This window comes from Pistacia vera, unplaced genomic scaffold, assembly GCF_008641045.1.
Source record: "Pistacia vera cultivar Batoury unplaced genomic scaffold, PisVer_v2 Contig812, whole genome shotgun sequence".
Taxonomy (NCBI): Eukaryota; Viridiplantae; Streptophyta; class Magnoliopsida; order Sapindales; family Anacardiaceae; genus Pistacia; species Pistacia vera.
Window position 1 is genome coordinate 38,668 of NW_022196682.1, and position 63,334 is coordinate 102,001.

The following is a 63,334-nucleotide window of genomic DNA, read 5'->3' on the forward strand; positions in this document are numbered from 1 at the left end:
ATCTCATTTATAAATCCTGGTTACAAACATGTACTATATGAAACTTTTCCTCTCATTTACATTACTTTCATAATCAACCTGTATATGAAAAATATAGTTTAAAGAAAATAGTTGCATCAATTGTTTAATAGCAGAAGCAAATATAAAATATCTCCCATCATTTGTGTAATAACTCTCTCTAACTAGTATACTTTGGGAAAATATATTATAAAATCACTAAATATGTTATAGAAAACATAAATGTACATAAGTATAAGATAGTGGGCCCAAAAATAGCATTACTTTTATATACAAATCTCTACATCAAGCACCATAGTCACACAAAAAAAAACTCAAAATACAGTCAGACAGTGTTGCCTTTCTCCTTCGCTACTTGACGTCCGATCCGACCGCATATCATCTACTACTTGCAAAAACAGTGGAATCAACGGGGTGAGCACTAATTGCTCAGTAAGTAAACCCACAATACTTCTATTCTTTCTCTGTTGCTCAAATCCTCGATTTTCTTTCCTTACACCAAACTTCTCAATTCTCTCTGCCATTTATAAGATTCTAGTTTCTCACTTACTGATATGTAAGCACAAATAGAGAAACTAACTCGGAATAGTAACGCCCATATCGAGGTACGTAGTTTTCTTATGCCTTAATACCCTTAATTAAATTTTATTAAAGTTATCTTGAACAAGTGTGAAGAAAATGCCTTAAAATTTCATTAGGGGTAAAATGATATTTTCACTCATAATTAGTTGAAAATGTGGGGAGTGAAAAGAGATAGAATTTCATGGGGAATGCAATAAAAATGAGGGCATTATGGTAATTGACTAAGGGGCATAGATTGAATTTTATAGAAAGTGTAGGGGTAAAATGGGAAACTATAAATAATATTATGTTATATCAAGAGTTGAAGAATGAAACCCTAGCCATTCTTCCTCCACTTTCACGCCACCTTCATCCCCAAATTCTCTCAATTTCTTCAATTCTTTTTCAAGGTAAATTCATAGATTTTGGGTTATTTTTAGTGGAATTTCAATCCCAAGCATCCTTAGGTAAGATCCTTGCACTAAGAAGTGAGTTTTAATTTTTAAAATGTTGAATTTTGATGATTTGTGTTCATAGGATTTAAGAGAAAGAGAGTTGGATCAAAGAAGAGTATTAAGGTGTTGGATTGCTCACATCTAAGTAAGTAAATCCTACCCTAGTTATGATTGAAGCAATATTGTGTAGAGAATTTCTTTTATTCATATATGTGTTTTATATGAAGAATTGTTGATGGATTGGAGGTGTTTGGGGTTGTATGATGGTTAGAACTTATCCATGAGAAGTAATGTTATGTATTTGATGTTTGAGGAGAGTTTGGATGAATTATGGAAGAATTGGAGTAGAAATTACAGAATGTGCAATTTGGACAGGTTGGCGTTAATCTTGGAAGGTTTTGTTCCAAATTTTGGTGGCTTAGAAAAGAAGTAGAAGGGTAGCCAATTTGAGCTTAGATGTGCACATAAGTTGTTTGATGAAATCAAAGAGAAGTGCATGTATGAATATGATTATGTGTATTTTGAGATGAGTTTGTAGATGGTAGAGAATGACATGTTTGCATTCCATATTGCATCATTGCATCTAAACATGTGAATTTAGAAAGAATATAAGCATTAACCCATCTACATGCATACATACTCATAAGAGCATGAAAAGCATTAAAGAATAGAAAGAAAGAAAGAATAGAAAGAAAGAAAAGATAGAAAGAAAGAAAGAAGAGAGAAAGAATAGAAAGAAAGAGAGAAAGAAAGAAATACAGAAAAAGAAACAGAAAACATAATAAGAAAAATAGAAAAGAAAATGCACCTTCTATGCATTTGTGCATTTGCATCATATATGCATAATACATGCCCATTATCTTGAGTAGTGGGAAATGGGAACAGAGAAAAAGAAACAGAGAAAGAATAGAGAAAAATAGAGAAAGAACAGAGAAGAATAGGAAGTGTGATGTAAGGAAAGAAATTCAGCATTTAAGCAACGGAGAGAGAAGGGTAGCATATCGGGTTTACTTACGAGCAATTAGTGCTCACCCATTGTTTCAATGTTTTTGCAGGTAAGGTGAGATGCGGTCGCTTGGAATGGCACGCAGCGGAAGGATTGGGCAACACTGTTGAGTTACTATTTTGTGACTTTATTATATTTGTAAATATTATATATAAAGAAAAATTAATTAGGGCATTATTTCATACTCATCTATATTCATATATTTTCTTATATATTGTTTATTTTCCAAGTATACTAGCTAGAAAGAAAGTATTACAATGCATATGCATAAATGCATAAACTTTTTCTATGCATTGCATTTTCTTTATGTTTCTTTCTTTTTTTCTGCTTCTCTTCTTCTTTTCTATTTCTTTCTATTTTTTTCTTTCTTCTGTTTCTGCTTTTCTATTCTTTCTTTTTTTCTATTCTTTCTTCTTTTCTTTTTCTATTCTTTTCTTTCTTTTCTTTCTCTATTCTTTTCTTTCTTTCTTTCTTTCTTTTCTTTTCTTTCTATCTTTTTCTTTTATTCTTTAATGTTCTCATCTATGTGTATGTGCATGGAAATATGGTTATTCTTGATTCTTTCTAAATGCAAATGTGAGAATGTGAGAATGCATTATGCAATATAAAGATACCATTAGGGAACTAGTATTCTCTACAACAATATTCCCATACTTGAAAACAATCATAGATATTAGACTGAAAATAAACTAATGAATTGGAAGCATTCTTGAGGTAGTCATACTGCATAGGTCTAATCAAGAAGGCATATCTCAAGTTACACACATCAGATTTCTATGATCTTGGTCTCATTTTAAAGCCTAGAGAAAGGGCTACAACTTTATGTTTAGGTCTCAACCCAGTTCGATACGTAAGATGCCCAAAAATCACTCAGAAGCTCATAGATTTGACAGGCAACCTGGTAACATGCTACTTTAAGGCTTTTCCATACCTATTTACCTCCACTTACTCCCTCCACTTTCCTAACCATTCTCCCCTGTGAAAACTATAAAGATCAATAATAGACAATCAACTCAATTCTTGCCTTTCTAACCTTTCTTCATTAGGGTTTAGCTAACTCATGCATGCAATTTCTCTTTGGATTTTCATCAAACACTTCATATGACATGCAACTACCATGTTGGTACACTTACACAACTCTCTAATTCAACCAATGTGAGCCAAAACTCACTAAATTTAGTATCAAACCTGGCCAAATTTCTCACTTCTCATACTCCAACAATTTCATCACAAAATCTTCCACAACTTCACCAAATCATCCCATAACCAAACACTACTTCTCATGGCAGAATTTACATCAATAAATATCAAAAATAGCCCATATTCTCTCATATCATCAAAAACAGACATGCAATAATTCATCAACACAAGTCTTGCTCAAATTAAGGTTCAAATTAGGTTTACTTACCTTGAATATGTGAGATCACTTCCTTTTTTCTCAAAATCTCTTCCTCTTGGACCTAGACCATATAAAAACCATAAAAATTTAAACTTTAAAGTTTAATCACACTTCTTTTGCTAGAATTACCTTAGGATGCTTTGATTGAAATCTATGAAAATCCAAGCCAAATCCTATGATTTCCCTTTGAAATTTAGTGAAGAAAATTGAGAGAAAATGGGGAGAAGATGGCGTGAACAAGGGCTGCATTTTGGTTAGGGTTTCTTCAAATGAAACCTAATCAAATAATATAAGCATGAATTCCCATTTTGCCCTTGCATTTCTATAAAATTCATCTATGTCCTTTAGTCAATTACTAAAATACCCTCATTTTATTATCTCTTCAAATTATTTTGCTTCCTTTCATTCCCACTTTTTCATCTAATTAGGAGTGAAAATACCATTTTACCCCTAATGAACTTTTAAGGAATTTCTTCATATTGTCTAAGGTAACTTCAAAGAAATTCAACTAGGGTATTAGGGCATAAGTAAAATTACGTACCTTGATGTGAGGTTACATTTGTAAGCAAAACATATTCACTATCATAAAACTTAGATTATAGACATCAAAATGTATACATTAATTCAAAAACAACATTCTTTATATAACATCATAAGTTTAATTAAAACAGAAGTTAACCTGCGTGCCTCCAAGCTTCCTTGATTGCCGCTTGCCATTACCACTTTAACCATTACCTACAAAACATGGAAATTGTGGAAATGAGTGCTAATCACTTAGTAAGGGTATCGATCATTTAACCTAGTTACATTCTTAAACTTGGAAAACAACTTATTTACTTGTCCATGAACAAACATTAATATTAAAATAAATATATGTAATATAACATAGTATTAAATCATATCATAACGCATAACTTAATTCATGTAATGCTTCTTTAATGTTCATGAATGATGCACAATGTCATGCATGTATAAATACATTTTTCTTTGAAAATCTTATTGTCTGTCGTTCGAACTAAGCTGAGGCATAGATTACGAAACCTTAACCAATGAGCTAACCTTAACTTAAACACGCAGTCCCCATGGTCATGCAGTTATGGACTGTTCATTTCTTTTTGTCTAGACATGTGCTTGAGTGAGTCTCGGTTCCCCATAACATGACACAGCTTCCATAAACTAAAAATCATTTTGTTCACAAAAATGCAGCCTATGTACTTGAAAGCATTTGCTCAAACTTAGGATCTTGACATGCTCTATTCTTTAATACATACACTTTCATTATGAACATATCATTCACTCATGACTATTTCGTGGATGCATAACAATTCATAGAAACTATCATCTTGGCTTGTTTATACATAAACAAGCTCATAATTTAGGTAATACATAACATATTACACATAACCTCCATGGTCATTCATCTAAAATATGTATGTTCAACAATCATTAAATAACTACCATGATCACTCATTCAAACATGTTAGCCTAATGATTAGTTAGCTAAAAAAATTAAATTAAGAAATTGGAAGAATTGTGAGCAGTCATGCCACACAGGTTATTCAAGAAGACATATCTCGAGTTATACACATCAGATTGATATTATCTTGGTCATTTTAAATCTTAAAAAGATCTACAAATTTTATGTTTATGCCTCAACCTAGCTCAATAGGTAAGATGTCCAAATATCACTCAAAAGCCACCATTATGGTAGTGGCAACCATGGTAACATGCCTTTTTCAAGGCTTTTTCATACCTATACCTCCACTTAATCCCTAATCTTTCCTAACCATTCTCCCTATGAAAACATGTCAAATGATCTATAATAACCCCTTGTAATATGTAATGCTCATGACACGACCATTTCCATTAATTGCCATCAAACTTCAATTTTCTACAATTCACTTAAATCCATCAATTGCAAATTATAGATCAAACAAGCTCAATTTCTTTGTGTGACAAGAATTAAGGTTCCCTAATACTAAACCTAGAAACCTAATTCTTATTTTATATTAAGGGAGGTTTCCCTTACCTGTGAAGAAACCACACTCTTTTGCAAAGTCCTCCTCCTTATCTCCAATTGAATATTTATCCTAATATAATTCATAAGAAAACTTAATAACTTGAAATACATAATAGTCATATAAGATAAGGGTTGAAATTACCTCCTAATATTCTTAATAAAGGAAGAAATATAAGACACTTGAAAGATTGCAACTAAGAAGCTTGAAATTTCAATGAAGGAAATAGAATTAATGGAGCAGTATTGAAGAAGATGATGGAATATTGTAGAACTATTGAAGAAGATGATGGAAAGTGGAAGAATAATGTGGTGCCGACTTATACAAACTAAAATCAAGATTTTTTTTGCAAAAGTCATTTACTTGTCTTTTTGTATTAATGACTTATAACATCATTCCCCTTTTTGCCCTTAACAACTTTCTTAATTACTCTACAATCCTTTATCATTTTATCTTGTCAAGCCAACAAAATATTATCATTCTTTTACCACTTATACCTAAGGCATGTGCATGGTAGTTAACTTAGCACATAAAAGTGAAAAGACTATTTTACCCCCTTGGACATACCAGTGGGGTTTATAGTTGTTTACACCTAGTGTTAGTTTCAATAAAAGTAGATTTCCTTTTTCTAATAGTTTTGAAGTTCTTAATACCAACAGCCCTTCTTTATCTGAGTTACTTGTTACACCTCCATTACAGTTTCCTTTTATTTTTGTAAGTCCTATTTCCTGTTCAACTGATCTTGCCACATTTGCAGTTACATGTGCTTCAAATGACTCGTCTCTAGCAATTGGTAAGAATAATCTCTCCTCAACATTTGTTTCTCCTGTTTTCGTATCTCAATTGCATTCCTTTAGCAAAAATATTTCTGATTCTCCTCAAACTTCCTCAACTTCTGACTCCTTTTGTCACTCTAAACATTTGAATCCTAGTATGGCAAGGTCCTTATTGCCCTCTTGTTCTATTGAAATAGATTTAACTTTATCTAAATTCCCTCACTCTCGTGCTACTTTAAAGTCCCAAACATGTTTTAAGAACTCATTGTCTTCATGCCCTATTGAAATAAAATTGATTTGATATCATCGCAAGTCTCTATAACATTCCTGACTATAAATTACACCCCCCCCCCCCTCTAAAAAAAAAAACCTGACTAATAAGAGTTACATAAAAACATTCATCCTATGCTTACTAGAGCTAAGAAAGATGCCTCTGATGTTGATAGAAAATTTGGTTACTATACCTACTACATTTATAGCCATCGGACATATTGTTCCTGACCAAAAACAATCCAAGAAACCTTATCTAGCGCTAACTGGAAGTCAGCTATGAAAAATGAGTATGATGCCCTATTGAATAATAACACCTAGACACTTGTCCCTTCCTCACCTGAGATGAACATTTTGGGAAACAGATGGGTGTTTCAAACAAAATTTCATGTTGATGGATCACTGCAAAAGTACAAAGTAAGGTTGGTTGCAAAAGGGCTTCAACAAACTCTTAGTTTAGATTACTTCAAAACTTTTAGTCCAATGATCAAACCTTCCACCATCATAAATATACTCACCTTGGTAGTTACAAACAATTGGGATATTCAGCAAATGGATGTAAATTATGTCTTTCTAAATGGCACAATCAATGAAGTGGTTTATATGCATCAACCCATTGGTTTTGAGGACTCTACAAACCCTTCATTTGTATGTAAACTCAGTAAGATTCTTTATGGCCTGAAACAAGCTCTAAAAGCTTGGTTTGACAAGCTCAAACAAGAACTTCTTCACGAGGGTTTTCAGAATTCAATTTCAGACTCCAACTTGTTTATTCTCAAACAAGACTCCCGACTTATGTCCTTGTTTAAGTAGATGACATATTACTAACTAGTTTCAATATATCTTATGTTAGATAGCTTGAACAAGAGCTTAATGACCAGTATGCTCTTAAAACACTTGGCTCCCTCACATATTTTCTTGGCTTGGAGGCGCTACTAGAACAGCTATTGGAATTCACTTAAAGTAAACAAAATACGCTAATGACTTGCTTGAAAAAAACTCACATGTTGGAGGCTCATGCATGTTCAACTCCTATAGCTATGGGTGCAAAGTTAGTCTTTGAAGATAATGCCTTGTTTTCCAATCCTAGTTTATTTAGAAGTACTATAGGTGCATTGTAGTAACTTACTTTGACTAGACCAGATATTAATTTTACAATCAATAAACTGAGCCAGCTTCACTAGCAAGCATGTAAGAGAGTCCTAAGGCACATTAAAGGCACTAAAGATCATGGATTAAAGTTTACCCAACTACTACTCTTCATGTCGAGTGTTATGCAGCTGATTAGGCAAGCAACCTAGAGGACAAAAGATCCACCAGTGGGTATTTTGTTTACTTAGGGCCAAACCTAATTCAATGGAGCTCAAGGAAATAAAACGTTGTAGCTCTTTCTTCTACCAAAGCTAAGTATAGAGCTTTAGCTCAAACAGTTACTGAAATAGCCTGGTTACAAAGCATGTTTTCATAGTTAGGTTAACACTTTCTAATATTTCTTCCTATTGCTTAGTTTGGTGAGTTAAAAAGAAAGTTAAATGTAGTAATCAGTTGTGATAATGTTGATAGTGATGTTTGAGACTCGAAGTTGTTGTCAGTTTGATGATGTGAATTAAAGTTGTTCTAATGTTCAAAGAGTTGAAGCAGTTTTTTTTTTAATAAGTTGTTGGCTTAGGAGATGAATGGTAAGAATTGTAGAAGTTGTTAGTGATGAATGATGACAATTGAAGTTGTTGGTTCAAGAGATGAATGATGAAAATTTGAAGTTCATGTGATGAAATTATAAAAGTTCTTGAGTTGGAGTTACATAATTGACCATTAAAAGGTTGAAGTGACTGAGAGCAACAGCTCATGAATGAGAGCAACATTACAGAATTAACAATTAAAAGGTTGAAGTGAATGAGAGCAGCATCTCAAATTCGACCTCCAAAGTCGAGCAACCTCCAGAGTGGAACTCGAATTCAAACTCGATAGTGAACATGCCAACTTTGAATAAGAGCTTGAGCCTAATTAGAGCCTTAGCTCCACCTCGCAGTAGTTTTGCTGATTGCTATTGCTTGTCTTATTCTGCTAATTTTTTTTTTTACAAGCTCAAACTGCAAGGCAGTTTAGCTTGAGGGGGGCTATTAACCATAAAAGTCAAAAGAAAAGGAAGTGAAGTTACGTGTCTACCCTTCACCTAAGGCGTTGTCGTTTTACTCTTCTTTTTTAAGTAATTGATTTTAGTTAGCTTCTTCTTTCTTTCTAACTCTTATGAACTGTACTAGTATATAACCTGAGGTTGTTACGTTTTAGTTATCAATCAAGAAATCAAGAATTTGTTTCACAATACTCTCGAATTCCCTCTCTAAATTTTTCGATTAGTTGTAAAACTCATCGTCTTTTCTTTTGTCTCCCTCCAAATTTGTAAAATACATATTAATTATATTCATTTTAAACGTTTATAAATTTTTTAATTTGAAAAGATTGTCAAATGCATTATTTTATAGAATATTATTTTAATCAAGTTCTATTTTAATTATAAATTATATAAACTTACCGTTTACAGCGGCTACGTACTTCTAGCTTGCTCAACCTTTGTTGTTTATTTTCACAGATTTGCTATTTTAATTGAGAATGATAGATCAAATTTGTTGTTTTTTTACATGAATCATGTAATACAATTCTCAATAATCATGCAAGAGAATTCTTCATAATTATGCAAATACAAACCCTAACTTTGCATAAACATTATCCCTAAGATCTTTGAACAATGTGATTTTCGCAATACATAATGTAGAAGAGAAAACATACCTTGATCCATGATAATTTGCTTCTTGGAAATTGAATGTTGTTGTGTAAGTCTTCTTGTAACCAAAGTTTCTCCCTCTTGTTCCCTTTAGTTTGAAAGAGAGTAACTGATGGAAAATAGAAAAACTATCACTTTCTAGATAGAGAGAGGACCGGTTCTATTATTTTTTATTCGCTTAATTGCACCTCCCATCAAGGTGTACAATAATTAAAATACACCCCTCCATTTTGACGAATAAAACCAAAACTTCATAATATATAAAATATTACATTTAGGGTGCATTTGGTTGGGTATAATCCTCAGTTATTCCAATAATGTCATGTTATATTACTGTCATTACTATGTTCAGTTATCAAGTAAGAAAAGATTTTAGTAATCCTCCAATAGAAATAGTAGTCATTATAGATCATATAGAAGATAATCTAAATACCACCTCTTTCTTAGTTATTTTAAGATTACTTGATAATCTTAATTTTGTTACAATTTTAACCCTTATTGATAATTTTAATAATATAATATAATATTATCATATTATTAATAATACAATGTAACAATATTATTAATATAATAATAATAATGATAATAATAACAAAGATGGGCAATCAATAAAAGGCTTCTCCCATAATTTTTTTATTTTTGTTAATCGAATATATTAATTATTTATACCTACCATTTTATTCCAATCTAATCAAAAATATTTAATATAAAATTCTCAATGATCTTTTAGGTGATCTATCTTCCCATTAATATAACATTCCTAGTAATATAACATTTTTTGAACTAAACTCTCTTTAAGGTATAAGACACCTGAGACATTAAATAAAATATTCTAAACATTCTCCCACTTGGCCCATGTGATACTATATAACTTTATGGTTTGATAATATATCATAATCTGCAAAATACAGGCTAAAGCCTTTCTTAAATTGGTCAAATCATATATCATCATTAAGCAAAAACTTATAAGATCATCGCGGTTATATGTCATTAGATTGACACAATCCCTTCCATGTATGACACTATTATTGTTATACTTAACATGACCTATAATGAGAGATACCATAATGGTCAAACAATAATGTCTTTGTCAAAGACAAATCCTGTTAACATTCTCACAATTCATTCATGTATATACACTAACATAAGGAAATATGATGCATAAACATATATCAGAAACAGTACATAAAAGAGCCCAAAGTGTCAAGTGCATAAAGAACATGAACTACATCATAATGTCAAGGAACACATACTGCATCACAATATCAATAATAGTTTTCAATAATAACTGTAACAACTGCTTTATACGAAATGCGTATAGAAAAATACATATAATAAAATACATGTACATTAACAAAAGTAGTTGGGCCCAATTTTTCGTTATTTAAATATATACATTCTTTGTACAAAATATAGTATCAGTTACACGAGGTCATCAAAAACAGTGGACAGTGTAGCTATTGCTCCTCGCTCGCCGATGTCCAGACGACTGTATCCTCACCTAGATCCTGCAAACACAAAGAAAACAACGGGGTGAGCACAAAATAATGCTCAGTAAGTAAATCCTATACTCATATTTCCCCGTAACTCTTTCTCTTAATTCTTTCCTTACACTCATCTCATCTCAATTATTTTCTCTTTCTGTTTCTCTTTCTCATAGCTCTTTTCTCATATTTTCTCATTCTTTCTCACTTGAAGGTCACGACCTCATCTCACCGGAGGCACGGCCAGGTGGAGTTCATAAAGCACCAACCCACTCTTCATGACTTTTACTCACTTAAATGTCACGGCCCCATCTTACCAGAGGCATGGCCGGGAGTCACAAAGCACCCACTCTCGTGACTTTCACTCATTTTCTACTGATCGGATTCGGTTATGCATGGATTCGGAACCCTTGGTCACGTGAGTGTATATTCTCTCTCTCTTGAATGTCACGACCCCATCTTACCGGAGGCATGGCTGGGAGATCACAAAGCACCCACTACCTGTGACAATTCTACTCATCACTCTCGGGTTCCCCATTGCACAATCTACTATATTCTCTTCTTTAACACTACTCTTTCTTTGTTCTCTAGTGCTTATTCTCTCTTTCTCTTTACTCTTGGAGTAGCTTACACTCCAATTCTCTACTCTTTCTGGAGCTACTTCTCAAGTGCACAATTAATGCATATGGATGGCTCATGCTCATTAATGCACTCATGAATTGCCAATATGCAATGTTGCAAGAATTAAGGTTTACTAATAATGCTCATACTTCTCTTAAGCATTTCATCAAACAACTCATGTGCATATAAAAACTCTACTTTAACTATAACTCTACTTCTTTCTCTAGCCATCCAAAAATGGGAGGAAACTCTCTCATAAACTCTAAATTCCTGTCAAGGAAAACACTCCCAAAGAGGTATACACAAAACCTCTCAAACGTCATCTCAACTTCCATCCCTCAATACACATAAAAACACTTCTCATAAATGAAGTGTATCCAATAACCATAAAATCAATACTCATCTCAACTCAACTTCTCAACAAGCATAAGACATACCTATATAAAGAAATCTCTACTCAAATGATTTCTTAAGCTTTAGCTTGAGTTAGATTTACTTACCTTGTGAGTGAGTGGCTTCACTAGCACTTCTTTTTCCCTTTGGTAGCTTGTCTTTTCTTTACAACTGTAAACAATAATACCATAAGATTTCAACACATCCATAATCAAATTTCATATCTAAAGCATGAATCCTTACCTTAGGATGCTTTAGATTAACTCTCTATCAAAAACTACTCAAAAGCCCTCCAAAAGTCCTTAGAAATTCTTGGAAAATTCAGTGAAAGGTTGAGAGAAAATGGGGAATGAGAATGGCGGTGGAAGAAGAAGAATGAAGGGTTTACTAAGCTTAATCCCTTTTTAGATCAAAATATTTACATTCATTCCCATATTGCCCTTGCTCTTCCTTGGAAATCCCATCCTTGTCCTTTCATTCATTACAATCACACCCCCACTCTAACATATTCTCCATAAAATTGCCTTACATTTCACTCCCTACTTTTCCTGCTAATTAGACGTAGAATGGTCATTGTGCCCTAAAGGAAGAATTCTCTAGAAACTTAACAAAAATCTCAACCTGTTCTTTGCCCCGGCAAAGAAATCCAGAGCATACGTCGTCGCGGCGACGAGTCTTCTTCGCCGCAACGAAGTCTACCTTTCACAAATTTCAACCAGACTTCACCAATTTCAGGGCATTCAAGCAATTTCAACACATACACACTTAACTAAAGGCACAAAAACAACTTTAAGAGCAAATTGAGTAAATAAGAGTTACGTACCTCAAGCGGGCGTTACAATTCTCTCCCCCTTAAAAGAATTTTGTCCCCGAAATTCACACAAACAACTCCAGGTAACGATTTTGCATGTCATGTTCTACCTCCCATGTGGCCTCTTCTACCTTGTGGTTTCTCCAAAGAACTTTCACTAATGGAATACTCTTGTTCCGGAGCTCTTTACTCCTTCGGTCTAAGATCTGCACTGGTTGCTCCTCATACACAAGGTTCTCTGCTAATTCAACATCCTCTACACTCAGGATATGTGAGGGGTCACTTACATATTTCCGTAGCATCGAGACATGGAAAACATCATGTACCTTGTCCATGCTAGGTGGTAAAGCCAATCTGTAGGCCATTTTTCCCACTCGTTGCAGTACCTCAAATGGACCTATGTATCTTGGTGCTAACTTCCCTTTGTTACCGAAGCGCATCACTCGCTTGTAAAGGGAAACTCTCAGAAACACTTTATTGCCCACTTGGAATTCAACCTCCTTCCTCTTCAAGTCGGCATAACTTTTCTATCGATCTTGGGCTTGCTTCATTCTGTTAGAGTAGATGCCCTAGAGCCAATCAATTATTGTAGAATTGACTCTTTGTAATAATGTTCATTAATCAATAATAAAAGGCATTTTATTCTATATCACGTAAATCATTATTATTGCAATATGTATTGATATATGTCCTTAGAATGGTAGAACCGTGACGAGGGTATCAAGTGTTTCAAATCTTGATAGTGAGAACCCTATGAGCACATATGGTGGCCATTCTAGAAACGTCCGTAGCCCCAGTATTATTCTGAAGTAAGGGCACAGATAATACGGTAAGGCTATCATAGTGTTGAACGACCCTGTCGAAAGGCAGTGACTGATCTCACTTGTCAAGGTTGTTTGGTGACAACCTGGTGCAACACATGGGTGCTTGTTGTAGGCGGATATACCGCAGCAAGTTCACTGGACTGACCCACCAGAGGATTCCATATGGATGGTAACCCCAGTGTCTATGGAACAAATCCTCTAACGAATGGTGGTGCATGTGATCCTTAGACTTGAGATCACCGGAGCGCCTTGTGCACCGATTGGTACAGTTTGACACTAGCCTAACGCAGTTCTATTCAGAGCTGTCAGTACGGTGGTGATTGGCTATATCAAGGAGTGTATCAAGACTATGGTGGATTGACAAAGGATTCATCACTCCCGGGTACGGGAGAAGTTATCTCACGGCGCAATTCAGTATATGGCAATGACACTAAAACTGTGGCCACAGTGGGATTGAGTTGTTGCTCTATCCAGATTATAATACGGGTCATTGGTCCAGAAACTGAATATATAATATCGAGAGTAACCGAAGGTTGACACTATTTCTATGCCTTCGTCTCGTCGAGATAACGTATGATGAAAGGATCGTATTGTACGGTAACCATATCGTTGACAGGTAGCTACTTTGCTGAATCCGAATCTATCGGGTGGCCATGATGCCTTGCTAGGGGCCAATCTTGGTCTGTGTATTAGTGAGACGATTAATTGGTGTTAATCGCGATACTATACACTACCGGTATGATGAGGAGCCTATGGGTCACACACATAGAAGATAATTTAAGAGCCAAGAAGAAAGAAGGGCGTTTTCGTCTTTTTAGGCAAAAGGGTATTTTGGTAATTTCACAGTGCAATTAAATTTGCTGAGGTCGTAGCCTATTATTTAATTTGTTAAAAAATTAAATAAGTGAAATGACGGTTAAATGTGTGTTCGCACATATTTAATTAAATCATCATTATTGTTAAATGTTAATTAAATATTAATTGATTTTAATTAAGATAATGATGAATTAAATTAAAATATCAAATTGGGAGTGTTTGGCAACATGGGGTGTTTGGGTTGGAGCCCAAGCCCATTCCATGTGGGGATAGGGCAACTTGGTTTGCCTATAAAAGGAATAGTGTTTGTTGTTTTATTAATTAATTGATTTTGCCTTTGAAAACAAACACACACAGCAGCCCCTTTTACACTCACTCCCACGCCACTTTCATCTTTTTGATTGAAAAATCAAATATTGATTTTTCTTCTTGATTTCTTAAGGCCAAGGAGGATCTAGCAAATCCCTCCTTGGTTCTTGTTGATTGTCTTCGTGTGGACCTCTACGGTTCGATCCTACACTTGGATCGGTAGCAAACACATTCAGAGACAACATTGGTGGAGCCTCCAATGTGGGTATGGTTTCTCAAACCTTTGGATTTATTTTTCTGCAGATTCTTATTATGCATAAACTGTAAAATCTGTGCCTTGATTTTGGGTTCTAAGGAACGATCCGTGGTTGTAAATTTTTGTTTTCCGCTGCGCAACCGGGTCGTTTCCTAACACATTCTATTTCTGATTAATCTTACATCTTCTATCATTTTCTGAGTCACCTCTGGCCCAAGAGCGGTACTCAACTCATCCTTTTCACCTATCTCATCCCAATGTAGTGGAGACCTACATCGTCTACCATACAAAGCCTCGTAAGGCGCCATCTTAATTATAGACTGGTAACTATTATTGTAGGCAAACTCCATCAAGGGTAACATCTCATGCCATGAAACTCTATAATCCATACAACTGGCTCTCAACATATCCTCAAGCACCTGATTCGTTCTCTCGATTTGGCCATCCATCTGAGGATGATAGGCAGTGCTGAATGTCAAACGGGTACCCAAATTCCTCTGTAAACTTATCCAGAAAGCTTAAACAAATCTGGTATCTCTATCCGACACTATTGTCTTGGGCACTCCATGCAACCTAACTATCTCTTTAATATAAATCTAAGCCAACTGATCCGTAGAGGTACTCTCTTTTACTGGAAGGAAATGGGCTGACTTAGTTAATCTATCCACAATCAGTCATATAGCATTATACCCTTTCTGTACTATGGGGAGGCCTGTGATAAAATCCATCGAGATGTTCTCCCATTTCCACTCCGGAACACTAAGTGGTTGAAGCAACCCTGACAACCTTTGATGTTCTGCTTTCACCTGCTGACAAACCAAGCATTTAGCTACAAATTCTACAATATCTCTTTTCATACTTGGCCACCAATAGCCTTTCTTTACATCTTAATACATCTTGGTTGCTCCAGGATGAGCAGTGTATGGTGTGTCATGAGCCTCCGTAAGAATTCTCTCTCTCAACTTATTATCTTGAGGAATACACAACCTATTCCTGAAACGGAGAACACCATCTACCAGATGGAACTCTGGTCTCTCATTCTCATGCACTCTCTGCAATATCTTCTGACACCACTCATCAACCACTTGTTTTTCTCTGATTTCTACTAGGAAGGTAGACTGAATCTCTAACCTGGCAAGTCCTCCTTGAATCACTTCAATCTGCTCTCTATACAACTCTTCTACTAACTCTTTCTACTTAGTGAGCCGGGACAAATAGGCTTTTCTACTCAAGTCATCGGCTTCATTTATGCCATCTAATCAAAATAGTAATATAAAATTCTCAATGATCTTTAGGTGATCTATCTTCCCTTAATATAACATTCCTAGAATATAACATTTTTTGAACTAAACTCTCTTTAAGGTATAAGACACCTGAGACATTAAATAAAATATTCTAAACATTCTCCCACTTGGCCCATGTGATACTATAACTTTATGGTTTGATAATATATCATAATCTGCAAAATACAGGCTAAAGCCTTTCTTAAATTGGTCAAATCATATATCATCTTAAGCAAAAACTTATAAGATCATCGCGGTTATATGTCATTAGATTGACACAATCCCTTCCATGTATGACACTATTATTGTTATACTTAACATGACCTATATGAGAGATACCATAATGGTCAAACAATAATGTCTTTGTCAAAGACAAATCCTGTTAACATTCTCACAATTCATCATGTATATACACTAACATAAGGAAATTGATGCATAAACATATACAGAAACAGTACATAAAAGAGCCAAAGTGTCAAGTGCATAAGAACATGAACTACATCATAATGTCAAGGAACACATACTGCATCACAATATCAATAATAGTTTTCATAATAACTGTAACAACTGCTTTACGAAATGCGTATAGAAAAATACTATAATAAAATACATGTACATTAACAAAAGTAGTTGGGCCCAATTTTCGTTATTTAAATATATACATTCTTTGTACAAAATATAGTATCAGTTACACGGTCATCAAAAACAGTGGACAGTGTAGCTATTGCTCCTCGCCGCGCGATGTCCAGACACTGTATCCTCACCTAGATCTCTGCAAACACAAAGAAAACAAGGGTGAGCACAAAATAATGCTCAGTAAGTAAATCCATACTCATTTCCCCTAACTCTTTCTCTAATTCTTTCCTTACACTCATCTCATCTCAATTATTTCTCTTTCTGTTCTTCTTTCTCATAGCTCTTTCTCATATTTCTCATTCTTTCTCACTTGAAGGTCACGACCTCATCTCACCGGAGGCACGGCCGGTGGAGTTCATAAAGCACAACCCACTCTTCATGACTTTACTCACTTAAATGTCACGGCCCATCTTACCAAGGCATGGCCGGAGTCACAAAGCACCCTCTCGTGACTTTCACTCATTTTCTCTGATCGGATTCGGTTATGCATGGATTCGGAACCCTTGGTCACGTGAGTGTATATTCTCTCTCTCTTGAATGTCACGACCCCATCTTACCGGAGGCATGGCGGAGATCACAAAGCACCCACTACCTGTGACAATTCTACTCATCACTCTCGGGTTCCCCATTGCACTCTACTATATTCTCTTCTTTAACACTACTCTTTCTTTGTTCTCTAGTGCTTATTCTCTCTTTCTCTTTACTCTTGAGTAGCTTACACTCCAATTCTCTACTCTTTCTAGCTACTTCTCAAGTGCACAATTAATGTATGGATGGCTCATGCTCATTAATGCACTCATGAATTGCCAATATGCAATGTTGCAAGAATTAAGGTTTACTAATAATGCTCATACTTCTCTTAGGCATTTCTCAAACAACTCATGTGCATATAAAACTCTACTTTAACTATAACTCTACTTCTTTCTCTAGCCATCCAAAAATGGAGGAAACTCTCTCATAAACTCTAAATTCCTGTCAAGGAAAACACTCCCAAAGAGGATACACAAAACCTCTAAACGTCATCTCAACTTCCATCCCTCAATACACATAAAAAACCTTCTCAAATGAAGTTATCAATACCATAAAATCAATACTCATCTCAACTCAACTTCTCAACAAGCATAAGACATACCTATATAAAGAAATCTCTACTCAAATGATTCTTAAGCTTTAGCTTGAGTTAGATTTACTTACCTTGTGAGTGAGTGGCTTCACTAGCATTCTTTTTCCCTTTGGTAGTCTGTCTTTTCTTTACAACTGTAAACAATAATACCATAATTCAACACATCCATAATCAAATTTCATATCTAAAGCATGAATCCTTACCTTAGGATGCTTTAGATTAACTCTCTATCAAACTACTCAAAAGCCTCCAAAGTCCTTAGAAATTCTTGGAAAATTCAGTGAAGGTTGAGAAAATGGGGAATGAGAATGGCGGTGGAAGAAGAAGAATGAAGGGTTTACTAAGCTTAATCCTTTTTAGATCAAATATTTACATTCATTCCCATATGCCCTTGCTCTTCCTTGGAATCCCTCCTTGTCCTTTCATCATTACAATCACACCCCCACTCTAACATATTCTCCATAAAATTGCCTTACTTTCACTCCCTACTTTTCCTGCTAATTAGACGTAGAATGGTCATTGTGCCCTAAAGGAAGAATTCTCTAGAAACTTAACAAAAATCTCAACCTTTTCTTGCCCCGGCAAAGAAATCCAGAGCATACGTCGTCGCGGCGACGAGTCTTCTTGCCGCAACGAGTCTACTTTCACAAATTCAACCAGACTTCACCAATTCAGGGCTTCAAGCAATTTCAACACATACACACTTAACTAAAGGCACAAAAACAACTTTAAAGCAAATTGAGTAAATAGATTACGTACCTCAAGCGGGCGTACAATTCCTCCCCTTAAAAGATTTGTCCCCGAAATTCACACAAACAACTCCAGGTAACGATTTTGCATGTCATGTTCTACCTCCCATGTGGCCTCTTCTACCTTGTGGTTTCTCAAAGAACTTCACACTAATGGAATACTCTTGTTCCGAGCTCTTTACTCCTTCGGTCTAAGATCTGCACGGTTGCTCCTCATACACAAGGTTCTCTGCTAATTCAACACTCCTCTACACTCAGATATGTGAGGGGTCACTTACATATTTCCGTAGCATCGAGACATGAAAACATCAGGTACCTTGTCCATGCTAGGTGGTAAGCCAATCTGTAGGCCATTTTTCCCACTCGTTGCAGTACCTCAAATGGACCATGTATCTTGGTGCTAACTTCCCTTTGTTACCGAGCGCATCACGCTTGTAAAGGGACTCTCAGAAACACTTTATTGCCCACTTGGAATTCAACCTCCTTCCTCTTCAAGTCGGCATAACTTTTCTATCGATCTTGGGCTTGCTTCATTCTGTTAGATAGATGCCTAGAGCCAATCAATTATGTAAAATTGACTCTTTGTAATAATGTTCATTAATCAATAATAAAAGGCATTTTATTCTATCACGTAAATCATTATTATGCAATATGTATTGATAATGTCCTTAGAATGGTAGAACCGTGACGAGGGTATCAAGTGTTTCAAATCTTGAAGTGAGAACCCTATGAGCCCATATGGTGGCCATTCTAGAAACGTCCGTAGCCCCAGTATTATTCTGAAGTAAGGGCACAGATAATCGCGGTGCTATCATAGTGTTGAACGACCCTGTCGAAAGGCAGGTGACTGATCTCACTTGTCAAGGTTGTTTGGTGACAACCTGGTGCAACACATGGGTGTTGTTGTAGGCGATTACACCACTGGAGGCTCATGCATGTTCAACTCCTATAGCTATGGGTGCAAAGTTAGTCTTTGAAGATAATGCCTTGTTTTCCAATCCTAGTTTATTTAGAAGTACTATAGGTGCATTGTAGTAACTTACTTTGACTAGACCAGATATTAATTTTACAATCAATAAACTGAGCTAGCTTCCACAAGCTCGTGCTAAGCTTCACTGGCAAGCATGTAAGAGAGTCCTAAGGCACATTAAAGGCACTAAAGATCATGGATTAAAGTTTACCCAGCTACAACTCTTCATGTCGAGTGTTATGCAGCTGATTAGGCAAGCAACCTAGAGGACAAAAGATCCACCAGTGGGTATTTTGTTTACTTAGGGCCAAACCTAATTCAATGGAGCTCAAGGAAATAAAACGTTGTAGCTCTTTCTTCTACCAAAGCTAAGTATAGAGCTTTAGCTCAAACAGTTACTGAAATAGCCTGGTTACAAAGCATGTTTTCATAGTTAGGTTAACACTTTCTAATATTTCTTCCTATTGCTTAGTTTGGTGAGTTAAAAAGAAAGTTAAATGTAGTAATCAGTTGTGATAATGTTGATAGTGATGTTTGAGACTCGAAGTTGTTGTCAGTTTGATGATGTGAATTAAAGTTGTTCTAATGTTCAAAGAGTTGAAGCAGTTTTTTTTTTAATAAGTTGTTGGCTTAGGAGATGAATGGTAAGAATTGTAGAAGTTGTTAGTGATGAATGATGACAATTGAAGTTGTTGGTTCAAGAGATGAATGATGAAAATTTGAAGTTCATGTGATGAAATTATAAAAGTTCTTGAGTTGGAGTTACATAATTGACCATTAAAAGGTTGAAGTGACTGAGAGCAACAGCTCATGAATGAGAGCAACATTACAGAATTAACAATTAAAAGGTTGAAGTGAATGAGAGCAGCATCTCAAATTCGACCTCCAAAGTCGAGCAACCTCCAGAGTGGAACTCGAATTCAAACTCGATAGTGAACATGCCAACTTTGAATAAGAGCTTGAGCCTAATTAGAGCCTTAGCTCCACCTCGCAGTAGTTTTGCTGATTGCTATTGCTTGTCTTATTCTGCTAATTTTTTTTTTTACAAGCTCAAACTGCAAGGCAGTTTAGCTTGAGGGGGGCTATTAACCATAAAAGTCAAAAGAAAAGGAAGTGAAGTTACGTGTCTACCCTTCACCTAAGGCATTGTCGTTTTACTCGTCTTTTTTAAGTAATTGATTTTAGTTAGCTTCTTCTTTCTTTCTAACTCTTATGAACTGTACTAGTATATAACCTGAGGTCATTACGTTTTAGTTATCAATCAAGAAATCAAGAATCTGTTTCACAATACTCTCGAATTCCCTCTCTAAATTTTTCGATTAGTTCTAAAACTCATCATTTTTTCTTTTGTCTCCCTCCAAATTTGTAAAATACATATTAATTATATTCATTTTAAAAGTTTATAAATTTTTTAATTTGAAAAGATTGTCAAATGCATTATTTTATAGAATATTATTATAATCAAGTTCTATTTTAATTATAAATTATACAAATTTACCATTTACAGCGGCTACGTACTTCTAGCTTGCTCAACCTTTGTTGTTTATTTTCACAGATTTGCTAATTTAATTGAGAATGATAGATCAAATTTGTTGTTTTTTACATGAATCATGTAATACAATTCTCAATAATCATGCAAGAGAATTCTTCATAATTATGCAAATACAAACCCTAACATTGCATAAACATTATCCCTAAGATCTTTGAACAATGTGATTTTCGCAATACATAATGTAGAAGAGAAAACATACCTTGATCCATGATAATTTGCTTCTTGGAAATTGAATGTCGTTGTGTAAGTCTTCTGGTAACCAAAGTTTCTCCCTCTTGTTCCCTTTAGTTTGACAGAGAGTAACTGATGGAAAATAGAAAACTATCACTTTCTAGATAGTGAGAGGACCGATTCTATTATTTTTTATTCGCTTAACTGCACCTCCCATCAAGGTGTACAATAATTAAAATACACCCCTCCATTTTGACGAATTAAACCAAAACTTCATAATATATAAAATATTACACTTATGGTGCATTTGGTTAGGGATAATCCTCAGTTATTCCAATAATGTCATGTTATATTACTGTCATTACTATATTCAGTTATCAAGTAATAAAAGATTTTAGTAATCCTCCAATAGAAATAGTAGTCATTATAGATCATATAGAAGATAATCTAAATACTACCTCTTTCTTAGTTATTCTAAGATTACTTAATAATCTTAATTTTATTACAATTTTAACCTTTATTGATAATTTTAATAATATAATATAATATTATCATATTATTAGTAATACAATGTAACAATATTATTAATATAATAATAATATTGATAATAATAACAAAGATGGGCAATCAATAAAAGGCTTCTCCCATAATTCTTTTATTTTTTTTAATCAAACATATTAATTATTTATACCTACCATTTTATTCCAATTTAATCAAACATATTTAATATAAAATTCTCAATGATCTTTAAGGTGATCTATCTTCCCATTAATATAACATTCCTAGTAATAAAACATTTTTTGAACAAAACACTCTTTAAGGTATAAGACACATGAGACATTAAATAAAATATTCTAAACATTCTCCCACTTGGCCCATGTGATACTATACAACTTTATGGTTTGATAATATATCATAATGCGCAAAATACAAACTAAAGCCTTTCTTAAATTGGTCAAATCATATATCATCATTAAGCAAAAACTTATAAGATCATCGCGGTTATATGTCATTAGATTGACACAATCCCTTCCATGTATGACACTATTATTGTTATACTTAACATGACCTATAATGAGAGATACCATAATGGTCAAACAATAATGTCTTTGTCAAAGACAAATCCTGTTAACATTCTCACAATTCATTCATGTATATACACTAACATAAGGAAACATGATGCATAAACATATATCAGAAACAATACATAAAAGAGCCCAAAGTGTCAAGTGCATAAAGAACATGAACTACATCATAATGTCAAGGAACACATACTACATCACAATATCAATAATAGTTTTCAATAATAACTGTAACAACTACTTTATACGAAATGCTATAGAAAAATACATATAATAAAATACATGTACATTAACAAAAGTAGGTGGGCCCAATTTTTCTTTATTTAAATATATAGATTCTTTGTACAAAATAGAGTATCAGTTACAAGAGGTCATCGAAAATAGTGGATCGTGTAGCTATTGCTCCTCGCTCGCCAACGTCCAGACGACCGTATCCTCACCCAGATCCTACAAACACAAAGAAAACAACAGGGTGAACACAAAATAATGCTCAATAAATAAATCCTCTACTCATATTTCCCCGTAACTCTTTCTCTTAATTCTTTCCTTACATTCTTCTCATCTCATTTATTTTCTCTTTCTGTTTCTCTTTCTCATAGCTCTTTTTTCATGTTTTCTCATTCTTTCTCACTTGAAGGTCACGACCTCATCTCACCAGAGGCATGGCCGGGTGGAGTTCACAAATCTCCAACCCACTCTTCGTGACTTCTACTCACTTAAATGTCATGGCCCCATCTTACCGGAGGCATGACCGGGAGTCACAAAGCACATACTCTCGTGACTTTCACTCATTTTCTGCTGATTGGACTCGGTTATGCATGGATTCGGAACCCTTGGTCATGTGAGTGTATATTCTCTCTCTCTTGAATGTCATGGCCCCATCTTACTGGAGGCACGATTGGGAGATCACAAAGCACCCACTACCTGTGACGATTCTACTCATCACTCTCGGGTTCCCCATTGCACAATCTACTCTATTCTCTTCTTTAGCACTACTCTTTCTTTGTTCTCTAGTGCTTATTCTCTCTTTCTCTTTACTCTTGGAGTAGCTTACATTCCAATTCTCTACTCTTTCTGGAGCTACTTCTCAAGTGCACAATTAATGCATATGGATGGCGCATGCTCATTAATGCACTCATGAATTGCCAATATGCAATTTTGCAAGAATTAAGGTTTACTAATAATGCTCACACTTCTCTTAGGCATTCAAATAACTCATATGCATATAAAAACTCTACTTTAACTATAACTCTACTTTTTTCTCTAGCCATCCAAAAATGGGAGGAAACTCTCTCATAAACTCTAAATTCCTGTCAAGGAAAACACTCCCAAAGAGGTATACACAAAACCTCTCAAACGTCATCTCAACTTCCATCCCTCAATACACATCAAAACACTTCTCATAAATGAAGTGTATCAAATAACCATAAAATCAATACTTATCTCAACTCAACTTCTCAACAAGCATAAGACATACCTATATAAAGAAATCTCTACTCAAATGATTTTTTAAGCTTTAGCTTGAGTTGGATATACTTACCTTCTGAGTGAGTGGCTTCACTAGCACTTTTCTTTCCCTGTGGCAGCTTGTCTTTTCTCTACAACTTTAAACAATAATACCATAAGATTTCAACACATCCATAATCAAATTTCATATCTAAAGCATGAATCCTTATCTTAGGATGCTTTAGATTAACTCTCTATAAAAAAACTACTCAATAGCCCTCCAAAAGTCCTTAGAAATTCTTGGAAAATTGAGTGGAAGGTTAAGAGAAAATAGGGAATGAGAATGGCGGTGGAAGAAGAAGAATGAAGGGTTTACTAAGCTTAATCCCTTTTTAGCTTAAAATATCTACATTCATTCCCATATTGCCCTTGCTCTTCCTTGGAAATCCCATCCTTGTCCTTTCATTCATTACAATCACACCCCCACTCTAACATATTCTCCATGAAATTGCCTTACATTTCACTCCCCACTTTTCCTGCTAATTAGGGGTAGAATGGTCATTGTGCCTCAAAGGAAGAATTCTCTAGAAACTTAACAAAAATCTCAGCCGGTTTTTCGTCGCGGCGAAGCAAGTTTCTTCACCTTGACGAAGAAATCCAGAGCATACGTTGCCGCGGCGACAAGTTTTCTTCGTCGCGGCGAAGTCTGCCTTTCACAAATGTCAACCAAACTTCACCAATTTCAGGGTATTCAAGCAATTTCAACACATACACACTTAACTAAAGGCACAAAAACAACTTTAAGGGCAAATTAAGCAAATAGGAGTTACGTACCTCAAGCGGGCATTACAATTCTCTCCCCCTTAAAAGAATTTCGTCCCCGAAATTCACACAAACAACTTCGGGTAACGATTTTGCATGTCCTGTTCTACCTCCCATGTGGCCTCTTCTACCTTGTGGTTTCTCCAAAGAACTTTCACTAACAGAATACTCTTGTTCCGAAGCTCTTTACTCCTTCGGTCTAAGATCTGCACTGGTCGCTCCTCATACACAAGGTTCTCTACCAATTCAACATCCTCTACACTCAAGATATGGGAGGGGTCACTAACATATTTTCGTAGCATCGAGACATGGAAAACATCATGCACCTTGTCCATGCTAGGTGGTAGTGCCAATCTGTAGGCCACTTTTCCCACTCGTTGCAATACCTCAAATGAACCTATGTATCTCGGTGCTAACTTCCCTTTGTTACTGAAGCGCGTCACTCGCTTGTAGGGGGAAACTCTCAGAAACACTTTATTGCCCACTTGGAATTCAACCTCTTTCCTCTTCAAGTCGGCATAACTTTTCTATCGATCTTGGGCTTGCTTCATTCTATTTCTAATTAATCTTACATCTTCTATCATTTTCTGAGTCACCTCTGGCCCAAGAGCGGTACTCAACTCATCATTTTCACCTATCTCATCCCAATGTAGTGGAGACCTAAATCGTCTACCATACAAAGCCTCGTAAGGCGCCATCTTAATTGTAGACTAGTAACTATTATTGTAGGCAAACTCCACCAAGGGTAACATCTCATGCCATGAAACTCTATAATCCATACAACAAGCTTTCAACATATCCTCAAGCACCTGATTCGTTCTCTTAGTTTGGCCATCTATCTGAGGATGATAGGCAGTGCTGAATGCCGAACGGGTACCCAAATTCCTCTGTAAACTTATCCAGAAAGTTGAAACAAATCTGGTATCTCTATCTGACACTATTGTCTTGGGCACTCCATGCAACCTAACTATCTCTTTAATAAATCTGAGCCAACTGATCCGTAGAGGTGCTCTCTTTTACTGGAAGGAAATGGGCTGACTTAGTTAATCTATCCACAATCAGCTATATAGCATTATACCCTTTCTGTACTGTACTTTAGGGAGGCCTGTGATAAAATCCATCGAGATGCTCTCCCATTTCCACTCCGGAACACTAAGTGGCTGAAGCAACCCTGACGGCCTTTGATGTTCTGCTTTCACCTGCTGACAAACCAGACATTTAGCTACAAATTCTACAATATCTCTTTTCATACCTGGCCACCAATAGCCTTTCTTTACATCTTGATACATCTTGGTTGCTCCAGGATGAGCAGTATATGGTGTGTCATGAGCCTCCATAAGAATTCTCTCTCTCAACTCATTATCTTGAGGAATACACAACCGATTCCTGAAACGGAGAACACCATCTACCAGATGGAACTCTGGTCTCTCATTCTCATGCACTCTCTGCAATATCTTCTGACACCATTCATCAACCACTTGCTTTTCTCTAATTTCTTCCAATAAGGTAGACTGAATCTTTAACCTGGCAAGTCCTCCTTGAATCACTTCAATATGCTCTCTATACAACTCTTCTATTAACTCTTTCTTCTTAGTGAGCCGGGACAAATAGGCTTTTCTACTCAAGGCATCGGCTACTACATTGGCTTTCCCCGATTGGTACTTGATCTCACACTCATAATCCTTAACCAGCTCTAACCACCGTCTCTGTCTCATATTCAGCTCCTTCTAAGTGAAGAAGTACCTTAAACTCTTATGATCGGTGTAGATATTACTCTTTGCACCATAAAGGTAATGCCTCCAAATCTTTAAGGCAAAAATCATGGCTGCCAATTCTAGATCATGCGTAGGGTATCTTGTCTCATACTCTTTCAATTGCCGAGAGGCATATGCTATCACCCTACCTAACTACATCAACACAGCACCAAGTCCTTGCAGCGAGGCATCAGTAAAAATGTCATAATCTACACCCTCCTGTGGTAACACTAACATGGGAGCTGTTGTTAACCTCTTCTTCAATTCTTGAAAACTCTCCTCACATGCTTCTGACCAAGCAAAAGGAGTTCCCTGTTTGGTAAGAACTGTCAATGGTTTAGCCAACTGGGCGAACCCTGCTACAAATTGTCGGTAGTAACCTGCTAGGCCTAAGAAACTTCTGACCTCTTTTACTGTTTTCAGCCTCTGCCATTCAAGGATTGCCTGCACTTTACTCGGATCTACTGAAATCCCTTCCTTAGACACCGTATGGCCCAGAAATATCACTTGATCAAGCCAAAACTCATACTTGGAAAATTTGGCATACAACTTTTTTTCTCTCAATCGTTGCAACACTATTCTCAAGTGTTCCTCGTGCTCTTCCCTCGACTTAGAATAAACCAGTATATCATCGATAAAAACCATTATAAACTAATCCAAATAATCATGAAATACTCGGTTCATCAAGTCCATAAAAACTACTGGGGCATTATTCAAGCCAAACGGCATCACTACAAACTCATAATGCCCATACCTTGTACGGAAGGTAGTCTTAGCTTTACTTGATGGTACCCTGACCTCAAATCAATTTTAGAGAACACTGCGGCTCCTTTCAACTGATCGAACAAATCATCAATACAAGGTAACGGGTACCTATTCTTCACTGTCACTTTATTTAACTCTCTATAATCAATACACATCCGTAGTGACCCATCTTTCTTCTTCACAAACAAAATTGGAGTTCCCTAGGGAGAATGACTCAGTTGGATAAAACCTTTATCTAAAAGCTCTTGGAGTTGCTTCTTTAATTCCTGAATGTAACGCCCCACTTGAGGTATGTAGTTAAATTATTGTTTCATTGCTTGAATGTTTATAAATTTGTTCTCATTTGAGCTTGCATGTTGTTATTTTTGATTGATTGGCCCTTAGTTGAATTTTGTTAAAGTTATTTTGAGAAAAATGTGAAGAAAATCCCTTAAACTTTCATTAGGGGTAAAATGGTCTTTTCACTCAAAATTAGTTGAAAATTTGGGGAGTGAAAAGAGATAGAATTTCATGAAGAATGTAATAAAAATGAGGGCATTATTGTAATTTAATAAGGGACATAGATGGAATTTCTAAGAAAGAACAAGGGCAAAATGGGAAACTAATATATATATTATTATGTAATAAGAGTTCAAGAGTAGAAACCCTAGCCACTCTATCCCTCCATTCATGTCATTCTCTACTCAAATTCTCTCAAATTTCTTCACTAGATTTCCAAGGAAATTCATAGATTTTGGGTATTTTTGAGTGGATTTTCAATCCTAAGCATCCAAAGGTAAGATTCTTGCATCAAGATGTGAGATTAAATTTTAAAGTTTTGAATTCTTATGGTTTTATATGCTTAAGGTTTAAGAGGAAAGGGAATTCTATCAAAGAGAGATTATAGTGTTGGAGTTACTCAAATTCAAGGTAAGTAAATCCAACCAAGTTAAGATTTAAGAAAATCAAGTGAGTAGAGATTTCTTTTAATTATGTATGTGTTATGATTATTGAGATATTGAGATGAGATTGATGATGAATTATGCTTGTTGTTGGATATTTTTGAATTATGAGAAGTGTCTTTGATTGTATGATGATAGGTTGAAGTTTGATTGAAGTTGAAAGAAGTTTGAGTAAACTTTTGGGAGTGTTTTTCCTTGATAGGTTTTGTGATGATACAAGGGAGCTTTACTCCCATTTTGGATGGTTAAAGAAAGAAGAAGAGTTATAGCTAAAGTAGAATTTATGTTTGCACATTTATTGTTTGATGAAATGCCTAAGTGAAAACTGTCCTGTCACAGCTGTGACTTTCTAAGTGATTTTTGGGCATCTTACAGATTGAACTAGGTTGAGACCAAAACATAAAAGTTGTAGCCCTATCTCTAAGCTTTAAAACAATACTAAAATCGTAGCAATCCGATATGTATAATGCAAGTTATGCCTTCTTAAGTATGACCTATGCAGAATGACTATCTTGATGCATTGTGCATTTCATGAGTGCATTAATGAGCATGAATCATCCATATGCATTAATTATGCATTAGAGAAAGAGTAGAAAAAGAGTAGAGAACTTTGAGTGTGAGCTTTATTTAGAGAAAAGAGAGAAAAAGGGAATAGAGTAGGTTGTGAGATGGGGAACCTGTGAGTAATGGGTAGAGTATTCCCGCATGTACGCCGCATTGAGAGAGCGGCATGAGTATGAGAGAGAGAAGTGGTGTAGCCCGTGAGAGTGCATGCGGATGAGGGCTATACCCGATAGTACCTGAGAGAGAGATTATATACTCACATGGCCAAGGGTTTCGAATCCATGCATAACTAAGTCCGATCGGCTAAGAACGAGTAGAAGTCACGGAGAGCGGAAACGAGTCCCGGCCGTGCCCCCAATAAGATGGGGCCGCGACTTACTAAAGAGAGTTAGTAGAAAAGAGTTCTAAGAAAGAGAAACAGAGAGAGAGAAGCAGAAAGAGAAAATAGAGAGAAGTATAAAAGAGAGAGTAAATGAGAATTGTAAGGAAAGACTTAAAGAGAGAGAGTTACGGGGACAGATGACTAGAGGGTTTACTTACTGAGCATTATTTGTGCTCACCCTGTTGTCTTTCTATGTTTTTGCAGGATTTAGGTGAGGACACGGTCAGATGGACGTCGGCACGCGAGGAGGAATGGCTACACTATCTACATAGTTTTTGATAGTTTTTGTTTATGATACTAATTTTGTATAAAGAATGTATATGTTTAATAAAAGAAAAATTTGGGCCCAACTACTTATATTATTATAGATGTATTTTATTATGTATATTTCTATGAGTATTTGAGTAGGAAGCAGTTATTACACTGAAGCTCTGCTGGGGCCATTCAATAAGGGGCTTTAGATGTTGGTGCTGTCCCGGGTGCTAGTTCAATACTAAACTCAATCTCCCTTTCTGGAAGCAAACCCGGTAACTCTTCCAAAAACACATCCAGAAAATCTCGAACTACTGGCACCCTCTAAATCTCTGGCGATGGAACATCACCACTCTGCACTACATGGGTAATATATCCCGAACACCTCTTTCTCAACAGCTTTCTAGCCTTCACACTACTAATCAACATGTTCAACTGATGACCCTCTCCAAAACTAAATTTGTCTTCACTATCAAGATTGAATCTCGCTTTCTTTTTCCGACAATTAATTTCTACTCCATATCTCCCTAGGAAATCCATGCCCAATATCACATCAAAGTCGGGCATATCAAAAACTATTAAATCAACTGTTAATTCTCTACCCTGGATCACCACAGACTCTCTTGACATCATCTCTTGCGTCAGAACACTAACCCCATCGGGTAACTCTATCTTAATGGGTTGAGTCACCCTACTAGGTTTCAAGCCTAACCTCTCTATCATCCCACAAGATATAAAATAATGAGTGGCTCCTAAATCAATTAAAGCATATAAAGGAACTGCATGAAATAATAACTGACTAGTAACTACTGATGGACTGGCCTCAGCTTCACCCTGTGCCACTGTAAAAACTCTGGCATTAGTAGTACCTCCAGAACTTTGTGCGGGTGGTGGGAGAGGAGCTTTACAATCTCTCATCAAGTGCCCTGGCTGTCAGCACCTATAACACACCCTCTGGTCTCTTAGACATTCTCATGGGTGATTCCTCCCACATTTAGGGCAAAGAGGAAACCCTTCTGTCCTGGGCCGTTTACTCCTCCAATCTCTTTTATTCAGCCTAAACTGAAACTTCTTTTTATTACTCTTCACTTCTTTGCTTTTCGTACCCTCAACTTTCTTTCTCTACGAGGCAGTAGACGACTCACTTGGTCCTCCTGTCGAGGGACCTATTGGGGGGATTTTATTCTTAAATATTTCCGCCCTCATTGCTCGCCTCAAGGCCTCCGAGGGGGATCAGAACTTGTCATTATATCCCAAGCTATCTTCGGCTTCAACCCATGTACAAACTTATCTCTTCTCAATGCCGGAGTACTAACTATTCCGGGTGCAAACCTAGCAAGGGAGTTAAATCTCACGAGTACTCTTTCACGGTACTAGACCCTTGTTGCAAGCTGATAAATTCTTGGACCTTCTCATGAACTCGGTCCTCTGTTCTATACTCAGCCTCAAACTCTTGTCTGAATTCTTCCCAAGTCATTACTGCAACATCATGAGTATCTTCAATCAATTCCCACCAAATTCGGGCATCACCCCGAAATAAGAAACTCGCATACCGGATCTTCTCCCGGTTCGTCATGGGAAACAAAGTTGTTGTATGTTCTACGGACCTAAACCATTCTTCTGTTACTACCGGGTCCGTAATACCCTTAAACTCTGACGGTTGATGTTGACTGGGAAGACCATAAATCGGTTCAACTCTGTTCTGTACTGAGGGAGGTACCAGTTGTTCTCTTTCTACGTTAGTGGTTGGTGGTATCTGCACGGGGGTTTCAACTCTCCCTCGGCTTTCAGCCATAACTTGCTGTACAATTCCCCGAATTCTAGCTTCATCGAAAGGAAGAGGCGTAGCTTCTGGTGGGTTAGAAGGTTCTCCCTTATTCATCACACCCTTACCACGCTTTCGGTTACTACGCCTCATCTACAAAACAACTACATTTGGTCAATGTGAGAAACACTCATAGTAAGGAAATAATTAACTCACATAGTCAGTTATCGGATGTCGTGGTGATGAGAATAGTGCACTGTCAAATCCTAAAATCTTTGCTCTGATACAAAAAATGTGACAACTGCTTTATACGAAATGCGTATAGAAAAATACATATAATAAAATACATGTACATTAACAAAAGTAGGTGGGCCCAATTTTTCTTTATTTAAATATATACATTCTTTGTACAAAATAGAGTATCAGTTACACGAGGTCATCGAAAACAGTAGACAGTATAGTTATTGCTCCTGGCTCACCAATGTCCAGACGATCGTATCCTCACCTAGATCATGCAAACACAAAGAAAACAACGGGGTGAGCACAAAATAATGCTCAGTAAGTAAATCCTCTACTCATATTTCCCCGTAACTCTTTCTCTTAATTCTTTCCTTACACTCTTCTCATCTCATTTATTTTCTCTTTCTGTTTCTCTTTCTCATAGCTCTTTTCTCATGTTTTCTCATTCTTTCTCACTTGAAGGTCACGACCTCATCTCACCGGAGGCACGGCCGGGTGGAGTTCACAAAGCACCAACCTACTCTTCGTGACTTCTACTTACTTAAATGTCCCGGCCCCATCTTACCGGAGACACGACCGAGAGTCACAAAGCACCTACTCTCGTGACTTTCACTCATTTTCTATTGATCGAACTCGGTTATGCATGGATTCGGAACCCTTGGTCACTTGAGTGTATATACTCTCTCTCTCTTGAATGTCACGGCCCCATCTTACCGGAGGCACGGTTGGGAGATCACAAAGCACCCACTACTCGTGATGATTCTACTCATCACTCTCGGGTTCCCCATTGCACAATCTACTATATTCTCTTCTTTAGCACTACTCTTTCTTTGTTCTCTAGTGCTTATTCTCTATTTCTCTTTACTCTTGGAGTAGCTTACATTCCAATTCTTTACTCTTTCTGGAGCTACTTCTCAAGTGCACAATTAATGCATATGGATGGCTCATGCTTATTAATGCACTCATGAATTGCCAATATGCAATGTTACAAGAATTAAGGTTTACTAATAATACTCATACTTCTCTTAGGCATTTCATCAAACAACTCATGTGCATATAAAAACTCTACTTTAACTATAACTCTACTTTTTTCTCTAGCAATCCAAAAATGGGAGGAAACTCTCTCGTAAACTCTAAATTCCTGTCAAGGAAAACATTCCCAAAGAGGTATACACAAAACCTCTCAAACGTCATCTCAACTTCCATCCCCCAATACACGTCAAAACACTTCTCATAAATGAAATGTATCAAATAACCATAAAATCAATACTCATGTCAACTCAACATCTCAACAAGCATAAGACATACCTATATAAAGAAATCTCTACTCAAATGATTTTTTAAGCTTTAGCTTGAGTTGGATTTACTTACCTTCTGAGTGAGTGGCTTCACTAGCACTTCTCTTTCCCTTTGGTAGTTTGTCTTTTCTCTACAACTTTAAACAATAATACCATAAGATTTCAACACATCCATAATCAAATTTCATATCTAAAGCATGAATCATTACCTTAAGATGCTTTAGATTAACTCTCTATCAGAAACTACTCAAAAGCCCTCCAAAAGTCCTTAGAAATTCTTGGAAAATTGAGTGGAAGGTTAAGAGAAAATAGGGAATGAGAATGGCGGTGGAAGAAGAAGAATGAAGGGTAATCGCTGCGTATACGGGACCGTTTACTAACACTCCATACCTCCCTAGGAAATCCATACCCAATATCACATCAAAGTCAGGCATATCAAAAACTATTAAATCAATTGTTAATTCTCTACCCTGGATCACCACGGACTCTCTTGACATCATCTCTTGCGTCAGAACACTAACCCATCGGGTAACTCTATCTTAATGGGTTGAGTCACCCTACTAGGTTTCAAGCCTAACCTCTCTATCATCCCACAAGATATAAAAGAATAAGTGGCTCCTGAATCAATTAAAGCATATAAAAGAACTGCATGAAATAATAACTGACCATTAATTGCTGATGGACTAGCCTCAGCTTCACCCTGTGCCACTGTAAAAACTCTGGCATTAGTAGTACCTCCAGAACTCTGTGCGGGTGGTGGGAGAGGAGCTTTACAATCTCTCATCAAGTGCCTTGGCTGTTAGCACCTATAACACACCCTCTGGTCTCTTAGACACTCTCTTGGGTGATTCCTCCCACATTTAGGGCAAAGAGGAAACCCTTCTGTCTTGGGCCGCTTACTCCTCCAATCTCTTTTATTCGGCCTAAACTGAAACTTCTTTTTATTACTCTTCACTTCTTTGCTTTTTGCACCCTCAACTTTCTTTCTCTGCGGGGTGGTAGACGGTTCACTTGGTCCTCCTGTCGAGGGACTACTAGGGGAATTTTATTCTCAAATATTTTTGCCCTCATTGCTCGCCTCAAAGGGGAACAAAAAGTTCAAGGGGGATCGGAACTTGTCATTATATCCCGAGCTATCTCCGACTTCAACCCATGTACACACTTATCTCTTCTCAATGCTGGAGTACTAACTATTCCGGGTGCAAACCTAGCAAGGGAGTTAAATCTCACTAAGTACTCTTTCACGGTACTAGACCCTTGTTGCAAGCTGATAAATTCTTGGACCTTCTCATGAACTCGGTCCTCTGTTCTATACTCAGCCTCAAACTCTTGTCTGAATTCTTCCCAAGTCATTACTACAACATCATGAGTATCTTCGATCAATTCCCACCAAATTCGGGCATCACCCCGAAATAAGAAACTCGCATGCCGGATCTTCTCCCGGTCCGTCATGGGAAACAAAGTTGTTGTACGTTCTACGGACCTAAACCATTCTTCTGCTACTACTGGGTCCGTAATACCCTTAAACTTTGACGGTTGATGTTGATTGGGAAGACCATAAATCGGTTCAACTCTGTTCTATATTGGGGGAGGTACTGGTTGTTCTTTTTCTACGTTAGTGGTTGGTGGTATCTGCACGGGGGTTTCAACTCTCCCTCGGCTTTCAGCCATAACTTACTGTTCAATTCCCCGAATTCTAGCTTCATCCAAGGGAGGGGGCGTAGCTTCTGGTGGGTTAGAAGGTTCTCCCTCATTCATCACACCCTTACCACGCTTTCGGTTACTACGCCTCATCTGCAAAACAACCACATTTGGTTAATGCGAGAAACACTCATAGTAAGGAAATAATTAACTCACACAGTCAGTTATCGGACGTCATGGCGATGAGAATAGTACACTGTCAAATCCCAAAATCTTTGCTCTGATACCAAAAATGTAATAACTGCTTTATACGAAATACGTATAGAAAAATACATATAATAAAATACATGTACATTAACAAAAGTAGGTGGGCCCAATTTTTCTTTATTTAAATATATACATTCTTTGTACAAAATAGAGTATCAGTTACACGAGGTCATCGAAAACGGTGGACAGTATAGCTATTGCTCCTCGCTCGCCAACGTCCAGACGACCGTATCCTTACCTAGATCCTGCAAACACAAAGAAAACAACGGGGTGAGCACAAAATAATGCTCAGTAAGTAAATCCTCTACTCATATTTCCCCGTAACTCTTTCTCTTAATTCTTTCCTTACACTCTTCTCATCTTATTTGTTTTCTCTTTCTGTTTCTCTTTCTCATAGCTCTTTTCTCATGTTTTCTCATTCTTTCTCACTTGAAGGTCACGACCTCATCTCACCGGAGGCACGGCCGGGTGGAGTTCACAAAGCACCAACCCACTCTTTGTGACTTCTACTCACTTAAATGTCACAGCCACATCTTACCGAAGGCACGACTGGGAGTCACAAAGCACCCATTCTCGTGACTTTCACTCATTTTCTACTGATCGGACTCGGTTATGCATGGATTCGGAACCCTTGGTCACGTGAGTGTATATTCTCTCTCTCTTGACTGTCACGGCCCCATCTTACCAGAGGCACGGCTGGGAGATCACAAAGCACCCACTACCCGTGATGATTCTACTCATCACTCTCGAGTTCCCCATTGTACAATCTACTCTATTATCTTCTTTTGCACTACTCTTTCTTTGTTCTCTATTGCTTATTCTCTCTTTCTCTTTACTCTTGGAGTAGCTTACACTCCAATTCTCTACTTTTTCTAGAGCTACTTCTCAAGTGCACAATTAATGCATATGGATGGCTGATGCTCATTAATGCACTCATGAGTTGCCAATATGCAATGTTTCAAGAATTAAGGTTTACTAATAATACTCATACTTCTCTTAGGCATTTCATCAAACAACTCATGTGCATATAAAAACTCTACTTTAACTATAACTCTACTTCTTTCTCTAGCCATCCAAAAATGGGAGGAAACTCTCTCATAAACTCTAAATTCCTGTCAAGGAAAACACTCCCAAAGAGGTATACACAAAACCTCTCAAACGTCATCTCAACTTCCATCCCTCAATACACATAAAAACACTTCTCATAAATGAAGTGTATCCAATAACCATAAAATCAATACTCATCTCAACTCAACTTCTCAACAAGCATAAGACATACCTATATAAAGAAATCTTTACTCAAATGATTTCTTAAGCTTTAGCTTGAGTTGGATTTACTTACCTTGTGAGTGAGTGGCTTCATTAGCACTTCTTTTTCCCTTTGGTAGCTTGTCTTTTCTCTACAACTTTAAACAATAATACCATAAGATTTCAACACATCCATAATCAAATTTCATATCTAAAGCATGAATCCTTACCTTAGGATGCTTTAGATTAACTCTCTACCAAAAACTACTCAAAAGCCCTCCAAAAGTCCTTAGAAATTCTTGGAAAATTGAGTGGAAGGTTAAGAGAAAATAGGGAATGAGAATGGCGGTGGAAGAAGAAGAATGAAGGGTTTACTAAGCTTAATCCCTTTTTAGCTCAAAATATCTACATCCATTCCCATATTGCCCTTGCTCTTCCTTGGAAATCCCATCCTTGTCCTTTCATTCATTACAATCACACCCCCACTCTAACATATTCTCCATGAAATTGCCTTACATTTCACTCCCCACTTTTCCTGCTAATTAGGGGTAGAATGGTCATTGTGCCCCAAAGGAAGAATTCTCTAGAAACTTAACAAAAATCTCAGCCTGTTCTTCGCCCCGGCGAAGAAATCCAGAGCATACGTCACCGCGGCGACGAGTCTTCTTCACCGCGACGAAGTCTGCCTTTCACAAATTTCAACCAGACTTCACCAATTTCAGGGCATTCAAGCAATTTCAACACATACACACTTAACTAAAGGCACAAAAACAAATTTAAGGGCAAATAGAGCAAATAGGAGTTATGTACCTCAAGCGGGCGTTACCGTAACCATCCTCACTAACATGCTCAGTAAATGTCTTAGGTGGTAACCCCTTAGTCAACGGATCCACAACCATAAGACTAGTGCTAATGTGCTCAATTGACACTCTCTGAATCTGAACTTCTTCTTTAATGGCAAAGTATTTTAGTTCCATGTATTTAACACCCTTTGAATGCTTGTCGTTTTTAGAAAGGAAGACTATTGTGTCACTATCATTGTAAATTTTCAGCGGCTTGGCAATACTGTCGACAATACCAAGTCCTGAAATAAAATTCCATAGCTATAAAACATGAACAATGGCCTTAAAGCATGCCACAAACTCAGCCTCCATAGTAGATGTAGCAATGATAGATTGCTTCGTACTTTTCCACGAACCCGCTCCTCTAACTAAAATGAACAAATACTCAAATGTGGATTTTCTGGTATCTATACACCCAGCAAAATCTGAATTTGAATATCCTATCACCTCGAGATCATCAGATCTCCTATAAGTGAGCAATGACCTTTCATTCCTTGTAAGTACCTCAACACTTTCTTTGTAGTTGATACAATCTGGGATTACTTTGATACTTGCTTAGCATTTTGACAGCAAAACTAACGTTTAGTCTGGTACAAGTTTGATCATACATCAAGCTCCCAACGATAGATGCATAAGAAATTTGTTCCATTTGTTTGCGTTCCAATTCATTCTTTGGGCACTATATACAGCCTAATTTATCTCATTTTTGAATTAGAACAACACTTGCAGAGCATTTTTCTATTTTAAAATCTCTCTAGACTTGATTAATATATGCTTTCTGATACAATCCTAACAATTCTCGTGTTGTGTCACGGAATATTCCAATTCTAATCACATAACATGCCTCACCCGTATATTTCATTTCAAAGTTTTTTGAGAGAAACTCCTTGGTCTCATTGAATAAGCAAAGATCGTTAGTAGCAAACAAGATATCATCAATATACAAAATCAAAACTATAAACTTGCTCCTACCAACCTTTAAATATATACACTAATCAATTGTGTTTTCTTTAAATCCAAAAGAGGTAATAGTATCATTGAACTTAAGATACCATTGTCGGAAAACTTGTTTAAGTGCATATATTGACTTCTTAAGTTTACACACCATATTTTTCTTTTCTTCAACTGAAAAATTCTTAAGTTGTTCCATGTAAACTTCTTCTTCTAAATTCCCATTAGAAAAACAGTTTTTTATATCCATTTGATGTAACTTTAGATCATATGAGCCACCAATGCCATGATAATTCTAAATGAATCCAAAAATAAGAGAAAATGTCTCTTTATAGTCAACACCATCTTTCTTAGTATAATCTTTGACATCAAGTCTAGTTTGGCATCATTCGATATTGCCATTAGAGTTACATTTGGTCTTAAAGACCCACTTACACCCAACTCTTTTACAACCTTCAACCTTTAATATTAAGAATATGTCACTAATTTTTTTTTTTTTAATAAAATCAATGTTATTTTGATTAATATTTGAATTTGTCATAGTTTGTATTATTATTTTGTATATTATTCATTGATATAATTAACTCTGTCATTACTCAGCCAATAAGAAATTACCACGTCATCATTTCCAATCAATTTACGAAAATACTCTATGTCTGATTTGAAAAGACCACTAAACCTATCAAATCTCTCAAACTGCACTTTCAAGTCTCCGCTCCCTGGGCAAAAGTCTTGGTCTACGCAAGTGATCGCTTCCATACACAACCTAAACACGGCAACACTCGAGCTTCGCTTCACTTGACTTCGCCCTTTACTCAATGACTCATTCATTTGAACTCCTGAAACCTTAAAAGCCTCAAATTCAATGTCTTTTATCTGGGCTTCTTCGCAAATGGGGTGCCGTTTTAGATCTAGATTTTGCGTTCTGATCGTCCTTGTTTGTGTAAGCCTTGTTGGGTTTGGTTCCGTTCGTGCGGAGATTCGAAAACCCAAGAACGTTCAGGTCGCTGTTCGGGCCAAGTGGTCGGGCACTCCGTTGCTTTTAGAAGCTGGGTATGCTTTAAATTTCTGTTTTGATTAGTTTTGAAACGGAGTCATGGCCAAGAGTCATGTTACTATTCCAGTTGTATGATACTTGATGAATTTGATAGCAGGTGTGATTCGACCGTTGCATGAGATATGACCAATTATGAAGACAAAGTACTTTATTCTTATAAAATGGTGTTAATTCTCTTGTTATGATTCTGCTTCAGCATTGTAGAATGAATCATTTAATGCAAGTAGTCTGATTTTGCTAGGAAGTTGTGACTTGCCTGTATGATTTTGAACTAGTGTGTACAAAGGTGAAAACCACACAATTGCTAACTAGTTGGTGCGTTCTTTGACACTCTTTTATATGAAATTGTGTTGATATTTGCCGTGTACTCTCAGTGCTAAAAGTTTTGATAGGAAAGATAAATGTGTTATTGGTGTTATCTTAGCATAGAAAAAAAAAAGTGAGTCATTGATGTTTTTATATGCAAGAGAATGGAGGACTTTTGATCATTTGCTAGTACTTTGACTATGTAAATGAATTGTGAACTACTTTTAAACTTTCACCACCATGGTTGAATCATTAAGGAGTCTGGTGGGTGTTGGTGGTAAATGAGAAGATTTCTTCCTTTCTTCTTATGTTGAAGTATTATCGAGTGAAATTTCTTCTCCTTTCCTTTCCCTTTCTGCAGGGTTAGGAGGCTGGATTTAGCCATTTTAAGACGCTTGACTGTTTAATAACTTACTCATTAGGTACATAAGCACTTAATGATGTTGACATGTTGATTGCGATTGATTCACTTCTCATTTTATAGTTTAATAGAAGGTCTCATTTTATAGTTTAATAGAAGGATGAAAAGGGCATTGAAACATGGATTGGTTCACTAGGAAGGATCGGTTTGAAGAGGGAGGTGTTACTAATGGAGTTTTTGAGTGAAAAAACCTTAAAAAAAATTTTCAAATTGAGAGTAGTTTTTGCCATCCTGCTCGTGGGATGAGCAGTCCCATAGAAAATTAACTCCATGGTATAACTTGCATGCATATCAATTTCATCTGGAAAAAAAAGTTGAGAGTTTAGACCATGTGTTTTTGCAATGGCCTTTTTGCTTGGTAGTTGTGGAGTAATCTTATTTGTGCTTCTAAGCTGAGTTGGTTTCTCGTTTCTCTTGTGTTTATGTGCTCTCAGAAAAAAATTCGAGTCTTTGGGGTTTGATAGATGGGATTGTGCTATTATGGCTATCTTTTGAGTTATTTTGGATAGAATGGAGCAGAACAATTTTTGAAGAGAAAAAGTGGATGAGACTGAATTCTTATGGCACAAAACTAATTTCTGGGCTTCTTTTTTGGCTTCTATGTTTCCTGAATCATGGCTGTAGTGATCTGCTTGAAGGAGTATAGTTTTAGTGTTTTGTGGCTTTCATGACCTTTAATAATGTCTTGTATCTTAGTTTTTTTCTCTTTTTTTTTTTTTACTGGGCTGTCTTGATCCATACATGTATGGATAACTATAGAAAACTTGCTCACTTCTATGTAATCCTTTCTTCAATTTATGTAAGTTTTCTTGAGTTTCTTATCAATATAAAAGAAAAAAAATAAATAAATAAAGTTCAGCTGTCCCTGAATACCATGATATTTTTGCACCCTGGTTTAATTGACTTAGCTGCCAGATAGGAAATCTGAAAGCTATTCTTGGGGATTAAACATTGAGTTGGGAATTAAAAGTCTTTTTGTGTATATTGTTTGAGAATACAATTTATGTTAATTTTATGAGAAAGACATTGCATTGGTATGCCCTTGAATATTGCGTTTCTGGTTACATTTCCTGGAATGGTTCTCTTGCTTTGAAATTTCGGGGACTTTTAATATCTATCAGAAATTGTACTCTATGGTATTCTGAACTTTTTTTCCAACTATGTCTACATTTCAACCATGTATATGACACGATTACTTTTCCTATATTTATTTGTTGAAGCACAGGCTTCCAAGCTGTTGTAACTTGATTTTCTTTACTTCTTGGTGCAGAGAATTACTATCTAATGAAAGGAAAGACCTTTTTTGGAAGTTCATTGATATCTGGCATCATGCTGAAAATGATGCCGATACTTGTACAGCAAAAGGTTGCCTGAAAAGAATTTTAAAACATGGTAGCTCTCTTTTAGGTGAATCCTTAGCATCGCTATATGAATTCTCCCTTATGCTAAGGTCAGCATCCCCGAGATTGGTGCTTTACCGCCAACTGGCAGAGGAGTCTCTTTCTTCTTTTCCACTGGTGGAAGAAAGTAATTCAGAAGCGAGTGAAAATCTGGAAACCAGAATAACGGATTCCTTACTTGTTGGTGTAAATCCAAAAAGCCCAGGTGGGAAATGTTGTTGGGTGGATACTGGTGGAGCGTTGTTCTTTGACGTTTTCGAACTGTTATTGTGGCTTCGAAATCCCTCTGAAATGTAACTACTATATGATTTTCTCAGATTCCTATCTTAGATTTATTCTGGTAATTGTAATGTATTGCTTTATTGTCCTTAATTTTATTTGATTTTCTCTGGAAGCCAGTGCTGGAAACTCATTTCAGGAGCCCGAATTGTTTGATTTTGATCACATTCACTTTGATTCAAGTACTGCAAGTCCAATTGCTATTCTTTATGGTGCTCTTGGAATTGATTGCTTTAAGGAGTTTCATGTCACTTTAGTTCAAGCTGCCAAAGAGGTATATTACTTATTTTGTACTAGATTTTTGTTTGTTTTGTTTATTATTTTTGAGTTCTTTTCCTTCATGAAATAGTATGTTCTCTTCGACAAAATTCATAGACATCCACGTTTTCTTGGGAAGTAAACCATGATTTAAGTTATCGCTTGCACAAAAGCTTAAGCTGATTGGTGAGAACCCAGCAATGGTATTTAAGCTCCATCCCCCTATTACACTATCTCACAAGCACTTGCACACGGACCAAACATAACCAGAATCAAAAATACAATTTGTCTATATACTGATAGGAACCCACTCCAATAACTCAATAATTTGGGCTGGGCCATGGGTCTTTCATGGGCTTGGGTAGAACTCTCCTTGGAAAACCGGCTTGCCAAGGGAGGGTGCCCAAGCCTTTATAACCCACATGCCCACCCTTTTTCCTTTCAATGTGGGATCCCAACATATACAAATTGTTCTAATTTAGTTAATATGATAGGGGGATTCTAACACAATGCCATTTTAGCTTAGCTTTGATACTATGTTGAGTACCCACTCTAGCCATAAAGCTTTAAGGTGATAGGTAAGGGCCAACAACAGTGTCTAAGATCTAAGTACAATTTTAGAAATTGTGAGTGTTCTAAATTTTCCTATCTTACAATGCACTTGTTTTGTATAAGAAGGCAAAAACACTTTATAGAGCAAAAAATTAATCATTACAGCTATTATTAGCTAAACCTTTGACGCTATTGTGTTTGAGATTTCTTTTGGGTTTTCCTGGTGGTTATAAGGCTATAATTTAATGTTTTTCCGACGCTTATATAGCTATTGTTGCCAATATTTGGGTCTTAAGAAAAATTGCTTCTATGTGTCTAGCCATGTATATTACATATTTATTTCCTTCTTGATCTATTTGTTACTATTGGTTGAAAAGATGGAAGAAATTTGAGGATGATTGAAATGAGGAGGTGAATTTTTATGAGATAAAATTGTTTATTATAAAAGAAATTCTATGTCATAGATGAATGAGTAAAGTCCATGAATGATTAAAGAACACCTTTGTTTATTTTAATGTGACAGGATTTAATTTCTTTATATGATAAATATCTTTATGTCGGGTTCTCTATTTTTTTATGAAAATTTCCAGGGAAAAGTGAAGTATGTAGTTAGATCCGTTTTACCTTCTGGTTGTGAGGCAAAAGTTGGCATTTGTGGTGCTGATGGTTCTAGAGATTCCTTAAATTTGGGTGGCTATGGTGTTGAGCTTGCTATGAAGAATATGGAATATAAGGCTATGGATGATAGTGCGATAAAAGAAGGTTAGAATTTATGATGCATTCTCTTTATGCTTCTTTATTCTAATTTAAGCAAAAAACTTAAAAAAGGCTATGTAAATTCGGCATAGGGAAAACTAGCTTTGGCTTGTGCTGTCTTCTACGTCATTCTGTTGAATATGTCCTGTCAGTCTTGCCTGTGTTAGTTATCTGCAATGGATATCTTTGCATCCAGACTTTTTTCCATTTTGTAGATCAATAAACTCTGAGATGATTTTTTTTTTTTTTTTTTTTTAAATTCTGATGCTTCCTTGTAAATGCCTTCTTTTCTCTGGTTGTTCATACTTGTTTCAGGAGGCTGTAGGCCTGTAGCATTATGTCTATTAGGGTGTTTGTGGTGATGACATTTATCCATTTAATGACTTTCCAGTGCTTTACGGAAATTAAACTTTAAATTCAATTTTAGTATTCCCCTTTTCGGAGTTAGGTTTCATAATTGATGGATGGTACATTTATTCTAATATACTTTTATTGTTGTTTAATACCATTATCGGAGTTTCTTGGCAATCATTTTTGAATCTATTTAAAGGAATCACTGCTGCTGAATCATTGGCTTTTGGAATAATTTTTTTTTTTTTTTTTTTTATCCCAAATATAAGCTTTTATACATATGAAAGATTTCTTGCCAGTATAATGGAATGATTTTTCTTGGCTGCATATACCTTATGACTTATTTCTTTGATTTACTCCGCATATTCTTCCCCCTTAAAAGTGTGAGGTATGGATTGTAGGTGTCACCCTGGAAGATCCTCGGACGGAAGATCTTAGCCAAGAAGTTAGAGGGTTCATATTTTCCAAAATTCTGGTTTGTTTTTCTNATATGAAAGATTTCTTGCCAGTATAATGGAATGATTTTTCTTGGCTGCATATACCTTATGACTTATTTCTTTGATTTACTCCGCATATTCTTCCCCCTTAAAAGTGTGAGGTATGGATTGTAGGTGTCACCCTGGAAGATCCTCGGACGGAAGATCTTAGCCAAGAAGTTAGAGGGTTCATATTTTCCAAAATTCTGGTTTGTTTTTCTTTTAAAGTCAATTACTTTCAGTCAGATTGTTTTTATTCTGGTACTTAAATCTTAGTTAGTAAATATAAGTACAGCAAGGAAAGGGTACGGGAATTTTATGGGTATAATACGGCAAATGGTGAAAAATACATTTGTAAAAATTCAGCTATAAAATTCGGATACGGGAAAAATACGGGATATGCGAATAAAACATCTGAGGCATATAGTTCGCGAATAATACAGATTCGCTGACAAAACACAAAATTCGCGAATGATACAGGAATTATACGGCCCAACCGTATAATTCGCGTTTTATTCGCTAATTTACTAACTAGGCTTAAATTATTTGTTACCTTAAGTTTGTACCATAGCTGGTTTGCTTAGGGCCCACCACTGTTTGTACTGCAGAACCCTTACAAAAAGAACTTTCTTTAATCTATAACTACCATAACTTGGAAACTAATTCTTCCTAAATGACTTTAATCCATATATTCATGCTGTAACAGGCTGGTAAATAGGTTCTTGGATAAGATGATTTTAAATTTCTCTCTCTCATATTTTTTCCCTTCTTTCTTAAGTTGGTTCACACATCAAGTCTTATGGCTAAAGTCTTTTGAAGCTTTTATTGTGTAAAAGTCAGATCTTAGGTTTTGGGCCTTCATCCAAGTAATGAGTATCCTCAGACCCAGCTACTGAACTTCCATTTTTTATAAATAGACTTAGGTGTCACAGTTAATGGTATGTCATGCCATCTATAAATTATGGCACAAAATTATATGTAAAGGACAAAGATTGTGTTTACAAGAAGCAGTCTAAGATAATTCAATTGTGTGCAACAAAGACCATAATGAACTGGTCAATGGCTTCAACTTTATGGGAAGAACTTGTTTAGAAGCTAAGATGTATTGGACCATCCTGGTTTCGTGTGAATAACTTCTTATTCAGACTGTAGTTGTCTCTGGAAGAGAATAAGAAAGCCAAAACCCTTTGGAGATGTTTAAGCTCTTCTTTGTGTTATTAAGCTAGAAAGAAAACAATTGGATTTTTTAATTAGAAAAGAGAAGAAAACAGAATTTATGGTAAAGAGTTTGCTTTATTTCTCCGCTTTGGGCTTCAGTTGCTTAGAAGTTTCAAGATACTTAATTTTTTTCTTCAGTCTTCTCAATTGGGTTCTTAGGTTCATTTTGTATTAGTGGAGGGATGATTTCTTACTACAAACAAGTGTATAGATTGTTTCCCTACCTGGTCCACAATTGTATCTCCTCACCTTGTACTAATTTAATGCAAAGTTTATAGTTTCTTTAAAAACATAATAAAAAGCCAAAATTAACTGCTTAGGGGGTTACTCAAATTTTTGGGTTAAAGGGTTCATAGTGTTAATGCTTTATTGTTGTGACACCTCCCTCAATTGCTATGATGGGTGGTTTCCACTAATGATATTTGTCATGAAAACAATACTATACTGATCGTTACAGAGTAATTGTAGTTTTAGATGATTTTCTTCAGTGCTGAAATTTGGACCTAGAACCGGGAAATGATGCTATCTTACATATCTTTGTAGGAACGCAAACCTGAGCTTACATCTGAGATAATGGCTTTCAGGGATTACCTATTGTCATCCACAATATCAGACACCCTTGATGTTTGGGAACTAAAGGGTATTTATAACTCTACGTTTTTCTGTTGCTACTTTTTATATATTTCTATCTGTCTTATGCCTTTGTTCAACAGATTTAGGGCATCAAACTGCTCAGAGAATAGTTCATGCCTCTGACCCTCTGCAGTCAATGCAAGAAATTAGCCAAAATTTTCCGAGTGTAGTTTCTTCATTATCTCGTATGAAGGTAAATATGTTTCTTCATTATTTGAACATGTATTTGTGTTGATACTTGGAGTGTTTGCTCCAAAGATAAAGTGATCTATTACTTTTTCTGACTGGAATGTACAATTGTTTACATTTCGCAGCTCAATGAATCAATTAAAGAAGAAATAACTTCAAACCAGCGTCTGATGCCCCCTGGGAAGTCCATAATGGCTCTTAATGGTGCTGTGATCAATGTTGATGATATTGACCTTTATCTGTAATGCTTTTTACCCCTTTAGTATTTTCTTTATTCTTTTCCTCTTTTTGTTTTTGCTGAAGATCTTACCCATCCTAAATTTCTCAATGTCTTTATTTTTAGCTTATCTAGTCCAGAAGGTAATGTTGTCCATTTACATTTTTTAGGATGCCCATTATACAAGATATCATGTCACTATGTGTTGTATTATATTAGGTTTAACATGTTTAGTTCTATCATATACAAATCCATGCTATGTGCTTCTCTGTTGAAAAGTTATACCATCTCTGTTTTTATTTTATTGATTGAGTATTTTTGGAAAACGCCTGGGAGAACCTGAATTGGAGCCAAAGGTTACTTATTGTGGTGCTGTAGTTCAATCTAGTTGTGTTTGTATGGGACTGCTTTAGCAAGGAAAATTCAGCTTAGCTCATATTGGTCTAGGACAAAAGGCTTGGAATAACATATGCTCCACTAACCTGATGTCATGTGTAGTTATCCATCTTTTAAATCTTTTTTCCCCAGGGAAATGAGGTTGAGGGTTGCATTTGGTTGATATCTTGCACAAACTTTTTCTGTCAAAATTCCAAGAAGACAAATTATGAGAAGAAAACAAAACCAGTCTTTGTGGAATCAAGTAATGTAACTAAGTAATTGAACTGTAGTACTTTGAGATCAAGTTCTTTTAGTTTCAATAATGCTGACATGGATCTGCATAATGTATTCTTTACAAAGCATTTTCTGTTGAATGATACTACTCATATTAGCTGAGGAAATCATGCTAAAAATTAACCAATTAGTTATTAACCTTTTAACTGCCTGTATTGTTCTCTTTTGATTTATTGTTTATTAGTTTAAGAAAAAGAAGAAATGTGCTTTGCCTTGATTGATCTGTTATAGTATATTTCTTCACGTCATCAGTTATCTTTTTTTATTCTTCATTTATTTTGTTGCCTTTAAAATTGACTCTTATTATTATTCTATTATTTTCTTATAGGTTGATTGACTTGGTTCATCAGGAGTTATCCTTGGCTGATCAATTTTCAAAATTTAAGGTTTAGGATGCTAATCCTCTCTTCATTCTCATAATGTCTATTTTCATACCTTAGTGGTTATTTATATGGAACAACTTAGTTGAACTCATATTGTGGTTGAATTGTTTGCTCGGCTTGTTTGAGGAGTCCCATTTAAACACCAATTATGCTAATATTCTTTCTCCTAATAGTTTATTTATCCAACATGATTTGGTTGACAAACTTACCTTTGGGGCGCTGTGTGATTTAGTATTGGAAAACCTTTTATTGTTACTCTTTATATGAGGTTGTAAATGTCTTGGGTCATCCAATATACATTTGCACTCTGTTAGTAGTGCCAAACACTTAAGAAGGGCAGTGCATAGTTTCTAGCTGGGTTAATGTTAGGGCTAACACAGTCCACATATGTATCAATGATCTGCTATAAATGCAAGACAAGAAAAAATGTCAATAAAAATAATAATAACAAAGCCATCTAACAGCATCTTAATCTTCAGGTATGGTTCAATATTTTTGAAATTAACTTTGACTGAAGCCATGATGAATAAATGATGCATTAGATTAAAAAGGGTGGTTGATTAGTACTTGATTTATCTGACGAGTCTTTTTTTTTTCTTTTCACACTTTGCTCTTTAACCTTAAGACATTATTGAGCAGCACTGGCATTCTTGCTGAATTTGTAGTTTTGTTCGGTTACCCTGTTTACATTACAAGTGTGACTTGAATTTCAACTTTTTCTTTTAATTTTTCAGTACATGTGCTATTCTTCTAGCATACAGGAACCAATACATTGATAAATGTTTAAAAGGAATTTTTGTATCTAAATATTGTTTACGTTTCATTTGGTGACTTCTTTGTTTTGGTGTCACGCACACCTTCCTTGTCAATTATTTATGGGTAAATTTCATCTATGCCCATTAAGATTTGGTGTAAGAATATGTCAGTATGAAGTTCATGAACTCAAGAGGAGGCCTATGACAATTACAAAGGAGGTTTATGACTATTTTAAAATCCAAGTGGAGGTCTATGACATATATTAGATAGCTCTCAAGGATGTTTAATGAAGATTTTCATTCTATTTATTGATTTTGTTCTCTTTCTAAGCTTGGTTAAATATTTAATCTAGTATGTCTATTCCAAGTTGTTTAAAGCAAAAATTTTGGACTAGTGTTTCTTAGAAAAAGTGACATGTTCTACTTTCAGATTCCACATAACATTATAAAGAAACTTCTATCAATTGTGCCTCCTTCAGAGTCCAATATGTTCCGTGTTGATTTTCGTTCTACTCATGTTCATTATCTCAATAACCTGGAAGAAGATGCTATGTATAAGCGATGGCGGAGCAATATAAATGAGGTAGAATAATCATCTGTCAGTTTCTTCTTTCTTGCAGTAAGATGTTCTTAATGTGCATGATTTCCTGTTTGTATGGTTCCTTATGATTATTCTCTGTAGATTTTGATGCCTGTCTACCCTGGGCAACTACGTTATATTCGGAAGAACCTCTTTCACGCTGTTTATGTTCTTGATCCAGCCACAGTCCATGGTCTTCAGGCATGTTTTCCTATCAAGCTGCTAATTGTATTATGTGCCTGCATCTTGTTTCCAAAATTTTTTATTGTAATATGTTATTTGAATCATGCAGATTATCGACATGATTACATCTTTGTACAAGAATAATTTTCCTGTGAGATTTGGTGTGATACTCTATTCGACCAAGTTTATCAATAAGATTCAAATAAATGGTGGTGAGCTCCAGTCTTCTGCTTTGGAAGATGACAGTGAAGTCAAGGAGGATACTTCCAGTTTGGTATTGCTTCTTATAGTTGTTATTTCTTTCTACTTGGCTTGAATTTACTTTCTGAGAGCACGCTTGGTCCAGTTAAATTACTCTTATGTGCTGTCATTTATTAGATAAGTTACTTTCATTTATTTCATTAGCAATCTCAGTGATGCATACATTTATGATAAAAAGTGTTCTGCTTTTGCCAATGATGATGCTAATGGACACTACTTTCATTACTTCATTTTGCAGATTATACGTCTTTTCAGTTATATTAAGGAAAACTACGGGACCCAAACAGCTTTCCAGTTTCTGAGCAATGTATGAGCTTGCTTTTTACAATTATTCCTGGTTATATGCAACTTGAAATAACTGATTCAGTCTTAAGGATTGCTTGTGATATTGTTGCTATTTGTTGCCATGCTTCTCTTACATCTTTTTTAAGTAGGGAGTTGCGTTCTTGTTGAAAAATTAGTGGTTACACTACGTAGGGATGTTGCTGTAAAACCTAACAGCCAGTAGCTTGTTTTTGTCCAACTCTTACATGCGTCTTCCTGCTCAAGCTTGCTTCTTGTTGTTAGGGTGGTGATATTTCAGACTTCAAATGGCATAGTCTCATGCGTTTTCTTACTTGCACATAGTGCCTTGCACATCTTGTTTCTCTTACTTTGACATGATGTCATGCACATAATGACGTTCTTACTTGTTTCCTTCTTGTTCCCATGCTTCGTGTCCTTCTTCTTGTTGTTATTATCATCGCCTTTGCTGCCATTTATATCTCCTTGGGGGACTTTTTTAGTGGCTGAATTTCATTGCAAATGTGGAAGGTCCTAGGTTTATTTCCTTGGATACACATAATTTATCGGGGCCTGCTAGTGACACACTAGCGGGCATTGTAAGGAAATGTAGGATGTGGAGAGTTTAGATATATATTGATTGTTAAGTTGTCTCTTATGCTTTGTGAGTTTGGATATTTGTGATAATTTGAAACAGCTTTGAGTGTGTTCTTTCTCTACCCTTTTTGTTGTTTATGAAAACATTATCTAACAAGTTTTACATTATCTCTCAACATGATAGGTAAATAGATTAAGGATGGAGTCAGAGGATTCTGAAGATGATGCTCTTGAAATGCATCTTATTGAGGGAGCTTTTGTAGAAACCATATTGTTAGTTCAACAAATTTTGTATTTTTTACATCTTCCATACCCTTAAACTTTAAAAATATCTGAAAGTTTATTAAACCAGATAACTAAAAGATAAATCTTCCTTTCTGTTTTATAGACCAAAGGCAAAATCTCCACCTCAAGATCTATTACTGAAGCTGGAAAAGGAGCAAAGTTTGAAGGAGAAATCTCAAGAGACTTCAATGTTCGTTTTCAAACTGGGTTTGGCCAAGCTGCAGTCTTGCCTCTTGATGAATGGTCTTGTATTTGATTCTAATGAGGTAGTTCTGATGTTTGCCCTTGTAAATCTAATCTGTATAATAAACTGTGTAACTAACATTTCCTACTTGATCATTTATGGTTTTACAACACTTAGGAATACCATTCTATTGGAGTGACTCTACGAGCTCAGATCCAACTTACCATTCTTTTCAATCATTCCATTTGAAAATTTATTTAGGCAGCATGAGATTTCCTGGTGTTTGCATATGTTATATGGTTAAAGAATTGTTTTCCACTTCTCCTTTGTGGACCATGTCGACTTATATTGAGTTTATTAAATATTGTTTTATGTATTACTTGTGATCTGTGTTTGGACAATAAGCCCATTTCCAATTGGGTAACGATTTTTCGGTTCACTTGATCAGGAGGCCCTTATAAATGCCATGAATGATGAGCTTCCAAGAATACAAGAACAAGTTTATTATGGGCATATAAGCTCTCGTACTGATGTACTGGACAAATTCCTATCAGAAAATGGTATTAGTCGCTATAATCCACAGGTAAAGGTCATGATCAATTTTTCATTCTTCGATTAGGAAATGGTTTGGGAGAAGGTTGCTCTATACTTTCTCTCTCACACGCACACTCATTAAATAGCTCATTAATCTTTGCTATTGGATTGATGTAGATCATTGCCGATGCCAAGGTTAAACCTAGGTTTATTTCTTTGGCTTCATCAATTCTTGGTGGGGAGTCTTGGCTGAAAGATGTTAATTATTTGCATTCTCCAGAAAGTAAGCAAATATTATGTTGAAACTAGTAGCTCCTGGCTTTCATATTCTTGAATCTATGTATATGACATGTGGTTTGTCTGACTGTCCTATGTCAGCTATGGATGATGTGAAGCCTGTGACACACCTTCTGGCTGTTGATGTCATGTCAAAGAAGGGGATAAAGCTGCTTCGTGAAGGAATTCATTTTCTGGTTATTAAATTTCTGGATTGCATGCTTCATTAAATGCCACTGTGTTTCTTATTGTCATTTTTATCATTGTTGACGTTAATATTAATATTTTTTCAATTCATATATCCTGATGCAGATCAGAGGATCTAAAGTTGCTCGATTAGGTGTTCTATTTAGTGCTAGTCAGGAGGCTGATTCATCTAGTCTCCTTTTAGTGAAGGCTTTTGAAATCACTGCATCCACATATAGGTTTGTGAAGTGTTTGAGGGCATTATGTGCTATATATCTTTCAGTTCTAGTAAATATACTATTCTACATAAAACAAGCTTTGAATATGCTTCTTATATTGATCATATAATTGTTTGCCTTTATGCTCTTATGCAGCCATAAGAAAAAGGTACTTGAATTTTTGGATCAATTATGCTTATATTATGAGCGTACCCTTGCATTTCCAGTATCTGCTAAAAGCACTCAAGCATTTATTGATAAGATCTCTGAGTTTGCTGAGGCAAATGGCTTATCATCCAAAGTTTTTATTTCCTCTCTTCCTGAATATCATGATGGGAGCGTGAGAAAGTGTCTGAATAAGGTATGCCATCATTAGTTTCGTTTTGGCCTTCAAAAGAAATTTTCTCATTTCCTCTTGAATAAATTCTGTTATGTTTCTTATGAATAAGAGAGAAGAAAAGTCTTGTCCTGGTATAATGTTAATAGGTGTCAGTACAGATCATATCATAGATTCTTGTTTTGATTTCTGTATTTTCTGTTTTACTCATTAGGTCTCTTTTTGGGGTCTTTGAAATTCATGAGTTTGATCAATATTGACATTTTGTAACTAAAGTTATTATAATAACTGCAGGTGGTGCAATTTTTGTATAGGGAACTTGGAGTTGAACCTGGTATTAATGCTATCATTACTAATGGGAGGGTGAGACCTATCTTTTTTTCTTTTTTCCTTTATTCTTTTGTTTGATTCGAAGTCTTTAAGTCTTTGCTCTTTTCCTGTAGATGATTAAGAAGCTTTAGTAATTTTACACAATTGCTTTTATCATATTTGCATTTATTTTGGTAACTGAATTTAATCAAATCATCTTTTGACATTTGATAGGTGATGTCCCCTATCGATGTAAGCACATTTCTGAGTCATGATCTAGATCTTTTGGAGTCAGTGGAGTTCAAGCACAGAATAAAGTATGTCTGGGAAATAATAGAAGGAGTGAACTGGCTGAACGAGTATCCCGACATAGACCCAGACATTCTCACAAGGTTTACTGGCATTCTACACCGTTGTTGGTTATCTTTATTTTTTATTTCATCACTTTAGTAGACTAATGAGAAGAGAGCAAATCATATTTTATTTTGCATATTTTGTTCTAGTTTCTTCTTAGCGCTTACACATGATTTTCGATTTTCTTGTTTTGTATTTTACTAGTTTTCTCTTTTTGTAAGCACATTAGAAATCTATAATTTATGGAATTTCTTCTGTCAGTGTTATCTATAATTCAGCTTTTTAAGAAACATGTATTAGGAGGTTATGCTAATTTTGGATAAACCCGGTAAATATATTGAGAAAAATAAAAATACAAGGAAAGGGAAAAACCCTTAAGCTTGCAAACCCTTGGACAGACCCAAGAGGCAAATCCAGAACAAAAAAAAAAAAAAAAGCAGCCTATACTCATAGCCCAGACAGACCCAGGCCTGTACAAAAGAGATGCTAATTTTATAAATGCTTTTTGCAGCAAATTTGTAAGTGATATCATCATGCTTGTGTCATCTGCCTTGGCTATGCGGGAGCGAGGCTCTGAAAGTGCACATTTTGAGATTTTAAGTGCAGAGCATAGGTAAGGGCTTTTATACATGCTTAGATACAGTTAAGATTCATCTCGTGTCTTCTCTTCTTTCTTTTTCTATTAACTTTAGTTCTATTATTCTGTCTTTCGTATTAATCTGCTCATTTTGGTAACACTAAGCTTCCCTAAAATAAGATATAGTATGGTCCTGACTAGAGAATTATTATATATGTAGACATTATGTCATCTTAAATTTCATCTTGCATCTCTTAAATATCTAAGTCAGTTTTCAACAAAAAGAATATAAGGCAATTAGGTGTTTTCATAAGTTTTCAGCTACATCTTTAGAAATCTAATATAAAATTTTGCCAATAAGCTTTTATGCTTGCGGATTCTGATGTCTTTCAATTTAAGAGTCCTAAGATGTAACTATATTGTTTACTGCTTGTGCAGTGCCGTTGTTTTAAACAGTGAGAATTCTGTTCTTCAAATTGATGCGGTTATTGATCCTTTAAGTCCAACTGGCCAAAAGCTTTCTTCCATTCTTCGAGTTCTACAGAAATACACTCGATCAAGCATGCGAATCGTTCTGAACCCAGTGGTGAGTAAATTGTTGTATTTTCACTCACATTAAATATATGAATTTTCCTAACTAGCCTGTATATACTATTTGGCTTTTGGAAACAGAAACAAAATGGTTCAAAGAGCATTGTTCTTATAGAATTTTGGTTTTATGTGATGTTCATAATTATATGGTCTTCGTCGAGAAGCTGTTCACGTTTAGCTTGATTTTTGAAGAAAAGGAATATCTATTTCTGCATGTGGCTCTATGTTTTAATGTGCTTGGGAAATAACAGTTGGTCGCACTTGTTTATTTATGTAATGTTCAATGCTATTGGTTCTTTATTGAGAAGCCTTTATAAGTTGATTTTCAAAGCAGAAAGGAATATTATTCTGCATGTGGATAAGACTTGATGCCTTTGTAAAGAAAAGGAAAATTGAGATGCATTTGTGAACATTTTCAAACTAGTAATGGACTGTGTGTTCTAAGAAATTTGATTATATTCACCCATATATCTAATGATGAATTCTTTCAGGGAGATTTTGAAATTATTAATTGTTTCTGGGGATTTTGAAATTACTTTTGCATGCTGTGGTAGCTTTGAGGATCATTCTTAGATATCCAAACCCTACTGTGCACACCCTTATATTTTGCCATGACGACTTTGTCTTGGTTAGTTGAAACACACTATGTAGTTCACTTTTCTCAAGCAAGACAGAAACTGCAAGAGCATCTTATACAGAGTAGATTATTGCATCGTCTACTCCAGTTTTGTGATGGTTTATTTGGAGCATATTCATTCAGAATACGGAGATCAGATTGTCACCAATGTATTATGTTGAATTCCTAAGATTAGAATGTGAAAACTTAGGAGTTATCTGGGCTTTATCTAGTTTTAAAATTTAAAAGTTAGGATAATCCTAACTTAGGGTTATGTATGATATGTATTTNATAAACACCCTTAATGAAATGGTGGAAGTGGGACAAAGAATAATAGGACCACATGTGTCATATTATTAATGACATCATTAACACTATGTTAGCAAATAAGAAAATAGATGGAATAATAGTTTTAAGAAATTTGATAAATTTTAAATAAAATAATAATTATTTATACCAAGAAAGGAAGCAAAACAACCCAGTTTTCAAGCAAAACAGAGAGAAATGGTGCTTAAAAGAAGAAAAGGAAGAACATTGTACAACTTAAAGATAAAAAGGAAGGTGCTTCCATGAAATTTATTATACGAATATACTTAAAAACACATAAAATCTAATTGACAGAATTTCAGTAGAAGCAAAAGTGATATATAAAGCTCAGCAATAATGCACTGAAATTGACAAGACTTTATATTATCTAATTGAAAGAGATCAATCTCCTCTTAAAAAGCTTACTAATTCTACAAGAGTAGGTGCAAAATTATCTTACAAAATTGCAGAAACATACTGCTTAATAGTCACAAGTATTTGAGACTGATTGTGCATGGTTCCCTTTCACAGGCGTGGGTTCATAAAAGCAAAACTAGGTGGTGCTTGGATGAGTATGAAGACCTTCATATGTAGTAATTACATAACTTGGATCTTCTCTAACTCTTTCAACTCTTTTTTTTACCGGGCATCCTTCGATCCAGCATTTATAGTAGTTCCTGTGTTTATCACATCAAATGGTATATAAATCTTTTACATTTGGTAGAAATTCAACTTATCTAAAACACTAGACGTTCAAATTGTTCGCCATACCTTGGATTCGGGCTGTTCTTCACCATCTTCTTCCCATACTTCCTCCACCTGTATCCATCGTCCAATATCTCAATCTCTGATTTTGTCTTGAACGCAACTCTCTTCCTCTCCCGACCACTTTCACTTTCATCTAATGTCACACGCAACCATTAGTATAAATACTTACAAGAACAAAATTTACATGACAAATTTAACAACTTCCTTACTGTTACTAGGTCCTTCGGTTTGGCCACCAATTCCTCCCGATTCAATTACTTCATTTGCTCGATAAACCGGATTCTGAACAGCCCCGAAAATTGTGGCCGCTTGATCGTCCTCTAGCCACTGATCAAATGTGAAGTAGTCGGAGAGCTCAAAATTGGTCGGTTCCGCGGTGTAGTCACTCTCAGGCGAGTCCTGAGGTGGAAAATTTGCATTATTACGGTTTTCGGACGACATATCGAACAAGTTAGGACTGTAAGGAAGAGATTGCAGCATTTCTTTGTTTTATAGAAATCTGGAACAGAATTACAAGTTGGAGGTGGGTTCATGCTAAGGTTCCTGGGATATTGCAGGAAGCTTCAACGTTAATTCTGAAAGCAAAGGGAAGATGTGAAGATGGAAAGGGAGTGGGGCATGGGGGGATGACTTAAAGAGAAGACTTGGAGATTTATATTTGTTTAGGTTGACGTTTTTTAATCAATTAAAGTCTCGTCCCAGCCTTACACAAAACTGAAAGTGACTTCAACATTCATAATCTAGATTAACTGTTGCTGTTGTAACATTTATTTTTATTTAGAATAAGGCTTTCTTTTTTCAACTGGTATATTCCATCTTCTGCATGACCTATTTATTTGTACAGGAACTTACGAATGTAAAAACATATTATTTCATCATTTATATATTGATGTCCTATCCTGTGTAATTTAGATGAGAAATTTGAGATGCTCACAGTTTTAGATATATCATATACTACGACCATTTTGAATGCAAAAAACTCGTTGCGTATTTAAACCAGTCTTTCATTTTCAAAGTTTGCATCAGCTGGTCTAGTTTATCGTAAGAATTTAAGACCAATCCATTCCAGTCTACACGTGCTTATGACCTAATTGGTTTGTGTATTCATCGAAACACACTTTTGAATAAGCCAAGGAAATATCGAAAAGACGATTTTTTGTTTTTGAACCATGCACCACTTAATACTTCTAGCCATGGATGTGAGGAGCAAATGATTAAATGCCATATTGGCCTTGAATTTAATTAAAAAGCCATGTAGTTTTTTAGTCTTTACTAAATGATCTTATTTTTTATTAAGACAAACTAATAACAATTAAATACTAATCATGACTTAATTAGGATTAATGAAGTATTGTGTAATCTTTTAAAAATTATAATATGTCCCCAAAAACTTGAAATTCTTGCAAGCAAACTGAAACATAACATCTTCTTCTTCTTCCTCCTGCCATTAACGCATCCCTCCCTTGGTTGCTACTTATTCTAAGCTTCGTCTACATCTTCTTCTTTCTCCTTCCTGTACATCTTCTTTTTCTCGCCATTAACACTTCCACCAAAATCCTCCTCCTCCTCCTCCTCCTGACATTTCGTCCAAGTATGTGTATTTCCCCTTTCCATTTTATATTTCGATTTACAAAGATTTAATGATGGATTGAGTTTGGGTTATGATTTTGATGTAGTTGTTTAGGTTGTTGGGTTGTGTTTGATGTAATGCAAGTTGAAAAGAGTGAAATTTGTTGAATATTTTCTTGCATTGTAAGTAGTTAGGGGTGGTAGCACCAATTGTAGGTGGAGATGACTGAAAATGTGTTATGGATATCATGGATCGCTTAAGTAATTTGGTGTATGACTTAAGCGATCTGCTATAAGTCTGGCATATGGCAGCAAATCGCTTAAGTGCATATGCATTTTAAAATCTTTCAACCCTTAATATATCAGTTAATAATATATTTTTTCTTGCATTATAGGTACCTGGCTATTATTAGACATGAGACAAGTTGTTCTGGGTGCTGAATGTTTTGGTGAGTGAGTGGAGGAAGAAAGTTAGTGGATGTGGATTAGGAAGAGCAAATAAGTTATACCAATTGATGTGAGCATAAATGTTAGTTTTGATGAGTTGATTGATGAAATAATTAGAAGAAGTGATTTGAGTTGCTCACGTAGTGATATAGTTGTAAAGTATGTTTTAAGCAGAGTTCTTGAACATTATAAGATACCTTCTGTTATATTAAAGTCGGATGAAGGTGTAAAGTTATATATAATTGATGTGGGCGATAATGGTTTGAGGCCGATTTTAAGAGTTTCTTTTGTAGATAAACCGTTGGAAGTTGGTTCAAAGGAAGGGGATAACGAGGAAGTTGGTTGAGAGAATGCTGGTTTTAATTTGAACTATGAGGGCATTGATTTCTTAGTTGAAAAATCAAGAGTAGGCAGTAATTTGGGTGGTAAGGAGGACACTGTAGAAGAGGTTGGTCATGTGCAATAGAATGAAAATGTTGACGAGGAGGACCCTGTACATGTTCCCGCAAACATAAAGATTCCTTTAAATACAGATTATGCAGAAGGTGTAGTTTGTGAGGAAGAGAACACTATGGTCATTTATGCAGGTTCAGAGGCGACAATTGCAGGTAGTAGTGAATTAGCTCATGTTTTTACTAATGGATCAGACTTGCGCGTAGGGTATTTATTTGACAACAAAGAGGAAGTGGTAAGGAAGCTAAAACTTGTTGCCGTGAGAGATAATTTTGAGTTTATCACCAAAAAGTATAATTCATCGGTAATGATGGTTGCATGTCGAGACCAAAAGTGCAAGTGACGGGTTTATTGTATAAGGTTGGCAGAGTCCAAAAAATTTATTGTTAGCACATATACCCGTGAGCACACATGTTGGTTGAGACATATTTCAGGTAAGCATCGACAAGCCTCCGCTGATGCTATTGGACAATTTGTCAAAAGTCAATTTGTTGAGGGAAAGGTCCATCTCCTAAGGATATTCAGAGACTTATGCGCAAAAAGTTGGGATGCACTATTAGTTACTGAAAATGCTAGAAAGAGAGACAACATATACAAGATTTTATAAGGGGAACGCCAGAGCACGGGTACGTAGTATTGGAAGCGTACTATTATATGCTTGAGTTGACAAACCAAGGTAGCAAGACAACTTTGAAATAGGACAAGAATATGAGGTTTAAATATTTTTTTGTTGCTTACAGTGCTGCTATAAGGGGTTTTGTAAACATGAGAAAAGTGTTGGCTATTGATGGTTGCTTTTTGACGGGAAAGTATGGAGGTACATTGTTGGTGGCCATTGCATAGGACAGCGAGAATCACACATATCCCATTGCATGGTGTGTGGTTGACTCTGAGAACGACAAGTTGTGGACTTGGTTTTTTTAGTAATTATATACGATAGTGCTTGACTGTGACGAGTTGTACATAATATCCGATAGACACAACTCTATAAAGAAAGGGATTGTCACTATTTACCCTCAAGCACATCACGGATTCTGTATGAAACACCTTGGTGAGAACATAAAACAAAAGTTTAAGTGTGCTGGCCTCCTTTAGACATACTACATGGCAGCAAAACCTTATCGAGTTGATAAGTTCAAGGAGCACTTCCGGAAAATCCGAATCAAGGATGATAGAATTGCTAAGTATCTTGAGCATGATGTTGGTTTCGAGCGATGGAGTAGAGCTTACTTTCTTGGAGAAGGTTTGATGTCATGATCATGAACATAGCCGAGTCCATAAATTCGAAGTTGTTAATAGAAAGAAAGTTTCCAATAGTTGCCTTTTTTGATGCAATCTAGAGGACATTGTCACGGTGGTTCTATGAGCGTTGTATGAAGTCAGATAATTTTACCACAACCTTTGTTCCTTCAGTTGAAAAATTATTACGAGAACGTATGGAACTGTCAAATGCACTATTTGCCTATCCTCTTAAAGCTCAAGAGTTCACAATGCGTGGCTATGATTTGGATGCCCTAGTTAACTTCTTAGTAAAACTTGTAGCTGTAAAGTGCTTGACATTCAATGTTTACCTTGTCCTCATGCACTAGCAGCATTGAAACACCAATGGAAGCCAGATTTTGGTTCAAGAATTTACATGAAACTTTGCTCCCTTCTCTATATGGAAAATCACTACATGCTGGCTTATTCAGAAACGATATATCCAATTTCTCTAGAAGAGTAGTGGGTGGTGCCACTAGAGTTGGTTGACATTATCATCCATCCGCCATTCAAGAAGATAGAAAAGGGGAGAAAAATAGTTAAGCGTATTCCATCAGCATGTGAGGTTCCTCAGAGGATGAATAAATGCTCAATTTGCAAGCAACTTGGCCATAAGAGAAGTAGCTGCCAAAATCGATCACATGCAGATCCAGAAAATTAGGTTTGAATTGATTAGAAGCAAGAAAGCAAGCAATCTGCAGATAAGATCAGATAGTTTAAGCAACCTAAGTTGCTTAAGTGATTTGATGTTCAGATCTCTAGATAACAGCCAATCGCTTAAGTGATCCTTGGTCGCTTAAGAGATCTGCTCTTATCTGCAGATCTGAACATCAGATCGCTCAAATGACCTAAGATCGCTTAAACAGTCAGTTGCTCAGATTAGATCTTGTGAACACTAGATCACTTAAGCGATTCTTGGTCGCTTAAGCGATTTGTTGCTCATCAGATCTGGTGACCACCAGATCGCTTAAGCAACATAAGGTCGTTTAAACGATCGTTTCTTATATGCAAATCTGAAAAGCAGATCGCTTAAGTGATCAAAGATTGCTTGAGCGATCTGGTGAAGTTATTATGTTTCTCTTTTGTGGTGCATTAAACTGATTTTATGTCCCTATATTTCCAGCTATGTCATCAAGAAGAATGATGAAATTGAGAGAGTTGCCAAGGCCAACCGTTAAAGAGTTGTTGTTTTCAATTTTTTATGTTTTAAATTTAATTGTTACCTTAAATAAATCATCTTTTATAACGTATTAAATCAAATTAATTATTTTTCATTTTCATCCATTTTAAAAAGGGTTTAAGTAAGTAAAATTTCGTATATTACCTCTGTACGACACTGATTGCTTCCCAAAAAGTAAGACAGGCAAAATAAATATTATCAACATAATTGTCATATTAAGTCAATCAATCAATCAATTTGCTAAATTAATCACGAGTGTGGCACGTTAGTAGAAACGTACCTCATTTCACAAATATGGATGATTATGATTGAATATAGAGCTCACTCATAATACAGAATATAATTTCTCACTCAAACGTGCACAATATCAAAAGATCGGCGAGATAAGAAGCAAAATGGCCTTGGTCGCTTAAGCGATCAACCAAGGCCAAAAGTGAAGAATCACTTAAGTGATCTTGATTCTGCCTTGGAAGTAACCAAGGGTAAAAGTAAAGAATCACTTAAGCGATCGTGCACCTAGGGTGACTTGATTTTGCCTTGGACATGATCACTATGATCGCTTAAGCGACCAAGGGTAAAAGTGGAACATCGCTTAAGTGATCTTGATCCTTGCTTGTACGTGATCGCTTAAGCGACTGGACGTGATCGCTTAAGCGACTAAGGCTAAGTATACTGGATCATTTAAGAGAGACCTAAACTCACTTAAGCGATCTAGTATAGTCAGATGACCTTTATTCTGCCTTTGGCAAGATCGCATAAGCGATTTCTTATCGCTTAAGCGACCAAGGCTAAATAGACAAGATCTCTTAAGTGAAACCATATATCGCTTAAGCAATTAAGAGTAATTTACTTGGGTACTTTAAAAATATTAAAATTTGTATTATATAAAATCATTCTATACTTTAATATATATTTTTCATTTTATGTACAAACGTAAAAAAATTAGTTTAATTAAAATATAATTTTGAAAACAAATCGATTAAGTGATATATATAATCAAATCAATTAACATAAGACCGATCATGGTCCACTGAACTAATCATACAGTCAAAATTGAAGCTTAGTTCAATCAAATCATTCTCAAATACATCATCCATATTTATAAAATGAGGTACGTTTCTCCTAACATGTCATGCTAGTGTGCTATGACATTTATCCATATATCATACGGTTGTAACCTTAATATGTGTTGATGGAATTAGGTTGCAAATAATCCTTCTTAATTGGCCTTAATAAGTGTTAATAACCGATGTTGCTTAACATTAACGTTAATAATCATGTGATGTTGTGAATGTCCGAAGTTCACTTTTACCCTTGGTCGCTTAAGCGATCATGTCCATGATAGAATCTAGATGTTACCACATGATCGCTTAAGCGATTTATTTTCTCACTTAAGCGATCCTGTATAGAAAACTCTTGGTCACTTAAGCGATATATGTAATCACTTATATATCACTTAAGCGATCATGGGCAATACATATTTTTTTCCAGCTTTTCTCTTGAATATTGACAAACTAAAATCACCAATACATATTAATTCCATATTTTCTCCTGAATTTGACAACCTAATTGCATCAACACATCAATGTCATGTAACAAGAATACTAAATAAACTCAAACTCAAAAGAGGGAAAGAAATACTAAATTGATTTTGTACAAATCTGAAATGTGTCAATTACATTAAATTACAATATTATATACAACAAATAAATGTCCTATATATGCCTAAAACAAAAGTAGTGTCGGCAGCCTCCATCCCCCCTCTTCATCATTCTCTTCAGCCACTTCCCTGTCCTCCAAAATTATCTAGCACACCTTCAGCATTAGCAGCACTCCTTCCAATATTATCCAGCCTTGGCTTAGGCCACAAAGCATACATAGCACCACAACCCAAGTATCAACAGCCTGACACCTAACAACACCAGTTGATCCAATTCAAGACAATCCAATTATTCAAGACAACCCAATAAGACAACATCACATAAACTACAAAATTCTGAGTCCAACTTTTGTACCTTTTTATGATAGCATCAACAGTGACTTGGATTGGGTTCTGGTCAGTCAAAAGGGATCCATATACCCATGGAAGCACTCAACAGCCCAACATTCCCTACAGTTGCTCATTGTTTCGTCATTCAAGTTGTCCATCGGGGTGTTGGTTATGTCAAACTCAATAAATTTTAGTGCATATGCCCCACTACAATAGGAGGAAGACATTAGCATTAGAATAAGCTTATAGAACAATTGTATTATGTAAGTTTTATACAAAATTTACCTTGAGTCATTTGTCGGGATGGGAAGGCGCATGAGTGGCTACTTTTCCTTCAGTAGTTCATCACCCAAGTGCTGAAACATCCCGCTGTCGTGCAACAGTCGTGGGAACAATATAAACAACGGCTGCAACTCTGTCTCCAATTGCCTCTCTCGACAAATACTTAGGTTGCAGTCAAGGATCTGCAGCAAGCACTCCTCTAGTAGCGTGACGACGGCTATCCATTGCATATCCTTAATGTTCATGATGCAGTATACTCTTTTAATGTTTGCCCAACTATTGCCATGTTTGGGCTTTTCACCCCGTACATACTGTATCATCCTGTCATCAAATTGAAAATCATCAGGGACACCATCGAAGTCATCTGTGGCCAATCTTTTTTGCTTGCCTCCCCTTGTTGCGCCTCTACCATTGGCATTTTTCATTAAAGTGTCATATATAGTTACTAGCGTTTGGCCAAAGGCCACATCGGTGATGACACATCACGAATACAAAATATCACAATTACTGCTCTGTCATAGTCTCATAAGTGCCAATACCTTATTGATATGATGCATCAAATAAAAATAACATGATAAGTATACAATACTTCATGGAAAACATAAGAAAAAATAAGGGAAAATAACTCACTGAGTCGTCGAGCCACCTGCCCATTGTAAACATCTTCTCAAACCACTCCTGGGGATAATCCCTGGTCTTGCACTTCACATGCCCATCACTTCCAGAATCATTGTAATAAGCATAGAAAAGTTTTTTTTCTTTTCCTCATCTATTAGCCTATACAAATCGACTTTTAACTCCTCTGTTTTCACTTGCCCACTTCCTCCTCCATTTTCACTTCACCACTTCCTCCTCTATTTTCACTTCCCCACTTCCTTCGTGTCCCGCCTCACCCTCCTCTATTTTCACTTCCTCACTTCCTCCGCCTTCCTCCTTACCCTTCTCCATTTTTGTTTCTCCACTTTCACGGACTTCCTCATTTTTTTCTTCGTTTTCCTCTTCTTTCCATACACTATTGTCGTGTAAGGAGAAATTATGTGCTTACTCTTTCGGCTCTCTCTTTTATGCTTAGGTTGCACTTCAATCACTTTCAATACCCCACCAACTTCCTTCTTCACCCTTTTCATCCGCTCTTCTATCTTCTTAAACCTCTCATAAACGACTATTATAAAACTCTCAAACAGACTATTTATAGGGTCAACCACCTCATTCTCTCGATCCCGACACCTCGGCAAAGTGGTAC

The 63,334-nt window shown here is 35.9% G+C and overlaps 2 protein-coding genes across 2 annotated transcripts; one reads left to right on the top strand and one right to left on the bottom strand.

Annotated features, from left to right (window-relative positions):
- The first annotated feature begins 38,242 nt into the window (after positions 1–38,242).
- Positions 38,243–53,403, top strand: LOC116117491 (UDP-glucose:glycoprotein glucosyltransferase). Its single transcript, XM_031403513.1, has 25 exons — positions 38,243–38,596; positions 40,598–41,020; positions 41,127–41,280; positions 42,407–42,578; positions 43,325–43,398; positions 45,161–45,257; positions 45,331–45,443; positions 45,565–45,680; positions 46,657–46,714; positions 47,897–48,049; positions 48,149–48,247; positions 48,339–48,503; positions 48,729–48,797; positions 49,554–49,642; positions 49,758–49,920; positions 50,287–50,421; positions 50,550–50,655; positions 50,751–50,845; positions 50,961–51,073; positions 51,209–51,413; positions 51,684–51,752; positions 51,933–52,090; positions 52,564–52,665; positions 53,068–53,215; positions 53,302–53,403. Exons 1-25 carry the CDS (start codon positions 38,409–38,411, stop codon positions 53,401–53,403), a joined length of 3,366 nt encoding a protein of 1,121 aa, XP_031259373.1. The 5' UTR covers positions 38,243–38,408.
- A 983-nt stretch (positions 53,404–54,386) lies between these two features.
- LOC116117498 (probable WRKY transcription factor 50) lies at positions 54,387–55,519 on the bottom strand. The gene is made up of 3 exons (XM_031403520.1): positions 55,120–55,519; positions 54,914–55,043; positions 54,387–54,819 (listed from the first exon to the last, which is right to left on the bottom strand). The coding sequence occupies exons 1-3, from the start codon at positions 55,388–55,390 to the stop codon at positions 54,696–54,698; spliced, it is 525 nt and encodes a 174-aa protein (XP_031259380.1). The 5' UTR covers positions 55,391–55,519; the 3' UTR covers positions 54,387–54,695.
- Positions 55,520–63,334: the final 7,815 nt, after the last annotated feature.

Bases quoted from the DNA above. Each gene is read 5' to 3' on its own strand.
- LOC116117498 (XM_031403520.1), bottom strand. From the start codon at position 55,390: ATGCTGCAATCTCTTCCTTACAGTCCTAACTTGTTCGATATGTCGTCC. The intron at 55,044-55,119 runs GTAAGGAAGTTG...GTGTGACATTAG, and splicing joins AACCGAAGGACCTAGTAACA to ATGAAAGTGAAAGTGGTCGG. The intron at 54,820-54,913 runs GTATGGCGAACA...TGATAAACACAG, and splicing joins AAGAACAGCCCGAATCCAAG to GAACTACTATAAATGCTGGA.
- LOC116117491 (XM_031403513.1), top strand. From the start codon at position 38,409: ATGTCTTTTATCTGGGCTTCTTCGCAAATGGGGTGCCGTTTTAGATCT. The intron at 51,074-51,208 runs GTTTGTGAAGTG...GCTCTTATGCAG, and splicing joins ATCACTGCATCCACATATAG to CCATAAGAAAAAGGTACTTG. The intron at 51,753-51,932 runs GTGAGACCTATC...GACATTTGATAG, and splicing joins CTATCATTACTAATGGGAGG to GTGATGTCCCCTATCGATGT.